The 72089-nt window shown below is 32.4% G+C and overlaps 1 pseudogene across 3 annotated transcripts; it reads right to left on the bottom strand.

Annotated features, from left to right (window-relative positions):
• Positions 1-15896: 15896 nt before the first annotated feature.
• Positions 15897-67498, bottom strand: LOC106645560 (ATP-binding cassette sub-family G member 1 pseudogene; annotated as a pseudogene). 3 transcript variants are annotated; one of them, XR_016293303.1, is made up of 2 exons: positions 67320-67498; positions 15897-16097 (listed from the first exon to the last, which is right to left on the bottom strand). The product of XR_016293303.1 is annotated as an ATP-binding cassette sub-family G member 1 pseudogene, transcript variant X3 (transcript). The 3 variants fall into 3 exon arrangements; XR_016293301.1 differs by lacking the exon at positions 67320-67498 and adding an exon at positions 26663-28564 and having other exon boundaries at positions 16061-16097; XR_016293302.1 differs by lacking the exon at positions 15897-16097 and adding an exon at positions 28884-29015.
• Positions 67499-72089: the final 4591 nt, after the last annotated feature.

The raw sequence follows: 72089 nt of genomic DNA, 5'->3' as shown, positions 1-72089 counted from the left end.
TTTTTAAATACGGGGTGTAATCACTAATTTTTCACATATCATGTGTTTTCTTACCTAGCCAGAGTACCATATATGCTGATCTTAATTGGTCGAAAAGTAACTTTACTTCACGAACGTAGGCAACTAGATCTTTTTTGTTACTAATAATAATAGCATCTAGAGTCACAAACTTATCAACATTTCATAAAACTCTTTATGTGCTATCCATTAATCGTTGGATTCTGGCACGTGCATTTTTCAAGCCTTCTGTTATTCGTCTCTATCAGTAAAATCTATAGGGTGTTGTCAATGGTGTTTTATACTTATTATATTCAGCCGTAGGATTTGTTGAAATCTACTTGTCAAATCAAAATCTGAAAAATATACGGATTCTCCCAACTGGTCCATAATATCTACAATGTTAGCCAATGGATATACATCAGTTATGATCTTTTTATTGAGTTCTTCGAAATAAGTCATTACCCTTTATCTTGGATTTTCATTGCTAGTAGGTTTTTTTGGAACAATCCAAAGAGGTGAATTATACGGTGATAACGAGAGCTCCATTATTTCATTATTAAGTTTTTTGCTACGTTCTCTTCTAAAACTTTTCTATGTATCAGTGGGTGACAATGTTGTTCATTGGTAATAAGAATATTTTTTTCGGCGAAATTTCATGTGCAACAAGATTAGTACAGTGTAAAGGTTCTCCCGGTTACAAAAAAATTTTTGAAAATTTGGAAATCAATTAATTTACTTACAAGTCCTTTAAGTTTCTTGTTTTATCTTTTTTATTTTTGATAACTGCCTCTTATCTTTACTACTAGTAAAAGGGTTCAATATAGGTGCAATGTATTCAAATGGTAAAATTTCTTTAGGATCTATTTTAGTTATAACATCATCCTCGTTAGCGTTTGTCCCTTCTCCCAAATATACGTCATTACGTCCTACGTGGACTTGTGGTAAGCATGATTTAGTTAAATTGGTATTGATTAAATTAATTCTTACTGTTTCACGTGTTTGAGCATCAATCGTATATTAAGTTGATTTATTAGTGTTTTTCGCTTCTTCTGAGGGCAATTTTGTTACACACTAGAAGTATAATAACTCTGTTCAACGGCATAAGGTTAGAGTGTACATCGGTCGTCTTATTTATTATTTTTACTGTATATGCCACTTTATAAGTTTTATTATTAAAGGGCTTCATAAAATTTTTACCCCTCTTTGATAAAATTAATCTGTTATATTTATCTCAAAAGTGCATATCAGCTTTTATGTCTTCAAATTCTTTATATTTAAGTATATTAGACTTCAAGCGGTGGCCTACGATGTATTCGTGAGAAAACTTTTGTTAGTCAGTTTAATCCTCAGGACACTCCGTTTCTTTCTTTGCATTAAATGTAGTATAACGTACTAGAGCACATGGCTATGCGTACGTGCGCCCCTTTGACCTGGGATCTAAAAGGTAGTGGATGAGAGAAGAAAAGAAGCAGGAAGGAAGAGCAAAGCAAGAGAGTAAAGGAGAAATTAACTAGAGACTTGAAAGCGAGAGGGATAAGTCCGTGAGACTAGAATACATGCACAACTTACCTCAAATACAAAAAGTTAATATAAGTTTTAAGTTAACTACAAGTTGCGGTTTTATTTATTCCTGCACCGAGAAACCCACATAACAGCTGGTGCCAGAGGTAGAATACAGAAAATTTTTTTTTTTTCGGTCTGTCTCGTGTGCAGAAGTCACTTTGTCTCACGAAAAAAAAATTTTTTTTGATCAGTTAACATAATAAAGTAAAAAACATGAGAAAAAAAGTATCGCTTATCAAAAAAAAGTGTTATAAATACGGACAGAAAGCAAGCACGGTACAAAGAGCTCGGACAGCAGCCACAAAAGCACACAGTATACATTACACAAAAGAGAAAAACAACAAGGAAAAGCAGTGGCTGGTCAATTCACTAAAGAATTTAAAGACCAACTCAGAATAAGATTTTATACTCAGATTTATTTATTTAACAGAGTAAGGACTCAGAGACATACTCAGTGGTCCTGCACAGCCTAAGCCGTGTATACATTTATGCAATTCAAAGTGGCTACTCAATATAACTCTCAAGAATACTAATACAATTATAACATAATTCAAATAAAATAATAAAAATAAAAATAATAAAATGCAGTAAACAAAAGATCAGATTAATGGCAGTTATAGTAGGCGTAAATAAATAAATAGTAGAACACGATAAGTTTTTGTCACGAAAAGCAATTAATGCAAATTGTCGAGCACAAGCTTAAAGTATTTATAAAGTTCTCTCTTGAAACACGGATGCTGGTATAAGTCACTTTTGGCAACTGGCAAACCATTCCACACACTAGCGCTACCAACGAAGAAAGAATCATGCAGAAACTTGAAGGTGGCAGAAAGGACAAGCAGATCAAGGTGAGATGCCTGTTTAGTACTTGGCATATCATAAGGTCCAAATTTAAATTTGCACGATAGACACTGTGGCTGACCACAGCGCAAGATTAAAGCAAGTATTAAAAGCATAAGATGTTTAACCCAAAGAGAATAGGGAAGCATATTACATTTTTTGTAGTCACTTGTGATGTGCTCATGATTGCATCTCTGAGTTACGAAGTGGATAGCCACATTCATGCTCCTGGAAAACTTGGTTTTAAGCTTCTTAGACAGTGAAAAAACAAAAGCAGAGTAATCAAAGTATGGCAGTGTAAGTGGTTTGACTAATGTAAGCTTACAATCTCGAGAAAGTGACGATCGAACTTACGGACATACACAGAATCATCGTCGTACTAACCGTTGGGACAAAGATCTCGTAAGTAAATTTTAACTGATTTTTTTACACTATACTCATAACTACTAAGGAGTATACACACTTAAAAAGGTAATTTTCATGGACGAGTGTTATTACAAAATCGGAAACTTTAAAGACATTAGTAGTCACAAATAATTGCATACGCAAACTTATACTTAATATACGAGTGACAAACATCCCATTCAAAAAATTTTTTTTTTAATCTTACTTATATACAAAGCAAAGTCACAAGAACCGTTGTAATAGCTAACCAAGAAAACTACTAAACAAATTATGCTGCAATTTTGCATACTGATTCTTATTGATTCCAATATGGTTTTCGCACAGTTTTTTTTGCGAAAGCAAAAAGCTTGCTTAGCTTTGCGTTTAATTTCAGGGGGATCCACTAGGTGGCATCAAGGTAAAATTCAAACCACTCGCGATCAAAGATAGTCAAGAGTAGTTATAAGATTCCCCATCGAGTTCACAATTATCGTAGTCGATCATCGGCACTACACCAATAATAGAGTAGTTCGTGTTGTAGCTGGGCATACCAGCTACCGATAACACTCTTCTTTCATGGGCGAGGAAAATAAATCGGGTTTAACCCCAGATAGCCAAAATAACCAAGTGCCACAGAAAAATAGGCGTTTGGAACATCAACGTCTCCGGTGGAATATCAGGAGACGTGTCTAGTAAGAGCACAACCTGCTCCAGCACTTCAGAGCTTCGTGGCCGTTTATCCATGCAACTTGGTGCTGTCAAAAAATTTTCTTCTTCAAATTTGAGCCAGGGAAGGTAGCCCCAATAAGTACGAGCAGCTCTTAGTAGTCGTCCCAATGGCATACCTACAGAGAAGGTATCCTCCTGGCCCACTTTTGTGACTAACGATGAACGGTTTGTTATCGGAGGAACAATTTAACGACAAGATATTTTTTGGTCAGTGGCGTACCTCCTTCCTGTACTCAGAGACTTAAAGAAAAAGAGTCAAGGTACCTGCAGCTGAATCTCCGGTATCAAGAATAATAATAAGAAATAGCTGATGGTTTTACCACTGACCTTTTTCATGGCCGTTATCAGTATTTGCCTTCCCTACTTAACCATCAATCTCATCGGTTCTTTTAAAAGCCACCTAAGTTTAAATTATCTTGCCAACAAATAAATTTTTACTACAATTTTTGGAGACGATTCGTCAACTCAAAGACTGTGTAAAGCCGGTCGCTATGAAATCAAGTCAGTCAGACACTGGCAGGCGTCACAAGCAGAGTTGTTCGTTGTAAGGCTGGAAAACGTGGTGACTGACGATCCTATATTATCCTCTTGACTTCAAGCATTCAACCAGAAATCACTGGTCCTCTCCACACGGAAAGACCTTTTTCGTTGAAAATCCCCAACCACGATTTTTAATATGAAGTAATTAACTAACTAGGTTGTATTAATGTCAGACCAGTAACCTTTCACGCCAGTCTAGTAATTGAAATTTCTATCTTCACGTTAGTCACGACAAAATTTATACTAAGTATGCGTATTCAGTGGCTGTGGTAGGTGTTTTTCACCTACCAATGGTATATGGTAGCTTCGAAAAATCAGTGGCATGCGCAGAGAGTGAGCAGTACGTCAAATTCGCCTGTATATATATATATATATATATATATATATATATATACACGTGACAGCATATTATCGTGCGTTATTCGTTTCTTTAATTGCGTGAGGGGTAGTTAATTATGAGCAAACGTGAATCTTTTTCTTCATTTACGAACTTTTAATTATAAGTCATTGTAATAAGTGGATATAGGCAATACAACCCGGTGTACTAAAAAGTACATTCATAATGATCTAACCTACAAAAGTATATCAACAAAGCAAGAACGTACATATACATACTGACACTCATGTAGCACAAGAGCTGAAAGACTCTTCTACGCATGCTCTAATTTGCATTGCTGGGAGAAAGTTGGTAGGCGAAAAACACCTACCATGGCACTGACATAATCCTGACTCGTGATCGTAGTACGGGTAATATCCTTACCACGTACCAAAAAACTCATAACTGCTTGTAATAGGGGATTTTCAACGAAAAAGGTCTTTCCGTGCAAGGTCTGCACTGGGAGATCCTAACAGATATAAAGAAAAAATAACAAATTTTAGCCAACGGGACAGTCTCCAACGGGCAAACATTACGAACCAACCTTTCCACCTAAGATCGCCAAAGCAACTGAGTCTGGAAAAAAAAGGTGCTTTAGACACCAACGTCAACGTCTTCAACATTATACCAGGAGCAAATTCTAAATATACAATAATGAGGGTGTCTAACGATTCTACACAATTTACGAATATACGAATAAAAAAAAAATATGAATCGACAAGACTTACCATGTACAAAAAAAACAGGGGTGAGAAGAATGAGTATCGTGCAAGCAAACAAGATATTAAACGGAGGAGAACGAGAAGACGATAGACACACGAGCATGTGCGAGATAAGACGGGACGACAAAATGGCAATATATTATTAATCAGCTTAGAACATGATTTAGAATTATAAGCAGAGTGGTAAAAGGTGAGTAAGAGAAAAAAGCTGCATACGATAAAGATGACGGAAAAATTCACACCAAACATAGTGAGACAGAAAACGAATCCAGGAAGGCAGGAAGTCCTCGCAGACGCAGTATAGCAAGAAATTCCTTCTTCCATGAAACATGGAGTAATCCCTAAGACATATTATTTATCAGCCCCATTGACCTAAAAAAACAAAAGTAGGCCTATGAACAACTTGACAATGATAGAAACTTGCGAAGAAATACAGGCTAAATCAAGTGCTTAGGAGCAACCCCCGCTTACACAAAGCAAGGATACAACAAATACAGATAACAACTGTATTGAAAATTATAACACACATAAGAGAACAGATATACATGATTTCGTAAACACACGTTATATACACTAAACAGGCGATAGGTACAAATGCACACAAAATCATGCCCTAAGGCTGACAAATCTTACGTTACAGCAACTTCACACACACGGGTTACAAAACTCTCTAGCCACATGAAGAAATCTTGTTTACAACATACCGATATTTAACGGTGACCTAGTAAAACTCCCATTGTTCAAACAAATGTCAAGAACAGTGGCCTTTACAGTAGGACCACTATATTAAAAATTCTCCACAGAAACTCTAACAAACAGACTACGAAGCCGAGTGAGTGAGCTCGTTCCCTGACTAGCCTAATTTTCGTCAAAAGACGAATTTTGGACAGAATTAAAAAACAGGTTTACTTACGCTGACAACGTCATTACCTTATTGGTAAAACTGAGAATCATGTCACAGCAAAAAAATATGCTAGTGAAATCGTGTTGTGACCGTATCCAAGCAATACACAGCAATAATGTTGCTAAAAAAAGATGCAAAAGAAGAGTCAATCAGGCAATTTTTCTATGGGCTACAGGCTTTACACAAATACCAGGTAACTTGCCACAATCTACCAATACAAGGCGAAACAATAGTAATTGCACTGATAATAGACACCAAAATAAGCTTACGCTGCAATGGACAAACGTAGCATTATGCTGTGTGTCTTATGTGTTATGGACAGTAGATGTTCTAGAAAATGAATGTTGGGCAAAGGATGGAAGCAAAAAGAGTTATTGCGATAGGAGGGCACAATAAACTAGCCAAAAAGCAAACATATGGGCATGGGTTGAAGGAATAATGTACCTTGTCAATACATCAAGCTGCAACGGAGAAGAAATAAGGCACGTACGAGAACCTACAGAATCTTACCCTCTCGTATTCAGGCTAGAGTGCGAATCACTAAAGGCAACAAATTAATTAAAATACATGCAAACATAAATAGAGAGAAGTAAAACCAAAGACATACAGCAGATAGATGAGCGGGGAACAAAAATGATTGGGCTGAGCCGAATGGCACCAAATGGGCACGCGATCAAGCGACCGCTATATATGCAAGACCCTGACGGCTAAAACAATAATTATAATAATAGCAATGGCTCAGTTACCGATTAAAAGTCCATACTTAATAAATCAACAAATTGATTTTGAGCAAAGGTCTCAATCGAAGTTAAAAAGAAAGACAATAGGGGGAAAGAGGGCATAAGAATCAATGTATGGAAAAGCGATGATACACCAATCGTGATAAACGACAAAGAAGATGCGAAGACTTGAGTATCGGAGACTCAATGCGCAAAACGTCACAAGTAGCTAAGAATGATTGATGTCACTAGAGATGACAGCTGTCTGTTTCATTGCCTAATACTCCTGTACAGGTTGACAGAATCAAAAAATAAACTTAGAGAAGTACTATGCGAGTCAAAATGGATAAATAAATGTAAGGACCTAAAAGAAGCAAAAAAATACTCACTGACGGCCATAAATCTAACGACGGGAAATGCGCTTTCAAATTATCGCAAGAGTATAAAGCAAACGTATGCATACACCTGCAAGTGTCACCCAATACGGTTACATACCAACACTTCATGGGGGGGGGGAGATGCAGATTTCAAGCATACACATCTTAAAGGCCACCATTACCAAGCTCTCGTCAAAGACGCCAGTAGGGACTACTCACCTTAAGCTAAGAATAAAAATCAAGACAACGACCTTAATAAACAGAAGCCTCAAGATCATGTCGAAGAAAGTTTTGAGGGAGACAGTAACGACTAAGCTGTTAACAAACTAGATAGAGAGAACATGGAAAAAAGCGAACAAGGTATGAAAAGGGAAAAAAAGAACTAGAGAGAAAATAACGGAGGAGCACCGATAAAACGCGCATCATGCCCCCGCCTACGCCTCTACCACCACTGAAAACTAGCACCAAACGAGACTCTTTTACCGGATAGCGACCAGGGCCTCAATAAAGCTTTAGTAGAAAAAAGCGATGGTAGTCCTGGTAAAAAAAAAAAAATTTTTTAAAAAACGGATACAACGAAAAAGTATGGAGTATGCAAGACACGATTACCACGCAATATACCTCAATAGGCCCAATAGGATGGCTCAGACCCAAGCCCGTTTCCAAAAATTAGAAAAGTCGATGATCACCCGTTCAGATTTACTAACAACTTAGCATTTTATACAATAACAGATGATGTTTGGGCACAGAGACCATCAACGCACCGTACCTGCGCAGCCATATAAATCCAGTAATCATTAATAATGAGACGAACGCACCTGGTGACCTCATGTTGTCCAAAATAAGGAAAGTGTGAATTGTTTGAATACACGTGAATACTCACTTCAAAGATTACTCACGTTACGTTATACACCAATACATTGGTAATGCCTCCAGTCAATTAAAGATATAATACTGTACTTCAATAATTTACTTTTGTTTATTGCAATATCTTCTATAGTTTGCTTCATTCAAAGTAACGCTATTGCGTCATTCAATTTTGCCCATTTATTCATTTTGGTTTTTTTCTTTCTCTCATAGGTTGAAAGTGAAGTTGTTATTGCCAATTTTAATTGTTTTAATATCAGGAGAATGAAATGAATTTGTGAAGCTGTAGAAAAGCTTAGATGTATAGTATTAAGTCTTTGTTAATACCATTGTTGTTATTCCATACAGTGTGTAGCCAGGAGCATGCGCAATACAATTACTGTTTAGCGTTTGTATTCCAGTATCTTGTCACTTAATTTCAGTTCATTGTATTATTAAAGAGTTATTTCAACACAATACTTGTATTGTGTCAGTATTTTGTGCGAAGTATAACCATGGTTCAGTGGTTTTAGTCTTATCCAATAACTTTTTTTGTTGACTTTTATAACGTTATTTAGCAAGTTTTCGATGCTTTTGTTCAAAGGCTTCTAAATACACTAGCAGCCCCCCCATCTTGGCTTCGCCCGAGACTTACTAAACAGAACACCGTAGTGTGTTGACCTGTAAGGAGAAACGTTTTTAGTCAGAAATTTTAAGTTTATTCCTGGCACTTTTTAGAACAAAAATCTTCTTACTAAAAACATATTTGTTCGCAATCCATACAGTTTATTTGGCTGTAAAAATTAAAAAACATTTAATTTTGCTGAAAAGTACTGTGTGCTCCTTATACCATAAAATAGTCGTTGGCAATAAGGAGCGGTTGATTTGCAGCTTCTCTCGTGTAATTTACAAAAAGTGCCATTTTTTAAAGACGTTAGGATTTTAAACTCCCAAAAACAGATTAAAAAAAAATATTCTTTCTCGTATCTCACAACTTTATTACCCGAGCAACAAAGTCCTGGAGCTAAATCTCTACATTTCTTATTATTACAGAAGTACAAATATGTTTTCTTCTTATTTAAAAACCTGAGATTAGATTTTTAAAGATTTGAGAGATTACTGTGAGGGTAAAATGAAAAGCTGATCTCTCACGTAATGAATTCTTTATTTGTCAATTTTAAAGCTGCTGTTCCGATCTCCATAAATTTTTTGCGTCAGTTTCTTAAGGCCTAAAATTGAATTCATTAGATACATTTAAAGTTTTCCTTCCAATTCACCCTTTTGCGACTTTTGTAACCCTTAAAGGCTATTTTCTGTCACTTTGTTACGTTCTAATATATTCGTTGGCAAGGTAGTTTGACGTCCGACTGCCCTAAAAAAGACCTGTGGGCTTCTTAAGTAAACTCTTTCCTAACTGAAGTTTACAGCAATTGTGACTGCCTGGATACCACAGGGTGATCTTCTCTGGCCTGCTGTTGAAGACCCAGACCGATTGGAAGAAAAATTACAAAGTCCAAAACTTTAGGGCTAGTTGTAGTGCTCATTTCTAACGTCTCCTGGTACAACGTCAAAGACGTTGGGGTCTAAAGCACCTTTTTTTTGCAGACTCAGTTGTTTTGATGAACTAAGGTGGAGAGATTAGTAATGATTGGTTCATGATGCTTGCCCGTTGGAGACTCTCCTTGAATCAAGTTTTTTTTTCCTTCATAGCTGTTAGGTTCGCCCAGCGCAGACCTTGGAGAGGATTGGTGATTCCTGCTTGAATTTTTAGAGTCGAGAGGGTAATATAGGGTCGTTGGTTATGGGTGTTCCCAGCCTTGCGACGAACAACTCTCCTCGTGACGTCTGCCAATTAATGACTGACTTAGTTTAATAGTGGCTGGCTTTACATAGACTTTGAGTTGACGAATAGTCTCTAGAAATCATTGTAAAAATGTAATTGTTGGCAAGGTAATTTAAACTTAGGTGGCCCTCAAAAGGACCGATGAGATTAATGGTTAAGTGGGGAACGAAAATGCTTACATTGGCCCTGAAAATAGCCAGTGGTAAAATTTCCAGTCATTTCTTATTATTATTCTTGATGATGGAGAGCCAGCTGCGGTTAGCTTGACTCTCACTCTCGGAGTCTCTGTGAACGGAGACCGTACGTGAGGGACGTACGCCGCTGATCAAAAAATATTTTGTCTTCGGGTTGCTCTCTGGATCACCAATCGCTCATCGTTAGTCAGGAAAATGTGGGGATGCCATTGGGGACACGACCACTGAGGAAGAAGCTGTTATAGCTGCCCATGCCTCTCAGGGCTGTTTGCCCTTGCTTACATTTGTAGTATAAAATTCTCTGATGGCACCAGGCTAGATTATGGTACAGCCATGTAAATCAGAAGGGTTTGAGCAGGATATGCTCTGGCTAGACACGTGTCCGGGTATTCCGCCAAGGATAATAAAAACCATACTAAAACCATCTAGGAAGTGTCATGAATCAGTTTGCAAAATTTCAGCGAAATGAGTTTTGTAGTTTTCATGGTTAGCGATTACAACGGTTTTAGTGACTTTGCTATATATATAAGTAAGATAGAATACACAAAAATTTTTAATATTATCTTGAAAAATTAGTGTATCTAGTCCCCAATATAAAATGTTTAGTCTTAGATACGATTACTTAAAAATTTCTCATCGGTAAGGAAATAGCTTTTGAGATTATTGCTTGCGATGAAGTTACTATGTCGAGATTCAATGCCAACATATCCGTTTAATTCTGAGTGTAAATATCTTGGAACTGGAACAAAGTGCATGGCATACTTACTTAACTGTTTTCTTCTTACTAGCTGGAAATTGAGTTTATCTGCTAATCTACGTTTTATTACTACTGCGTTTATTTTGGACAGTATGTATAGGCACTTAAGTATTGTGGTTAAATCGTTTCAAGGTAGAGTACGTTCTTTTTGCCTATGAATTCATTTTATTACAAATTTTTTAAAGTTGGTCGTTTCGTATCATTAGTGGATGTAGGTATTCTTGTGATGTGCTGTTTACTGCACTGATAAGCGTTTTATAAGAATTAAGTATGAAAAACAGGGATTTAAAAAAAAAGTTAGTTCATTGTAAGATTTTCATTCAATTTTTAATTTTTCTATTATAAGTGTTCAATCAGCATGCTTTTTTAGTTAAACTTTTCAATTTTGTAACTACTTTTTCATGATCTCTTTATTTTTTTCTTCTTCTATGTATAATTTGTCAAGATTTGAGCCAACAATATAAGTCTGTTTTACTTCTTCATATTATATTGTTTGTGTACAGTTGTAGACATTATTTACGATTGTATTCAGTTTATCTCGATTATCTGCATTCATGATTCTGATTAATTTTTTTGAAATCAACTGCACAAATTCTAGTAGTTTGATTAATATCTAGTAGTTGTTTGTTATTTATTGATTTTAAATCAACAGTTTTTGAAATAAAATGGATGTAGTTATCTATGGTTAAACTAAATTTTTGCGAGCAATTAAAAATGTTGATTTATTTGCTTTATAAGTTATGTTAGATGGACTTTCAACAGGGCTCAAATTTCTTATTATTTTTTTACTACAAGCCAAGTTCTCACTTTACTGAATAGGTTCTCATGCTGCTGTATGGTTTGCTTGCAGTAGAATGTTTTAATTGAAAGTTTTCTGGGTATCGTAATCAGTTCTATTTTCTTTATTTTTCAATCGAGATAGGTTGTCATCTTTTTTTTACTACTAATTTGTTTAATAGATGATACAGTTTTTCTGTATAGTTCATTATTAAAGTTTTGTAATCTATCTTTGGTAGGACTATTTCTGTGTGGTTTAATTACAGATTTTGCTCATGTGGGATCTCCTTTTGTAAAAAATTTATTCATTGTTTTATCGATCCACTCATTAACCATAGAAGAAGAGATTTAATTTTGAGGAGGCGATAGAAGTCAATTCATTTATTTTTGATTTATGTAACTGCCATCATGATTTTCAGTAGAGAATTGAGGCCAAAATTGTATTTCTTTAAGAACGCTGTTACTTGGTATTAAATTTTTCTTATGGTAATAATCCCATCATAATGAATTTCGATTCCATTTTTTAATAATTTTTTTTTTATCGTAATCTTCATTACTGTAAGTATTAAATCTTAAATTGGGTAACTGCTCTGCATTTTTATTTGTATAGCTTACTTGATATTAAAGGGAGTGTCGAAAGTGGATTAAAATTTTTAACTTATTGCAGTTAAATCTAAAGTTTTGTCGTCAGAGAAAGTAGATTCTTCGTTTAAGTAAAATATAATAGACTTCTTATTAAGGTTATTGGCTTGGCATGTACTATATTTGATTGTCATATTAGTTCGTATCAGTGGAATTCCTACATTTTTTTTCAATAATTCTTAAATTTCACTGATTTCTGAATTGTCATCATTTAAGTTTTTTATCATATCCTAAGGGGTCTCTTCTGCAAGTGCATTCATTATGCATGGCATAAATAATTGTTCTCATAATGGTATTGGCACTTTGGATTTTAGGTCACCAAACTGTTAAGTATTCGTAGTATTGGGTTCAGATGACGCCTTTTTCATTTAAGGTTTTGGTATTTCTTCTGTTTGTTTCGCTTCCAATATTTTAACTATTGTAGGTGCATTTAGTTTACCTTGTCTACCTTCCATACTTCAAGGATATTTTAATACTGTCTCTCTAGGCTCCTTTTTTCTTACTCTAGGTGCTGATTGTATACTTTTAATTGTATTGGAATGAGATTTATTGGTTTTTGACATATTTTGGTGAACTGTGAAAGTCTCAGTTTGTTAAGGTTTTATAGGTAACAAACGAGTTTTTAATGATATTTGACTGTCTGAAGAATTATCTTTATCACTTACGTTCTTATTTTATTAAAATGAATTTTTTTATATGGCGTCTGCATTATTTATTCTAATAGACTTATTTTAATAAGTATAGCTATAACCTTGAAGTCGTGCTCTTCATCTATTCAGCCTGCTCATAGTAGTGTTTGGTAGTAGACAAGCAACAGGGATAGTTTTTTTGTTTAGTTTATGGTTATCTATTACTGATCTATATTTTTTCGTTATATCAGGTCCTTGTTACTTAGGTACTTGTTACTTACTCTATCCAGAGTGGACTTCTACAAAGGCTGTTCGATTCTACTTATACCGTTTTCTAAAATTTTTTCTATTTGAGCTTTAATTTCTTGGTGTCACGATAAGGGGTAGCAATATTGTCTGACATATACAGGACGGTCGTCTGTTGTAGTTTTTTTATATGGCATCGTAAAAGTACGAGGAGCTGGGTCACCTGGAATGTAAAATAGGTCAGCGTAATTTTATGACATATTTTTCATTTTTGATAAACTAGCTTTTGCATGATAAGGTTTTTTTTATCTAATTCATTATAAATTTCATGCAATATTTTATGTTATTAAAATTATTTTTTTCAAAGTCAGTATTAAAAAATTCCTCAATTTCGTAGATTCCATAACACCAAAAGGCTTAAGTTTTGATGCAGGTATTTTTATTTTTATTAGCTTAATTTTTGAGCTTACAGCTATTGCATACCAGTGATCTTCTTTGTTATCAGCTACCATTTTGCTTATATACACTACGGGTATGGCAGTAATTGTACGAAGATAATCATGGCCAATGATGTTGTTTCTAGTCGGTAATTCAATAGCTAGGTTTGTTCTGTCTCGTAAATTATAACTTTTGTTTTTATTTACTTTAAATCCTTAAGGCTTATAATCAACACTATCGGGTTGGGGTGTAAGTAAATGATCTCCGTCGTGAAATAGAAAAATAATTTTTTTAGAAATTGTTTCAAAATTTTAGTTAGGTTTAAGTCTTACAGATTTTTCTTGTTTTTTTAGTATTTTAATAAAGGTTACTTTATTATTGCCGTATGGAAAAGGTACAGGTTCAATTAGTCTGCTTTATACCATGAGTGTTCTTAGTTTGCATTTGATTCAAACGTTTTTTTGCGTTAAAAACGAATCTTCTAAAATTCATTAATTATTTATTGGCGGTCTTGGACTCACAACGTGAAATTCGTGAGCTGTGTACAATAAATTCACCGTAGTAATATCTAAAGTGTATATTCATTAAAGAGCAATTTCTTTTTATTTAATTATTTCATCACAGCTTACTTCTGTGCCATTCTTTAATGCGTTATAACGATTGACATTTTTTTTACACCTTAATCTAATATAAAAATATTCAAATCTTTCTGTATTATTTCACAACGTAACTTTACTTCGTTAGAAGTAAAAGACTCTGTAAATGTCATTGCCATTATTTATTTTAGACGCGTAATAAAATTTAAACTCGCAATCGCGTTCAAATGGCAGGTTTTATTGTCGTTTTCTAGAAAAATAGGGCAAAAGTCTGGGTATCGTTTTTGATTTTGATATTGGTTTTGGTTGTGCTATTGAAATAAAGTTCGTTTATGGTCAAAACAGCTTTGAGTATAAGGATAAGAACAATGCATTTGTAAATAGTGAGGAGTATAAAAATTTGGAGGATTAAAAGTATGAAAATTCCTAAAAGAGAGAATAGTAATGATAATAGGGTTAATTAAGAAGTTAACTTAATAAGTCATCTACTCATAATTTTTTTCTACTATTTCTGGAAAATTTTTTTTTTGTGTACAGTGAAGCTTAGTATGTAGGGCTCTTGCTTGACAAGAACAGTGCAAAGGGTCATCCTTTTTCTTACCCTCTTTCTTCTTCTCCATCATTCCACCACAACTTGCTTTCTGGACAGCCAGAGAAGTATGTATATAATATACAGTAGCATACGTGTGCGTGCTCTCACTTTTTTTTTCCTCGGCATCACCAGAGGCGTGAAGATTTCAAAGTGACATTAGCCAAAAAACTCTTAAATGACAGAGACAAAGTCGAAATTTTCAAAATAACATGCAAGCCACTACAATATCAAAAAAACCCATTCATAAATTTTCTGCGTAAGCATTTAAACTAGTACACATTGATCCTCACGTAGCAAATGCGTTGCGTTAAATTGTAGCATGATTTCACGTAAGAAAATGCCAGCCCTACTTAGATATCATAGTTCTTCTACTCATGTATAAATAAATTTTGTATACCTATATAGGTACAGTTAACAAAACAATTATCCATAGAATTTTACTAAATTCGCGACATTTAATAAGATCAGCTATCATTTAAAAAAATCAAATGATTCATCGCGTAAGGAATAGAACTTTGATCATTTTGAAAAATATGGAAGTTATAAGCACTTTAATTATCCTCATTGACTTTAGTAAATTTTAAAGCACAATAAACTTATGCATTCTTGTGCTAGTCAACAATGCTGCCAACTTGTAAAAAACAATAACAGAATCTCATGAAAATTTAATATAATAATATCCATACTAATTTAAATGCACCGATATTTTTTTTGTACGTGTAATAATATTGAACGTTAGGAAATAACACGATAAAGAATCATTTTTATCATGGGCTTTTATAGGGCAGCTGCTGAATTAGTATCAAAAACTACAATAGAACTCACACATGTCAACAAATTTTACAGCACTAATAAGAAATCATTCAAGAAATAATCATTTAAGGTTTTAACTTCTATTTAAGCTTTTATTACCGATTTAAACATACGAATATTTTTCAAAACAGCGTTAAAAATCACTCATCAGGTTAGTAGTCTGCTATACTTATCCATTTTATTTAAAGTATTGATAGTGTTGTTACTTACCAAAAAATACATTAATTAGGCAACGTCCTGAAGAATTTTTATTTATGCAAATAAAAAAAAATCTACCGAAAACTTGAAAGTTTAGTAGATTAGAGTATCCTACAGTAATTTATAGATAAACAAGTTTTTGCCTTTTTTTAATTTATAAATCTATGTGTTCTTCTATACAGCATTACAAATAGAATCAGAAATCTAAGATCTCGTGTTTGGAACCACGTGTAGGACCACATGGAATACCATACGGCTTTTCTGAAGTAATTACTCATAGAATTATTTCATCGATTTTTTAGGTGGGTAGCATACTTAAAATCTCTGACTGGGACTAAGTGTTAACATGACGTTCCTGGACGGCGCAAGAATCTAAAAGTATATAGAACAAGATGGCAAAAGTACGCACGAAAACTAATAATGAAAATAGAGTAATTAATGAACATTTAAAAATCATCTATTTTTTCAGTAAAATAATGTTTAATTGCTGAAAAATCATATAATTTCAATAAATACTTTCTTTATACAGACTTTTTTGAAGTTTCACTTTTTCTGGGGGTTTCTTAACCCATTGGTTTTCTTGTTATTTATTTATGTATGAAATACACCACACATTATTTATACATTACATCACTAAAATATTAGGCTTGCACGATAATGTTTCATGTAATGATAACATGTTTTAAGAAATAACAATACAACTGTACCAATCACACTTTGCTGACAATTGCGATTGAGGTTTTTGGATCATTGATGATGAAATTTCTAATAAGCAGTACAAGAAACGCCAAATACAAGTTATAGTGTGACAGATAAGCTTACAAGTTTTTTAATTAAGTCTTTCGAAGATTCCACAGTCAATTTTAAATATATGGAAATAATAAGTTAGTTACAATTTTTTAATTGGTATACAGTATTAGAAATGGAAAATCAATGTGCAAGCATACTATTTATTCATACATAAAATACAATTTCCGCATCTATTCATGTATATAACACTTAATTTTAATACATATATGTTTTCTCAAAATGAGGCTGGTCGTATTATATGTTAGTATATTATGAAATGTTCACCTTAAAGCTAATATACACACACGCATATAAGTGACGTATAAGCCTCTCTTGTCATATAAGCTTGTGTATGTACACAATATGACTTGTATTAATTTGAGAGACCAATTGCGTTTTTACTAATAATATGATTCGTCTTTATTCACTCGAAATATAACAAAGTATTATGAAAAATTGTATGAAAGGTGGTAAGAAGATTGTGGGAGTCTGTAAGAGTTGGTAGGGGTATGCACAAAAAGTATGCTACACTGGTAAAAAGGAAAAAAACTTCACCCTAACATTAGAAGAAAAATTATACAGTGGTTATAGGTGGTGTGGGCGGAATGCCCAATATAAACAACTTTGTTCAATAGAAATGTATATCTATATAAAAATATACATCTACATACAAGCTGATATGTTACAGCGTAGTCTTTCTAAAATATTGTGTAGACTGATTGTCACTTAAGTGAGCCTCATTATTACGTAAACTAATCACAAATTAATTTTACAATACTTTTTTTTTATTTAACCAAAATTATACCTTGTACTTAGATTATTTAAGGTGTTAACAAAAGTTGTAATATTGTCGTGCACCCTTTGCTTGCGTAAACAAAATAAAACTTTTTTAGCTATCTCAATATCTTATAGAGCAAAAAGATCTTATAAACTCTACGTCACATCTTCATACGTCATCTTGATTCCATTTAGAAAGTCACAAAGACTGTCGAAGGTCCGAGTACTGAGATGATAGAGCACACTAGCAGCTCGTTTTTCCTCTGGTACTGCGTGATAGTGTAAGCTGATTTCTAATCACTGTATTTGCCTGTCCCATTTCATGTCATGCTGCACAGAAGGTACTAGAGCGAATGCTGCCATGGGCACGTTGGCAGCTTTCTTTTTTGTAGACATCACTGCTTACTTTTCCTTTTTTTTTTTTTTTCTGAGAGTTTAGTGTGCAAACCTGAACTGACGGTGTCGAATTTATTTACCGACTAGCGTTATCAGTACTTGTATAAATGTGTAAATTGCGAGGGCCCATTGCTTTCTGGGTAAACTGTTTTTCAAGCGTATCTAACACTTTATAATTCCATCTCCGTTGCTATTTGTTACGAATGCCTTTAGATGTCTAGGGATGTGAAGATAAAGGCACTCTATTGAATGAACATATTGTTTTAAACTAACTTAATACAGTATTAACTAAGAGACACAGTAAACTGAAAGGTAGCGAATAAGAATAGCATCCAGCTGCTTATACTTTACTTCTAGTTCTTGTTCGCTGGCTACAGCAGAGACGCTTTCATCTCTGTACCTTAACACGCGCTGACATTTAATAAAATTCATTTCATACTAATACATATGTAGCAAAGTCGCTAAAATTGTTGTAATAGCTAACCACGAAAACTACTGAGCCGATTTTGCTGAAATTCTGCATACGAATTCTTGACACTTCCTAGATGGTTTTCGTACAGTTTTTATCTTGAAAAATTCAACAACAATAGCAATAAATAAGCTCAAAGTTTTGTAAGAAAATGTCAGCTTTTCACTTTGGTTCAGTAGGATCCACTTGGTGGCGTAGTCATAAAATCGGAGCTACCTGCAACATAATTAAATAGGTGTGATTATAATACGCTGGAGCGTCTCAAAAATTTTTGTAGTCATTAACTAGCAGTACATAGAGTTGCATCAAGAATAAAGGTGATAGTCGTGCAGCTGGACATCCTAGTTACCGATGACACTCTTCGCACATCTCGGTGCCGTCGGAGAATTTTATAACACAAATGTAAGCTAGGGAAGATAGCCCTGAGAAGCATGGGCATCTACAACGGCTTCATTCTCAGTGGTCATCTCAATGGCCTACCCACAGAGAAGGTATTCTCTTGGCCCACATTCCTGACTAACGATGAGCTATTGGTTATCCCGGGAATGAACTGAAGACAAGATATTCTTAGATCAGCGGCGTGCCTCCCTTCATCACGGTCTCTGCACACAGAGACTTCAAGGGTAAGAATTAAGCTACCCGCAGCCAGCTCTTCATCATTATGAATAATGAGAAGGAATAGCTGGAAGTCTCACCACTGGACATTTTTAGAGCCATTATAGGTATTTAAGTTCCCTACTTAACCATTAATCTCATTGGTTCTTTCAAGGACCTCCTAAGTTAAAACGACCTTGTCAACAAATACATTTTCACCACCATTTCTAATAGTTATTTGTCAACTAAAAGACTATGTCAAATGAAGACAGCCACTATTGAAACAAGTCAGTCATTCACTGGCAGTCGTCACGAGCAGAGTTGTTCTTCGCAAGGCTGGAAACCCCAGTGAACAACGATCCTGTATTACCCTCTCGACTCGTAGCATTTAACCAGAAATCACCGATTCTCTCCAAGGTATGTGCTGGGTGCATCTAACAGCTATGAAGGGGTAAAAAAAACTTGAGCCAACGGGACAGTCTTTAACAGGCAAGCATCATGAACCAATCTCCCCATTTAAGATTACCAAAATAACTGAGTCTGCAAAAAAAGGTTCTTCAGACACCAACGCCTTTGATGTTATACCAGAAGACGTTGGAAAAGATATCTACAACTATCTCCAAAGCTTTGGACTTTGTAGTTCTTCTCCCGATCAGTCTGGAGCTTCAACAGCAGGCTAGAGAAGATCACCCTGAGGTATCCAGACAATCACAATTGCTGTTATTTTCAGTCAAGGAAGAGTTTACTTAAGAAGCTTACTTGTCTTTTTTAGGGCCATCGGACGTTAAACTACCTTACCCATAAATATATTTGAACTTAACAAAGTTGACAGAAAACAGCCTTTAGGGGTCACAAAAGTCTTAAGAATGCCAAAAGTCGCAAAAGGGTGAATTGGCAGGAAAACTTTAAATGTATTTAATGTATACAATTTGAGGCGTCAAGAAACTGACGCTGAAAATTCATCAAGATTGAAACAGCAGCGTCAAAATCAACAAATAAAGAATCCATTACGTAAGAGATCAGATTTTCATTGTACCCTTATCATAATCTCTTCAATCTTTGAGTTTTTTACATAAATGGAAAATGTATTTGTATGCAGCGATAAAAAATGTAGAGATAAGGCTCCAAGACTTTGTTTCTTTGATAGTAAAGTTGTGAGATAAGAGAAAGAAAATTTTTTCTAATATATATTTTTTGGGAGTCTTAAATCTTAACAGCTTCAAAAAGTAGCCCTTTTTGTAAATTATACAGGAAAAATCGAAAATCAACAGTCCCTTATAGCCAACGATTATTTTGTGATTTAAGGAACGCTCTGTGTGTACTTTTTAGCATAATTATATTTTTTTTAATTTTTACAGCTTATTATTTGACTAAATAAGCTGTATGGATTCCAAACATAACTGTGAGGCTAGAATCTGATCAACTAAGGATTTTCAAGACTTACCACCGACCACTTAGCCTCAACGGCCACTGAGAGCAGCTGTATTGATGGCCCTTTTAAATGCACTATTGTGTATTTGGTTGTACGTCAATGAGCCAAGACACGGACACTGGCTTCACTGAGCCATGCCACATCCGTGAGACCCCCCTGGTTAATGGGTCATCGTTCCCGATGACACTTTTTGCTACGTTACCTGCTGGGTATTTCTCTCTAACTTCGACAACTGTGTATTACTTTTCTCGCATATGTTTCGGTTTTCGCTGACAAGCTGCATCTTTGTAGCATCGTAAGCCGTTCTCATACTGTCTTCTAACCTTAATATCGTTTCGTGACAAAGTAGCTTCATCAGTATTGACTGACTAGGAGACGTAGTTCTTACAGGTCACCGAAGATAATGCAGATTTCTTTCTAGTTGGCATTGGATATGCCCTGCACATATCCAAGTTAATTTTGTGCAAATTACCCCCTCAAAGGCCTTAGGCACTATTTTAAGCTACATCCTACCTTGCTGTCACCTAATTATACTTATTACAGGAATAAGCTTTGGGGATTGGCTTGTAGATAGGGAACAGGTCATTCTGATTCATAAAATGAATAGATTAAAGTGTCAAAATATTGTAGTGAGTAGTTCCACCTTAAAGGGGGTGTGGGGACTTAAATCCGATCAATTAAAGATTTGCAAAACTTTACGTTGACCACTCAGCCACGATCTCTGCCGACAACGGCTGTATCATATGCATTTTCAGATGCAGTACAGCGCGTCAGTTGTACGCTGATAATTATTAAAGAAATTATGTTAATAGTTTTAGTATCTAATTGGCCTACTATTCTTATGTTGTTTCCAGAGAAAGTGCTCAGAGTACTTAATCTTGGTATAGCTGTTCACGTACGAGTTTAATAAGAAATGAGGCATTTTAAAAGTGGTAAGAATGCATCGAAGCGTTAAAAAATATTCTTTTATACATTTCTCTGGTCAACGAGGTTTTAATTCAATTAATATTGAACTATTAAGGTTATTTTCATTTGCTACAGTAATTTTTTATTGACAATGCCTTATTGGTGAGCGTGATGCCCCCAAAAAGTCGCTTAGAAATAGTGGTAAGTTACCACAGTAGTTTTCATGGCTGATAATGTTTGCTTCTTACATTTCTTAGGTTTCTTTCTACAAATCTGATATTATTTTTTCACTGAAAGTTGTACGTCCATGTCTAAAATGCATTTAAAGTGAAAATTTAAAAAGATTTTTTTATGCTTTTTCAGATTTAACTTGCTATAACTTGGAAAATTTTTACATTCTTCCTTTTAACCTTATCTACGAATTCTACGAAGTGTGTACTTCAAAACAAAGCTATCAAAAATTCCGAAAGCGTTTATTAATTATGTAGAATTTTTTAATCCTAAGTATTCAATTTCAAGCATGCTGACATATTTTTGAAAAAGTTTAGTGACAAGGCCTTACAGTTCTTAAGAATAATAATTAAATACTAGAATTTGATACATTCAAAAGTTTTCTCTAAAGTTTGACCTTTCTATTTATCAAAGAGTTAAAACTGGAAGATTAAGGAGGGTGGCTTTGAACATCAAGGACAAGTTAGAAACGCAAGGTTTTAGACGAAGAAAATAACTATTATGAGCTTTTAGTCTTTAAAATAATAATCATTAAAAAGCGAACAACTAACATTCGTTGAACCTGTGAAGCACAAAACTGAAGTTGAACTTTCAAAAAATATATTGATAGCTCAATAAGCTAATAATATTTTTTCATAATTTTGTAATATCCATCCATTTTTGTAATATTTTTATGTTAATTAAATTTTATTACTCGTTTATTTTTATCTTTTATACATTGTTATATTTTAAATCTTAGGACTTTTTGATAAATGTTCGTCATCGGAAAACATGCTCATCATAATGTTGTCATCACTGTATACATTTTATGTTACACCTTAGTACACATTGTATCATAAGCAGAACTAGATCTTTAACTCTTAAGTTGACAAAATTAAGGTTTCATTATTGTTAGATGCATATTTGGCGCTCGTAACTGAATTCTAACGCATGCGCAATAACAAGAAGACGAGACGCCGTGACGCTGCACTTCAGCGTCTAATACCTATAGTTTACCCACTCTCGCGCGGTCAGTCAGTCTGTCGATACGCACTCCCTGCTTTTTGTATTTTCCTTTTGATTTGATCTTGCTTTATTTCAGTTCAGCTTACGATTGTATCCTTGATTGTAAAGACTAAAGATAGCATACACTGAAGATAATGAGAATAAACGTGTCCGTGTTTTATGATAAAATCGACAGTGTTGTACATTTTATTGCCCGATCACATACCCACACATTAATACTGCTAACAATTATATAAAAATAAAGTGAATATTCGTTGCTGCTTATTTATAGAGGTTGAGAGTTAACCCATTACTATCATTTTTGGGTTGTTATATAATTTATGTGATTTCAATGTAAGCTTGTTCTTTGATTTTTATTGTTACAGTTTACTTGAAATGGATTGCTAATATACAACTGAAACGTTGTATATAATTTAAAGATGAAAAATGAACTTTTTGACAGTATGTTATTTATATAAAATATTCATTTTTTACATTAGAATCATGTTGACTTAAGGAGCTCATTAGTAGCTCTATTCATGAGGTATAATTTAATCTTACCTCTTTTAGAATGTCTTTATTTAGGCCACTTTTACCAGAACAGTTTGTCACAATAGAATACTTGTGTTGTTATCTCTGTCAATTGGATAAAAATGTTGTATCATTAGTGACTGAAATTGATAACGAAATTAGTTTTGAGGGACAAATCTGGGAAGTAATTTTTTTTATTTACTTACAGCAAACCTACAATAAAAAGTTAGATAGACATTAAAAAATAATTAGTAGCCCTTTCGTTGCAATAATTGACAAGTTATTGTCTTTCAAGAAGATAAAGAGAAGGTTTATGCATAAGACGCAGAAATTAAAGTGTTAAAAGCACATTTAAAATATTTGACTTGATGATTTTAAAACCGTTGAAAAAGTATATTATTTAGCCTCACATAAATTTCTTTGAAGGGCCTAGCCATATGATAAGGTTAAAAGTGCCTTAGCTCCAAAGATTCTGAAAAAATTCATGTCGACAAAGTATGGAAAAAACATTTTTCAATTTCTTTTTATACTCCAAAACTGTTATGGGGTCACTGTGGCCCAAAATGTGTTTTTCGGTTTTTCTCAATTTTCTCGGTATTGGAAGCATCAAAAAATCTAAAAAAATTCATCAAGGAGTATTTTCAAGTTTGAAATAAACAACAATTTTTCAAAAAATTTTGACTTTAAATTTAAATTTTGAAGGACGTTTGAATTTTTTAAAATAATGGTTTTCGAAAACCTGCCTGGGTGTACCGCTAAAAAAAATTTGTCTTGAATTATATTTATGTTTTTTTATCTTAATAATTTTTTTAGGTTTTTTTAAGACGTAGGACATATATAAGAAAAATAAAAACTCTTTTTCAGACATTTTTCTTTATTTTTCCGATTTAACAGCTTTAATATGGTACTAATTGTTAATAAAATAACACTGTTGTTATTTTTAGTCTCAAAACTACTTTTTTCTGCCAGATAACTTTTTTTATAAAAAAAGTATGGGAAAAAAGCTTAAATGAATAATAAAATAAATAAAAACTGAAAATAAAGTAAGAAGATGGATTAAGCTCACATCTTAGTGGAGCAAGCTTTAATTACCCAATGAAGCGGGCTTCAATCACATTTTCCTTATACTACGGGTATTTTTTTCTCATTTTATTTAACAAAATGACGTACTTGATGACGGAAAGTACGAGGAAACTGACAGTTAGTCAAATTCCGTCATAAAACTCTATACATTCGTATGTTGTAAACAAGAAATACTTTTTTACACCATGTGAGTTTGAAATATGCCATTCAACTCTGTTCGCAGTTTACCTGTCGTTAGAGAAATAGGGCGAGAGCAGTCATTGGAGTAAGACAGATAGGAAAGGCTAGGTAAAACAGAGAGAGAGAAAGAGTGAGAGAACAAGAGAGAGAAAGAAAAAAAAAGGGGTTCAGTTGGATAATAAATTGCTTCCTACAGCCGCAACTTATTGTAACATAGCTGGACTTTCACATAACTTATTGGGTAAAAGATTTTATGCGAATATGCGACTGAAAGAGAACTGAAAATATTAGTTGCAGGGTCGAATAAGCTACATTAAGCAGCTTTGTATTTAGTAGGAGAAATAGAAGAGAAAAACAATACAATTTCAGAGTTTTAAAAAAAGACTCCTACAACCATAAAGTTTATAGCTCAGTCCAGGCACATTTTGAACAAAATATACGTAGGTTTTATTGAGTATAGCCCACAAACAATATGATGCAGTACAATAAAAAAGTATTGCTGTGAGTGCGCAAACGGAAAGAGAACTGTTAGTTGCTGTTCACACGTAGCTTCAATTCTTCACTACTCATTATTTGCGAGACACCAGTCTAGAATTATTAAACCAGCTGAAAAGCTTTTAGAAGTTTCTATGAATAATGATTTTATTCCTGTGATCGATGAAGACAGTGATCACCAATAAATTAAAAGAGCTAAATCAACATAGGATTATTAATGTTACGAAAAATATGTGATAATGATTTAATTAGTTTTTTTTTAAATAAATCATAAAGAAATAAAAAAAACCTGCTTTATATAATATTATTAAAAAGTTAAAAATAAGTGATTTTTCATTGTTCTGTATGTTTTTTGTATTCACTGACAAAAAACTAATTTTTTCAATTTTTTTTATTTTGTATTCACTTTATTAATTGTATCAGCTTTTTTATCATACTTCTCTATAGAAAAATATATCTCCAAAAAAAAATAAATAGGTTTAAGATTAAAAATGGCTAGTGTTATTTTATCAAATATTGGTGTCATGTTGAAGCCGTTGTATCGAAAAAGTAGAGAAAAATGTCCAAAAAAGAATTTTTATTTTTCTTATATATGTCTCCAGGCTTCAACAAATCTTTGAAAGTGTATGATGATTACAAAAATATAATATGCAACAAAAATTTTGTTTTAGCTCTGCACCCAGATAGTTTTTTTAAAACAGTCTTTAGTTCAAAAATTTTAAACGTCCCTCAAAATTTAAATTTTTCACTAAAATTAAAAAAAAAATTTATGTACATTTTTAACACAAAAATACACCGTGACAAATTTTTTAAAGATTTTTTAATGCTTCTAATAGAAAGAAAATTAGGAAAAACCAAGAAACACGTTTTTGGTCCCCAAGTGACCCCATAATGGTTTTGGGGTCTGAAAAGAATTTGAAAAAATTTTTTTTTAAACTTTGTCGACATAAGTTTTTCAGAATTTTTATAATTGAGACACTTTTTACCTTCTTATACGGCTAGGCCCTTAACATTATAGCATCCTCATGCTATAAGATTTATACATGCATTTATAACTAACTAAAAGCCCTATGTTGACTTCACTTAAGTGCAGACTTTGAGAAGGATTTGTGATTTCTGGATTAATGCAAGGAGTCTATTTTTGGACCAATTATTATCAGAGTTAGCTCTTAAAGTCTTGTCAGCAATCATTATAAAATGAGTATAGATATTAGCAAGGCCATTTGACTTCAGATGGCTCTTAAAAAAACTAATGAGATTAATGGTGGATCATTAATGGTCACGACACTCTTCAGCGTTAAAGTTGGTTGTGCTCTGGCCAGGCGTCCCCTAGTAGTATGCCAGAGATGATGGCATTCAGAACGCTTTTTTTATATTTTTTTGTTATCTTGGCAATCTAAAGTGAAAATTACCCTAAGTTGTTAGCCCTGTACTTAACTTACTGCCAGTTAACGACTATAGAAATGAATATTTTGCTTAGAAATATTAAAGTCAGATTCACTAAATTTAATTACAGGTGGCTTTATGTAAAATTATGACATTCAACTATTTCTACTTTACAAACTTCTAGAATTTTTGTAAATACCTTTTTAAATATTTACTTAGAATTAAAATATGTCATTATAATAAGTTAAAGTTATTGCTAAAAATTTTTATATGCCTTATTTTATAATTAAAAACTGTAGACATCTATACCATAAACTATATATATAGTAAATTATTGTATACTCGACAAAATATACATTTCCTAGTTTTAAGCATCTTACAGATTTTATTGTCATTGTTTCAAATAAAACATGGGAAGTATCGTTTTTGTTACACCCGGCATACTAGTTATTAAACTAATTCTCACAAAGTTACGATTTCAGTTGTAATATTCATTGCTATCACTGTGTGTATTAATCATAAACTTAGATTTGCATAAGTAAACAAGTAAAATAGTTAATTATTACTTTTTAAGTTTTTAATGGGGTTAACCTATCTGTTAACATCAAATATCAAAATTTTTTTTAAAACTGTGTCATTGTAAATGTATTACATGTATATGCAATTAAAAAATTATCATCTTACCTGTTTTCATAAGTCAAATGTTTGAAAGTTTTCTCTTAAGAGTACAATAAGCTATGCATCTAAGTGCTATAAAATAAACTGTGAGAACAATAATGTGAATCCAATAATTGTTTTCAAGCATCGCCATTTCTTTCAGCACAATTTTCGGTATACGATACTGACAGTAATTTATATCATCCATCGTTGGGCAAGGTAAATTTGTTCTGTCAAAACCGTAGACTGATTGGACCATAGCTTCAACCCCGTACCTGATATAGCTGATAAATGTTAAATAGTACATAATGCGGGGCATATGGTTAAATAGAACAAGAATTCCAGCGAATACAAGAAAGGTACAAGTAGTGATAGCCCCAAGAAATGTACCGTTTATCGGGCTTACTGTAGTACCAAGAGCAAGGCCAAAACTTTCAGAAACCAGAGCTACAAGAATTGTGACAAGTAAAAACATCATGAATCTTTTGGCATCTGGTGGCTGGTTACTTAAAAAGTATGCAGTAGCTGAGTAAACAATAGAGAAGATCATCTGAACTGGAATACTTGTCAGAAGAACAGCTATATAGTAAGTCCGCAGTTTGTACCAGTTATTAAATTGTTCTTTCTTAAGCACTGGCAATTCAGATGGAAATTTAAGGACTGCTGGCATCATGCTTGTATAGCACATATATACTGAGTTAACGAGCATGAAACAAATGTTGCTAAAAGTTTTGGAGCCATCAGTACCTGCTCCAGTGTAAAGAAACCCAAGTAGAAGGCCCGTAAAGATATGAAGCAGGAGTTTAAGATGAGTAATCGTCCAGTCCCGGAATAACTGAATTGTGCAACGATGTAACAACACCCAAAACCTTGTTACTTCTGAAGGTGGTTGTATAAAAACTCTAGTCTTACCTTCTGTCAAATATTTTTGTATACTGTCTGAGTGATAAAAGATACTTTTGACTGGGCTTGTTCCACGCCATGAAAGCTCTGACGTAGCTGCAGCAAGACGATCGTTGAAGTCTCCATACTCTTTGGTGACGATTTCTATCATGAAGTCTGCAGGGTTATGATACTTAGGACAGCAAAAACCAGTACTACGTAGATATGCAACCGTATTTTTTGCACTACCCTGGTACATACAGCGACCTTCTGCCAGTAAGTATACATGGTCAAACAATTCGTAGATAGTGGCACTTGGTTGGTGGATAGTACAAATAATAGTGCGTCCACCCCGTGCCAGGCTCTGTAACATTGCAATGCATTGAAAAGAAGCTGAAGAATCAAGACCTGTAGTTGGCTCATCCAGAAACATAACAGGAGGATTGTCAACAAGCTCTAAAGCGATACTCAGCCGCTTACGCTGGCCACCACTAAGTCGATCACATTGAGTCTCTTTTGTCTTAATAAGATCTAAAATTTCAAGTACATTATTAATCAGCATTTGTTTCTCATTTAAATGTAAGCTGTGACCAAGTTTGAGATCTACAGCCATTTTCATAACCTCTTGAACGGTAAACAAGGGGTGTAACATATCATCCTGCTGAATATAGCAAGATTCTTTTCTGTAATCGTTCCAGTCACGTTCACCGTTTTTTGAGCAAACCCTCATGTTTCCTGTGACATTAGACTTCTGAAATCCTGTTAAAATATTCAAGAGCGAGGATTTCCCAGCTCCTGAGGGACCCATAATAGCTGTAAGCTCACCTGATTTAAAACACCCATCTACACCTTTTAAAATTAGCTTTTTTGGATTTCCAAAGCCTGTAGCTACTGAGTAAGCAACATTGCTGAACTCGATATTTAAGGACTCTGACTTTGGTAAATTAATGATCGTATCTCGTTGAAACATCCTTATGAGGCGTTCTACAAGAAAAAAAAATTAGCTCATAAATAACTTCGTCTTTATAATCTGACCAATTTTATCAGATGTAACATGTACAAAAAATTTTTTTTTCACAGCTTGATTTTTTTTAGAATATAACAACAAGGTCTATATCGTATTTTTTATAAAATACTGTCAAACAGATTTAAAACGTGCCTAATTATCATGCTTATCTTTATTATTCTTTCTTGATCATCTCAGTAAAATTCTAAATAACTAGGAGCATTAATGTAGGGCTTAGTTTCTTTTTCTCCAACTTTTCAAACATAAAAGAGCTGCATTCCTTGTAACAAACACATAAAAAAAGTATTTCTATATAAACATTAAAAGAAAAAAATTTACTCTTATTTGTTTATAAGAGCTTAAGTTTTGTTTCGTTAAGACTGCATTAATAATTATTTTTGTTTAATGTTGAATCTTTTTCATGTTCTTCTATCCATACAATTCTATTTTCCGTTTTTTTGCAAATACAACTTTTTTTCGAAGTTATCTGACCTAAAATTAAACAAAATCTTTAATTGTTACGTATAACAGTTTCTAATGTAAGTTATTTCTGGTATTCAAATTTTCATAAACATAGAAGTCGTTGAAAAACTATAACAATACGTGAATATTTCTTAAATTAATGCAATCATTAGTATGTCAGAATTCAAGGAGGTATGGAAAATTGAATTTTGTTACCTCAATGCAAAAAGATTAGTAACTTTGAATTAAGACAATTAGAAAAAAACACATAGCTTTTTGGAGTTTATTGACGTGTAATAAGAATAAAGTAGTCTTAGCAGACTTATTAACTCAAAATAGATTTTTATGTATTTATATAACACCATAACTCCTACCTGGGTGATAACTATGAAAAATGAAGAAACTTGGAAAATGAATATACTTATATTGACTCTACAGAAAATTACTTTTACATGCAATGAGCGTATTTACAAGTAGAAATAGTTCTTCTAATTGTGACTTGAAGCAATCTTAAACTCATATGATCAGCATAAGATCTTAGACTTAGTCTTATTTAACACTTTTCTACGAGCAAAAACTGGCCCGTGTATAATAAAAGTTAGAAGTACGTTAGTACGTTAGATAACTACCACTGAAAGCAACATCAGTTCACCATTTTATGATGGTTGAATGAAATATCTAAGTAGTGAAAGCGAGTGTGTTTTTACAATTCATGTAGTCTCCAAAGCTGAGATCACATAAAAAAAAATTGCTATTTGCAATAAATTTAAGTATGTGAGACCGAAGAAGAGGTCAGCTCAGATCGTCCATCTTTCTTACTCGTAATTGCTTCAATAAATAATTCCAGCTCATACAATTAGGAGTTTATGAGAACAATTGTCTTTCTAAAATACTAGTGTTTTAAATTTTTTGTGCCTAATTTCATTGACACAATCATTTTTATACCTCGCAATGTTATATAGTTATGTAAGACTTTATAATAAAATTGCTTTATTTAAATAATAACATATATACTAACATTCTACTACCTCAAGAGATCGCATGGGCATTTTGCACCATAGGTAGTTACCTAGTGAATAAAGTCTTAGTGCAACAGCACTGGTCTACTAGAAGTGGGCCAACTTCTGTGTACAGGGATTTTTTCGCTCGAGCTTGGTATGTTAAACTCTCTCATGATGGTTGACGGATAGCTGAAAAAGTCATTAAGAAATACGTAAAACCGGTAGATCTTAATCTGTTCTTTCTATTGGTGCCATTTGTTGTTTCTCAAAAAAATTTTTTTCCGTTGAGAAAAATGAGTCAGAAGCTCTGTACATTTTTCTAAAATTTTTTATGGGCTGAAAAAATAAAATTTATAGAAATCAAAAGAGCAATGCTTGAACATCAACAAATTTTTAGAGTAGAAGAGCAAAAAATGCGTGAATTAAAAAAAGGTATTTTAAGAGGTATAAATACATTTTTTTTTTAACAAGAAACAATTAAAATAAATAAAAAAGCTTTTTTGAAGGTAAAATAGAGTTATTAGCGTATTTAATTTAATAATTTAATGCATCTATAGTTATGCATGAGTTATTATTATTAAGCGATCTGTATAACATTTTTGGTTTTGTACGAACATTCTCATTTATTATCTTTTTTAGTTGTATTCGCATTTTTTTCAAATTTATATAGCATAGACCGTTTTGCATATTTGAAGTTATACTTAATAAAACTTTGCGTCATTAGTAAAAAGAAAAAAAAAGTATACGCGACTTGAATACAAACTACTAGCATAATGTATTATGATAGGCAGATTTTAACACTACCCTTGAGGTACTGCCTGCAGCACGTAAGGTTATTTTAGTTACAAGTACAACAAAAATTTTAACTAGACTGAACGCTTTTACTTTAAAAAATTGAATAATAATTTTAAAATAATGTGTTAAATAATTCTTGGTTTTAGTCAACACTACCTCTAATTTTAAATTTAAGGTAGTGGAATATAGTCCCAAGCTCACTCACAGGCCATGGGACTAGCAGAAAGTCCAACTACTCACCAGTTCATAGGAAAAAGAAGAATATAACGTTTGTAAAATGTATGCACTATAATACCTTTATATTTATTTCCTACTTCTAGGTTTCTTTCTTTAAGATCACCAATTAGCTCGTAACTCTAGACAATATGTGACCAACTTATGACGTGCAATCAAATTATAATTTCAGCACTTTGACACTGTACAACCCTTTCATATTACAATTCTTATTTTAGTGTCCATAATTTATTTGATGAGGTACTCCATACAAGTTCATTATATTTGTAGTTTCATTATTAAATTACATAATTACAATTGTCATTTTAACAGCTGTCTTCGAATTTTAATAGTGCATCCAAGGATTAAATTGATTAACTAACAACCACACTCTATGAGTGGTGGCAGGCTACAAAATAAAACGCCAAGCAAAAAAATGCACCTTGCACAAAGCTTTTGTTAAGCCTTCTATGTTTCACATACTATGTTGGTACTAGCTTACTTCATGCATTTGGGCTTAGAGGCTTGCTTAAGTTGTCACTTGACACTCCAAAAGCCATGAAGTACACAGTCAACTTTGTAAGGTGACGGCTTCCGTTAAACGTAACTCTTTTAAGAGTTCTCAAATTTTTTCATTGAGGTAATAAATATAACATAAAAAAGAACAACATGAAAAATTTATTTGTTTACGAAAGTCAGTACTTAATACTTTCCCCACTTTAAAATTATTGCTGTCCTCGATAAGTACACAGTTATTTCGTAGTATAGGTTTGATGGTAGATATGTGAGGTATGGTATCTCTATACTTTCGTGCAAATAAAAGTTTTATTTTTTTTATCGTTCACCTTTGTCGTTTGCCTTTTTTCTTGTAATGTGTTCTTATTTGCAAGACCTCTCAACGGTAGTTCGCGTAAACGTATGAGATAAGTGTTGTGCCCTGTTATACAACACAGATCGTGGTACCAGTCATATAAGACAAGGTTGACATTCTTATTATAAAAATAGCATCTTGTTTCAATTTTAATTTGGATTCCACACAACATACTATGCAATTGTAAGTCACACTTATACATGTGATTTCCGCATAGCGTATGAATGTTAGGCCTTTTTCTTGATTACATGTCCGTTAATTTTTAGCATACCAAACTCTATGATTTTGAAGTTCGTTATACACCCTGATGCTTAATCTTTCGGTGCAATACGTGGAAAATGCCATGTATATATCCATTTCACGATCTCTCGTGGATTGGAGTTTTATATAACTAATATCATTGAGTGGTTTCTTTATAAAGACATGAATTTCGGTATTTACACGTTTTACTCGTACAAAGTAAGAAATTCATATTTCTTTTATTGTCATTGCATGCTTTAGTCGTCGCAGTTTTATCCAATTTAGACTGTAATGGTCTAAATATAAGTGGCTGCTGCTTACTTAACGTTTGTTCTGTCATAAGCGCCTTGCAGGGTTTTTCATTCGCAAATACTTTTGGAGGTACCAATTAGGACATTTTCCCTCTTACGGTACCAATCAGGATCAACTGAAGACCACTCATCAATGATGTAGTGGCATCGGTGGGCTCTGACAATGTGTAGTAGATGGTCTTGTAGCTTGTGTGTTGAGCAACACAGGGCTGTTTTTGTAAGGCTTGAACCGTGTGGTACTGTTGTGATAATTTATTTAAATCTTCGTTGTCTGTAAGGCCCTTGATCATAAGGTTTAGGCAACGTTCAATGACGATTGTGTCTACTATGTTTGCTTTTTTATGTTATCAGTAAGCGTACGTATGACGGTGTTACGATGATTGTTAATTGATACCTGTGTATGTATGAGTACTGTTGCAGTGTACTTTATGCTATTAGTAATTGTAATTATGTGTAAGTTATGTGTGGAATGTAGATATGAAAATAAAATCATACTTTTAAAGTTCTTGGATGATGTGCAGGAAATAAATGGGTGGTTGCAATCATTACTTATCATGATATGTCAAAATATTTGTGGATTCACAGTACAATGAAATAAGTAATATTAATACGCGCTAAAGCCTAATATTCGAAAAAATTTTGTGAATAAAGTAACATGCAGCTGAAATTGTATACAGCATGTCTTTTATTTTCATAAGCTTTAACGTATATCTTTATTTTTTATACGCGATACCAAAAACCATACATTTTTTTAAATTAATCTTAAAGATTGAACTGGAGTATAAAGTGCAACAAGGAAGAAATAAGAATAAATAAAATTATGTGATGTCTGTATCTACCAATGCATTTAAAAATGTGACAGTAATATTCAACTAAATGAATGTTTGCTCATTGGCTTAAAATTAAGTGATGCATTTTCTTGACGTAAAAAAAAACTGTTGAACTGGTAGGGTTCAATTAATAGGCTCATTTTTTGTTACTGTTGATTTTTTTTCGTAAAGCGATGATTCTAGCATAGGTTGAATTTTTTTAAAGTTTGTGTACGTTACTGTTTTCTATATATAATAACATGTCGTCGATATGTTATTAACTTAAGTTTTTGTTGCTATAAAGGGTGAGTCAATTTCTTCTTCATTTTGTGTTTTGTACTCTTTTTAATTGGTTCAGCGTATCTCGTGCGATACTTGGGTTAATCGTTATGGAACGCTTGAATAACCCTCTTAGGATCTATGAATTGAACGTATCCTTGAGGTAATCTTCCTTGTCAATCTCTAACGGCATAAAAATAATCTCGGGTACTAAATTGGAAATAATAGTTAAAGAAATCTCTTTCCCTTTTGTTTCTTATACATCTGACGGTAAAAGACACATAAGTCTTTTTGAATTAATGTTTGGTATAACATTGTTACTTTTGGTCCATATTATTGAAAAAAACTTTTTCAGTTGACAAATAGTTTATTTCATCTTGAGTAAAACATAAATAAATTTAAAATTACGTGCGTGGCGCTGAAATGCTAGGCCATGAGCATGCGTAAGAGCTCTCTAGTCAAGTGATTGATACAATTGATGACGATACGTTTGTTCAGTGAATAGATTACCGTTGCTGAAGTAAAATGTCCTATGTATGACATGGAATGTAAATAATTATAATACAATTAAGTCTATTATTGGAAATAAGTTTTTAACTATTCATTTGTCCCGGTTTATTTATTTTGAAGAATATCAAAAGTATAAAGTGTCTAAGCTATCATTCCTCCATTTTGTGTTTCATCAGATTTTTTATTAAACGAATCTCTATTGTTAATGGTAGTTATAGTTTGATATGTACTACTATGTTAAACTGGAAGTATATGTATTTCCTTGATGCTTCCTTTATTCAACAATTGTTCAATAACTTTATAAAAAGGATGATCTATGTTGACTTAGGACTTTATTTTTACTTTACAGTCAGTATTCATCGTAAAGCCTTGAAGGAAAAAGTATTAAATTACCATTGATTTAGGAGTCTCTTTCGTTGGCATAGGAGTATAAAACACCGTTTCTTTATTAAAGGTCTAGTTTCTGATGATTTAGGTGAGTATTTTTTTTTTTCTTCTAATTCAACACAAAGTTTAATTAGGTCGAGTTCTTTTGATTCTTGTTTTAAAGTTACTCGGGGTTTTGTGTTCAGTAAATTGATAGTGCGTTTAGCAAGTGTTGCACTGCTATCATAATTGTAATAATAATAGCCTTGTTCACATCAGGTACTAAAATGAAAGAAATGATTTGCTTCTCTTTCAACCTTTGGGTTCACGTTATCTCCATTTGGTTAATTATACTTTGCACATTTAACTTTTCATATATACATGCTTGTTTATTTAAGTTTAGTTCTCGAATCGATTATATAGCATCATGGAAGGCATTTGTGTCCTTAAATAGCTCATGTAATACATTTAAATTAAGGTTTACTTCTACTTGATAGCTATATAACATCTGAGTGATGATCTTGTGATTACTAGAAAAGGTTAGTTCGTGTATTTTTCCTGTACACCAATAACTCATTAGTAAAAGACCAATACCTTTTACTATTTCCAGTCAATACATTTGATTGGGGCAGATAATGCCTAATTGTTCTTTAGAAAATATTAAAAATGACCGTGAATTATTAGCTTGTTAGGCAATTCATTGATTATTTGTCTTTAGTGTTAAAACAAATTCACAGTAATTAAATACTTCTGTCCCAACTCATGATAGCATAAGAATTTCAGATTCGTTCATAGAATAGGGTTCTTTTAATCGTTCTATAGAAAAGCATGTATAAACATATACCGTTTGATCACATTGGTTAAATGTCTTTTTAAATGTTATTTTGTTCAATCGTGAATACGAATAATAGTCTACTGCTACTTCTAAGTAAGGGTTTGATGGCTTAATATAGGCAGATCTTTCTTATCACAGATTGAAATATCATGACCAAATATAGTCTATAAAGATTATAAGGGGTTTGATCTATGAGTGGCAAATGTGATACAACGATCTTTCTATTTTTTAATGCACAACATCTAATTTGCTTAAAGTACGTATTTTGCCAGCGAAAAAATTATCTATTGGTGCTACAAATTATAGATTCCCTGCTAGGTTCTTTTCATGCTGGGCTAAAAATTTTTATATATGTATTTGGAGAAAATCGCTTTGAATGTGTTGACTTCTTTGTAAATTAAACAAGATAATAATTAGATATTTATTTGGAGGAATGATACGATCAAAGGTAGCCGCAGTTTTTTTAAGGTAAGTTGATAAATTAATAAATGTGTCAGATATCTGTCAAAAGTAAAATCTTCTCCTGAAGTTAATGTATCAGCAACTTGTTTTAGAATATGCTAATGGCATTTCATAGTGTTATATAGTTCTCTGAATGCAGCTGCAAAAGTGTGGCTATTTTTTTCATACAATTTAAAATACAGCTTTTAAACGGTATGAAAATTGTGTATGTTAGTATTCATAAGGTTAATATCGTCTTTTGTGACTAAGCCGAACAGTTTTATAGCAATGCTTTCAATGATTCTACAAGGTGTCAATCGTTTTGGTTGTATGTTGGGAGGTGAATTAATGTTGTGTCCTGCATGGTATTCCACAATATTCATTATGTTTAATAGTGTTGCTTTGAGAATCTTTAATCGCATTATCTTTAAGCTTAAGAGATCTATTTCCAGAAAGTTAGTACAATCAAGATAACCAAACCGTACAATACTTTATTTAAAGGTTTTATTCAATACTTAAGTAGGTATTTATTTTTATATGAACTTATTAATCTGAAGCCATATCACTATCTTTCAATCAGTTTTTTTAGTTTTTGTTATACTAATTCGTTCATAATTTATTCCAGGGTTCGTTTGAAGTGGTTCTATGCTATAGTTATCATGATGAGCATAGTTCAAATATGCACAATTTTCAAGCACTATTGCCATTAGGACAGCCAATTTGTTCTGCATCGTTTTTTTCTTCTGAAGGACCTGTAGAACATAATTTTTACAAGGATACTATTATTAAAGAACTGGTTCTCATTGATGTGGAAACCAATTTTTTTTTTAACTATAAGTGGCCTTCTGGTTTGACAGTAAGAATTTGATTTTTTATTGTGTCTTGTTTTTGCTTGTATTTTTATTTTTGTATGTTAATTACCTACTGCAATTTGCATTTCTTAAGGTTGCATAATAAGATCGTGTTAAAATAATGGATACATTTATAACCTTTTATCTGTAAAAATCTGCAAGGAAAACCTTGCTAGTTTTCAAAGTATTAGTTCGTTGGGTGTAAAATTTGTTGATGCATGTACATTTGTGTTAAACGTAAGAACTGCAAACTTAGCCGAATTGTGCCCATCATCATCAGTTTTACACTAAGTTCTTATGAAGCCAGCTAAGGCTGCATGACTTCACTCGAGTAATTCGTTTGTTTGAGGATGATATGCTAATGTAGTAAGATGATAGGATCTTAGAAATTTTATGAGTTGTTACAATAAATTAGACATAAACGTACCACGTCTATCTGATAAGGTGGCTCTAGGCACACCGTAAACTAATATTAAATTTTGTACGAGTGCATCGGCAAGCGTGCATGATCTTAGATCTGGGACAGAGACTAATATAATGTACCTAGTCATATTATCTCAGATGGTTAAAAATTGCGATAACTATTTAGTGTCAGTCTCAATATACTGATGGTATAAATAGGAACCTTAATAAAAGCTTTAGTAGGTGTGTTTGTAAGTACTAAGAGTTCTCTGATTCTTATCCGTTCCATCCTTTTTTTCTTGACATTTACTACATTGTTGGACGTCGATAATAATATGATTTTTTCATGATGGGCCGATGAAATCGTTCTCTTATTTTACAATAAGTTGAGTTTATTTTCTGATGTCCTTTAACAGGGCTGCCTTGCAGTGTCCGTAATATTCCATTACTTTATCGAATTTTTGTAAAATCAACTTTACTGTAACAAACAGTAATTTTCATGGGTGTTTTACTAATTGTTTTTAATAAATAATCCAAGTTTCAATCTGTCTGTGAGATCACCTCTTCTTGATACATGAAAGATTTTATGATTTCGTCTTAATAATATTTTTTCCTAAGTGATTTAAAAGCTTTCGCAAGAATTTCTGAAGTTTTAAAATTAGTAAGTGTTCCATTAATAATAATAAACGGTTTTTTATGTCTTCGATTAGGTGTGGATACAATTTGACCATTTTTAAATTTCTTTGATTTAAAACAATTAATGTCCATTACACCTATTAATTTGTACAATCTTGAGGCATATACGAGGTGTGATCAAAAAATAAGGTGACTTCTTGAATTGCGCGCGCTCTTTACACTCTAAGTTAAAAACTTTTTTTTTATTATGTTGGTACACTAGTCACGATCACATGTTTATAGTTTTGACTATGTAGCGTGTGTTGTTTTAAAGTGAGAGACTTAAAGGTTAGACTCGCGTTTGCGTACTCAGCGATTTTTTTTTGTTGAAAATAATGGAGCAAAGAGTTAGTATTAATTTTTGTGTAAAAAATAGTATTAAGTGCTCAAAAACTCTTGAAATGTTGACAATGGCCAACAGTGAGTCAACTACGAGCAAAAGAAATGTTTATAAGTGGTATAAGTTATTCCAAGAGGGCCGAGAAAATGTTGATGATAAACCTCGCTCTGGGCGACCCAGCACGTCGACAACCGACGAAAATGTTCAGAAAGTGAAAGAAATGGTGCTTAAAGATCGTCGAATTACGATTAGAGAAATGGCTGATAATCTTGACGTATCGTTCGGCTCATGCCAATCAATTTTGACGGATGTTCTGGGTATAAGACGTGTATCTGCAAACACCATGATAATGCACCTGCGCACAAGTCGTTATTAGTTAGTAGTTCTTTGGCCAAAAACAGTACTTCTATGATGCTTCAGCCACCATATTCACCAGACTTGGCCTTCAGTGACTTTTTTCTCTTCCCAAAATTGAAAAAGCCCATGAAAGAATGAAGGTTCGCCATGATTGAGGAGATTAAGGCTACATCGCTGGAGGAGCTCAAAGCAACACCCAAAATAGCATTTCAGAAGTGTTTTGACGCCTGAAAAAAGCGTTGGCACAAGTGCATTGTATTTAAGGGGGATTATTTTGAAGGGGATATCATAGTTTTAGATGAATAAATATATTTTTTTTTTTACAAAATTGAAAAGGCACCTTACTTTTTGATCACACCTCGTATTACTGGTTGACAATTTTTGCTAATAAAATGAACTATTTTGTTTTTTTTGTATGTAAGACAACATCTGGTGGTAAATACATTATTTTTTAGTAAAGTTGTTTGTACGTTCCTGCAATTGTTTTTAGTACTGTTACTATCACTGAGATTTATGTACACCTTTTCGTACTATTGTTTGTGTTAATTATATGGTTAGAAGGGGTATAAGTATAAATGTTCGTTGTTTTTATTCAAACTATCCGGGGTTCCTTCTGTTATTTGTTCTGAACCTATGGGTTTAGATCAACTGTTTTAACAGCAACAGAATTACTAGTGTGCGTAAATGTACTAGATTTCAAGGGCGTATTTTTTTAAAACTTTAACTTTGTCAAATAAAGGTTTAAAATCTGTTGTACGTCTTGATGTATCTGCAATTCTTCTATATAATACAAAATCACCAAAACTATTAGAGTCATAGGGGGTCATTTTGGGTAATATGTCTTGAATCTTGGGATCCAGCTCACCTCTATTAGAAAACGTAGTTACTAATGAAAAATCCGTATTAGCTTGCTCAGGTTTCTCATCGTTATTAGATTTGAGCAAATGTTCTTAAAGACTTTGGTTAAATTTCTACAATAACTTTTGTATTTTTTGATAAGCAACCTCATCAATATTACTTATTATAGTCTTAGGTTGGTCTTCAAAAACATCGTTATTTAAACCTTCACTGAGTAAAATAGGAACAACGAAGATTCTACTATTTGTCAGATTTGAGCCTGAATTAGTATCTGTATTTACGTCTAATTCCGTTTCAGTCAGTTCTTGCCATAACCCACTTTTTCTAGTGTCATTTACTGGAGGTCGTGTTTCTTCTCATGACGATTCTTCAGCATTACTTGGGTCGTTTTTGAAAAATATACTTGTTTTTGACGATGCACTTAGGTTAACTATATCTTTGACTCATAACTGTGGCATTTTTTTTTTCAGAACTATTAGGTTTCATCTCAGTAATTCCTGAATTCTTATGACAAGCGCGTGATGTTCAAGCTATTGGTTTGAAAAAGTCCACTTTTAATGAGCTAGAATTTTTTAACGCGTTTTTAGTGATATTTGTTAAAATACTTGGTCAAGATGCAGATGATGTCTGTAGGTGTGGAAATTTTTTCGTTCGAGTCCTTTAAGCAATCACACTTTATTCTTATTAAAGCCGTTTCTTGTTTGTTTTTGAACCAAGGGGTCGTCCAAGGCTTCTGGCCAATTAAGGTACGTCTTTTCCTGATTTGGCTATGCTCCTAGGTTTCGTAACTTTTATTGTTTTCTTTAAGGTTGATGGTAGTACTATAGTTTTGATAGTCATTGAGTTGTATGTTCTTACTTTTTTTTTCTTTTTTTTTCATTCTGTTCTTCTCTTATCCTCTCCTTTTTCGACCCATTATCAGAGTTCTTAATTATGGTAATCCGTTGTTTATATTGTTTTGTGCATACATAAATGGTCCTTCTAGATTTCTAGAAAATGCATCAGCATTGGTATTAAGTCTTCCTGGCTTAAATTTGAAAGTAAATTCATAATTGGCAAATTTAAACATTCAGCGTATTCAACGCTGCCCTGAGTATTTTCTTGTATGCATACAATTCAACGACTCATAATCAACTACAAGAAGAAGTTTATTACCTAGTAAATACGGACAAAAATAATACAGTGCATCTAAACACTTCTTTTTAGTCGTAAGACAATTTATTTTGGCTTTACTGTCAGTTCTGAAAGGATAGATGACAGGATAGTCAAAGACATTTTTTCTTAACTCAATACCACTTTAATAGCGTAGTCAGATGCATCTGTTGTCAACTGCAATAATTAACTAAAATTGGGAAACTGTAAAATGTGCTCTTGACATAGATGGTCTTTTAGTATCTTAAAACTCTTTTATTGCTCTTCGGTACATTAAAGTTTTTTTTTGTTTTATTTCAGTAAATCTAAAAATGGCTTCCATATTTCTAAAAAATTTTTAATAAAATGCCAGTAACCATGCTTTTGCTATGAATTACCTTACATCTTTCATAGTTTTTAATTTAAAAAAATTATTAACAGCTGCTAGTTCTTTGTGGTTCAGTTCAAATACTTGCTGACGTTCTATCTGCTCAAAAAATATCCCTATTTTTCGAAAAAATAGAACTTTATCTGGCTAGAGTACCAATATTTTGTCTAACAATATTATTTTCTTTCTCGCTTCCACTCGTACACAGAAAATTTTAAGTGCTAACCGTGGGTTGTTATATCGGGCGCTAATGTTACGGGGTGCCACTGATGCAAATTTAGCAAGGCAGAATTTACAACCTTGACTGGGCCTGTGTTTCCCAGATACACTTGGCTACACTTCCTGTAAGTGATGTACGCGGGTCTCGTTCGCCGAGACACCACAGGGGATAAAATCATGATCTGCGTTTCGTTATGCTTAGTCGCGTTTTTCACTTTTTAAAGCACGCGTTGACCTAAAGGTATCAAATTTTCGTATGTTCATTGATTTTTGTCATTGGGTTTGTGCTTATGGTGTGAGAATTAGAACTGAGTTAATCTGTTTGTTTCAGATACAAATATGCTCTAGCTTAGCTTAATTTACAACTGTTTTTTTTTTTTTTTTTAGTGACAATGACTAGTATTTTTGTGTGGATTTATACAACTTTTTGTGTTAGATTGATTATACCCTGCATGTGCACTTTTCTGAAAAATAGACATTTTTGTATTAGATCTAAAATTTGGTTTAACATTAGCTTTTGTGGCAATTAGTCCTAATGAGCTCTACTTTAAAACTTTTTTTTTGTCATTTTAACATGTTGTTTGAACTTGGTTTCAAGCAGAAATCTAGCAAAGATCGAAGTGACCATTTAAAACAATGCTAATTTAGTGTTGAATGGCAAGAGAAATAGTCAGGTGACCTGCAGTTTAAAGATTGATGTAAAAATCACCCAACTTTACGGCAGACCACAAAATCCGTTTATTGCAAAAAAACGTTAAATTTACGAGGAGTCAGATTTTTGTCAGCATACCTTGTTTTGTTTAAACAGCAGTTTTATAAATAAAGCAAAAAAATTGAAAGCATTTAAAACTTTTAAGTTATCTGTACCTTCGCTGCAACAAAAAACACACAGCTCTGAAATAAGAGTTACATATTTTGTGGCAGACACAATGACTCCATCAAGTTGGTAGATAACTAAGTACCTCTTATTCAATGGCTACCACTTGATCCACTAGCAGCAAAGTGCATGCAAATGAAGCGGTCGAAAGTCTCTTGCGTTATAAAAACAGTGTTATATCATCCTTTATTAACAAGCGATGTAAGCACTTGAAACAGTGTTTATTATTCTATTTTTTTTGGCAAAAGCATTGATATTAGCAATACAAAGCTTTTGTGCGTTTTAGTGTAGTATTTTGACTTGACGAAGAAAGAAGTTTTCCAGCACCTACTTAATTTTCTAGAATTAAATTCCTTAAAAGCTGCATCTTTAAATACGTTTTTAGTTTAAAAATAAATTTTTAAAAACAACAATAGCAGCTTTGAAAACTTGATATCCTTAGCTTGCGATAAGAATAGTATTATTACAGAAAAAAATGGTTTTCAAAAGCATTTAAAGCATGTCTTTTTCTTTTTGATATTATTCAACTGTATATGCCATACGTTTGCTTTAGTTGCCAGGTCAAGTGATAATCAAATTCTCAAAATGATCGAAACTACGATTAAGGCGATACACAACTACTTCTTTCACAGCCCAAAACGTTTTAAGGAGCTTCAAGAATGTCTCAGCTTACAGGAACTACCACAAAATAAAATTGAGACATAATGAAGTACTTGATGGCTGGAGGCTCAAAAAAATGATGACAGAATTAGCGTTAATTATCTTAAATTAATTATGTATTTTTGGCTTAAGGTTTTTAGAAAAAGTAGTGGCAAAATAAGTTAATTATAATCTGAACAATTTAAATTAAATATTAAATATTTTAGTACCCTACTTAACCATGTAACTCATCGGTTCTTTTCAGGATCGTCTAACGTTAAACTAGCTTGCCAACTAATATATTTTAACCATCGTTTTTGACAATGATTCGTTCACTGAAAGATAATGTAAGGCCGACACCTAGAAGACTTTGGCAAAGAGCTCTACAACTAACTCCAACGCTTTAGACGCTGTTATATCCCCCAGTTAGCTTAGTGCTACAATAGGAGGCCAGAAAGATCACCCTAAGGTATCCAGGTAGTCAAATTTGCAGGAAACTCTAATCAAGAAAGAGTTTAGCTCAACGGTCTTTTTTTTGGGGCCATCAAATACCAACAAATACATTACAATTTAACAAAGTTAACGAAAAACAGCCTTTAAGGCTCAGAAAAGTTTCAACTATGCCTATAGTCGTAAAACAGTGAAACGGAAGCAAAACTTTATATGTTTTAAATGTTTCCAGTTAAAGGCGTCAGGAAAACGACGTGAAACTTTTATTAAGATTGAAACAACAGTGTTAAAATTGTTGCTTCAAGTATTTATTACGGGAAAGATGAGCTGATCATCATAACGTTGATGACAATACTTTTTTAAATATTCCAGAGTTCTAAACAAGTATGATAATATGTATTCGTATAAACTGTAAAGATAAAAAATTGCAAGGACAAGCTCCACGACTTTATTGCTCTGGTAGTAAGCAACGCTAATGGCAAATAAACTGCATGGATTCAAAACAAAAATATTTTTAATACGACGTTTTTTGTTCTGAGCAGTATCAAGAAGAGATGCAAAATTTTTAACCTAGAACGCTTTACATTACTTGTCAACACACTACGGTGTTTTATTCAGTGAGTCTTGGGGCAGAGCTGAGACAAGGAAGAGGGTCGCTACTATTTTTATATTTAATAACCTACCAATTATAATAACCAATTATGGCACAATACGACTATGACAATATATAGACTGGCCAGTACAAGACTGTGTGCTATTATTAAATCTTCCAAAAATTTCAAAACAATTTCCTACTGTCTACGCTGATAACATCTCTAATATCACGGTAACATCTGTCAAATACTTCAACACACTCATTCCTAGTCCATTTTTAATAGCTACAATCTAATTGTATCTAGCAAACCTAGAATAACCATCCTGCAGTACTACTTTTTTTAATAGAGTACCCATGTAAGAAAACATCTCCAGACAATGCTTGGACTATAAATAGATAATGTCTAGAATTTAGTAAGCATAATCAATGTATAGTCAAAATCTAATCAAGGCATAATTTACATATCATATATATATTTTTTTGAAGTATTCGCGTCGATAGCACTGCTGCACATGGTGCTCAGGTTATGTGCTTCTGGGAGCTGGGGCCAAAAAACGTTCCTAATCCTAATTCAAGTAGTCAGGTCATTAGCACTACTAGATATTGTATCAAGGTCGTGTGCTCCTAGGAGCTGGGGCCAAAAAAGCTTTTTACGCTTAATTATTCGTGCCCATGTCTGTAGTGCTACCAAAGATGGTGCCCAGGTCATGTGCTCCTGGGAGATGAGGCAAAAAAGCTTTCTAATCTTTATTAGAGTGGTCAGATCGATTGCACCGTTGAAGATGGTGTCCAGGTCATGCGCTCCTGGGAGCTGGGGCCAAAAAAGGTTCCTACGTTCAACTTTTTGTATCCAGGTTCTTAGTGCTGCAAGAGAGGGTGCCCAGGTCAGGCGGTCCTGGGACCTGGGGCCAAAGTTTCTCCATACACTCAATTAAAGTGTTCAGATTGGTAACACTGCTGCAGAAGGTGTCCAGGTTTGGCACTATTGGGAGCTGGGGTTAAAAATAACCTTTTCAAAAATCAGCGATGTATTTAATGATTTAATTTACATTTACATATTATTTTTATACGTGTTCTGTAGTAAACAAATACAACTATTAACAAATAAAACTTTGTTTTCTATTTAGGTAAACAGAATAATAATACATCACATGTTTGGCGTACCGGTATTATTTCCCCGCATAAATGAATTCTTACACGGGGTTTAACTATTTTAACCATTGATACATCACGAACTTATTTTTATGTAAATGCATAAATACTATCATTAATTTTTAAACAAAACTGAAATTTTCTGTAACTGTTTTGTTTAATCCGACAAATTCTTCAATCATCTCTTGTTTTGTCTTGTATGTAGATTTAAAATGTATTTTTTGTTCCCGGTTGTGTTCTGAAGTAAACTCTTATTTTATCTTTCTGAAAATTGAAGTCTTAATAAAATGATAATTGTATAATGTTTTAAGATTCCTATAACGCAATGTCATTGTTTTTGCTAGTCCAAGTACGTTTACAAAAAATTCCTGTTTACTAAAATTAATTTTCACCACTTTACTGTCTAAAATTTTGAGTGAATTTATCACTTTAGCATCAATTTTGTTTGGTCCATGATTTAACTTTTTATAACAACCAATCCCATCTTCAAAAAAAAGCAGACTAAGCCCATAGTGAACTTCAGTGTTAAGCAAATTTGGAGAAATGTTGAAGTTCGCATACATTGTAAGAACATTTTTTGAGTCTGTATAAAGTTTTTACTTAATCTGCAAACATTTTTAACATAGTTTTTGCTGTTTCTATTTTATATAGAGTTATCTCTTATTTTAAGAGTAGATGTATTGTATAAGCGAATAGTAAATATGTTCATAACAATGTTTTGACAAAAAATTTTTAAAAACAACAGAATAGTAGTAAATTAGATAATCACTCATTTAAGATGCTTTCTAGAAATTTTGGCACTTTTATATTGTTTGTGTTCTGGGAATATAATCACTGGGTGAAATTAAAAAATTTTTTTACTTATTTTTTTTGCTATAATTTATGAATGTAAAATGGCATATTTCTATAATTTTTATTGAACTGTAAATTCATCAGCATTGAAAGAACCCCACAAGTAGCATCGTGCATGAATTTAGGCACAACAGATTTAGCCATGTCAAAATATGGGATTAATGCGGATACAGATGGACCTTTTAGTCCTTCTACGTCTTCAGGGTTACTTTCTATAGCTAAGCGGTCTTGTTCGTGACTGCGCTCGTAGAATGAGAGGGTCATTAATAGGAGGGTATACATGGTCATATCCTAATTCAATGGCACACATCTGGCCTTTTTTTCGTAATGAGAATAACCGTAATGGCCATTATATTGCATTATATTCTGAATTGTTGCTCTGACTGAAGCACTAAACGTTGCAATAGGGGCTATAATGATACTATGTCGTACAATATTACTTGATTTATTGTACCAGTCAAAACTATTTTCCGCTCAATCTCTCAGTGCGTCTGTAAATGGCTACAAAAAAATTTATGGCTGATTTTTGCAGTGTGCTATAATAAATTCCACCTAAAAATTAGAAATTTTTCTTGTCTTTTAGAAGAATGCTAAGAATTTATAGATGTGTTAGCCAAACTTGTCCTTTTGAGCTGTTCGAAATAGATGCTTCGTCAGTATTCCATAGTAAACTTGTACCATAGTCACTTTTTATAACATTTTGCCTACATTCTTTGAATTTACTCATAGTAACAGTGTGGTTTATTTGACCATTGATATTTCTTTCTTAATTGTGTCAATCAAATAATTTTTTTAAATTTCTTCACTCTAAAGCATTTTTTTAATGTTCTGCAATGCTGTATTCAAAAAATAAACCATTAGTTTTTTTACAATAACACTGATTGCAGACGTTTTTACGGCTGAAATTAGGTATATTCCTCATAAGGTGTAGAAATTCTTGATACATTTGGTGTTTTTTCATAAAATTGTTTTCGGCTAGTAAAAGTGTGTAATGTAACCGCATAATTTTGTACTCATTTTTCGGCAAACTATTCGGTTTTGGCAAAAGAATATTAAGCAAACTTTTTAATACATCAATCCTTTTTTTTAGTAATCCTTCACTTTTGTAAAATTACAAAATATTCAAAAAAGCTTCACGTAGAGTTAAGCCCCCGTGGTCATACAATTTGTTATATAACCAATCTGAATCACATTCTAGAGGATCTGCGTCTTCATCAAAAATATCCCAATTCTGAGAAAATTCCATAGCGTTTGAAAAATTTTTTCTTTTTTATAACTTGTTATCGAACCAAACGAAAACAATAAATCTTTTTTTTTTTTTTATATTCATCATCGCCCCCTAAGGGGCTCAGACATGGCTATTTTGACACTATAAAGTGTATTTAGCCATTCGTTGGTTAATTTACGGTAGGTGTGAAATGGTAGGAAAATTGGTAGGTTTTAATGAAGTTCAAATTCCCTTCAGAAAAAAATCTTATGAATTAATAAAAATGTTTGTCCAGAGTAGGATTTTAACTCCGGACATTAAGATCTGTAGGCAGACACGCTACCGACAGAGCCATCGTGTGGCGTCAAAAACGATTATAATTTTTTTATGAAGCTAACTTAATTTAATTTGCTACAAAAATATATGCTTTTGGTTAAGACTGATTTCTAAAAATCTTACAATATTTTTAACTAGCATATCTATATATGCACTGATACAGTCAGCATAACGGTCTAATTTTCACTTTGGAAAACCAAATCTTGCGAATCATTTTGATTTCTTTGTCATTGATTTGTAGTGAAATGCAGAGGCGTACAAATGTAGTTAATAAGGTATATTAACATAATTCATTTAATTTTTTTACATACATTCCCAACATTTATACTTACTTTGTTTGAATAATTATTCTAGTATATTTCTTACTCAAAATGAAAAAAAAAATCTTATGGTTAAACCTGTATTTTTTTTGTTGATTTAAGCACTAAATATATAATGTTTATGTTTGATCTAAAGTTTGTGTACCTTAGCCTCTAAAAAAGTTACTAGCAAACAAACTCTATAGTACGCCTTCTTGTCGTTATTGCAATAAAATAATGGTTTTTGTTTAAATTGGATTGAAACGACGAATCGATTGAAAAATGCAGTTTTTAATAAGAGGCAAAGATAGATTACTTAGTACTATACGTAAGGAATTCATTATTGTGGAAAACGTTAATGCTGTCTTGGCTATTAGAAAAAAAGTTAAACTTCTGTGGCGTGAAAATGCTAAGTGGCAACAATAATTTCTGGCAAAATAACAATATGATTGCTAGATATCGTACATATAGTCTTAGTTCAAAATAGATGTGAATAAGATGTACTAAATTTCTTAACCCAACTGTGGTTGTTGAGGTTATACATATAAGTTATTTATTACTGAGCGTAACTGTGATCAATTTGGATCTCTTTAAATTTTTTATGTTTCCATATGCAGAGATAGTAAAATGCGAGCGAGATGTGCTTCTGTATTACCAATCTAGCGTGTCAACTGCTCACGCATAGGGGACGGCCGTTTGTATTTGCATCTCTTTCATAAGTCGTGATAAGCTGTTTGAACATAACACCAGATTCTATGCAAAAAGAATGATCGGCTCATCACAACATCCAAAAGTGACAAAATCGCGGACAGCTCTCCACTACCCGTTAACACTTAAAGATAATGTAGGTACAGAAGGAACCGACCCTGGTCATATTTTTTTCTTACATTATTTGTAATTCATGCATAAATACATAACTATTTTGCTTTTCATTTAATTGTCACTATTATAAAAGAAACTATAAGAAACGAAAATGTACTATTTGATGTCATGGACTGTGTAAATTTATGGACGTTAAAAAACAAAGAACCGCCAATTGCCGTTAAAGAAGCTGAGAAAAAAAGAAGATGCAATTTGAAAAGAAAAGATGCTTAAAATGATAGTAATTCCTCAAACTCTAATGTAGAGGTAACAATTAATAATTGATAGTTCAACTGCACGTTCAACAAAATTTATTCTATTTTTTTATTTTTTACTCTTTTGCCCTCTCATTCCACGTCTTCCGTTTTACTGTCATTGTTGTAACTAAACAAAACTTTTTTATAAATGTAAAATAGTTTTAAAAATTATTTCGTTTGATAAAGGGCCTAGCTGGATAGGGGGAGGGGGTTAAACTGCCTTAGCTCTGAAAAATTTGAAAAAATTAATGTATATAGTGTACTGTAAAAAAATTTTTCAAAATTTTTTCAGACCCCAATTCACTCATGGCCTCGCTATAGGCCCCAAATAATAAATTTCGATTTTTTAAAGATAACTTTCCTATTTCTCAATCGATCCCAAAAAATCTTATTGGAAGATAAAGACAAATACAATTCATATCAACTTAAATTTTTTCAAAATTTTTGGCCCAAAATTCAAATTTTGGGAAACGTTCAAAATTTCTAAAATGGCATATTTCTGAGTGTTTTATTGGTACAGACTCAAAAAAAAGTTATAAATTGTATAATATTATATTTTTTTGCTATGAATTTTTCAGATGTCTTGAGACGTGGCAACTTGGATGGAAAAAAAAAAACGTTTTTCCACCAATTTTTTTGACATAATGGCTTCAATGTGCATTAATTTAAATATAGAAAACTTGAAATATTATTTTTGAGCACTTTACATAAATTATTTATACTTCAGAATACTTTATCAAGACCTATACTTTTTGTATAGTCTTATCGAAAAGTGAAGAAAAAATTTTTATGATTCAGAAAGTTGAAGAGATTGTGGAAAAATAATCACTAACCGAATTTGTTTAACTTATGATACTTTGGCAGAAAGTAAAACGTAATGTAATTAAGGTTTTCAACATTAAAGAGCGCATTAGCTTTCAAAATTTTTAGAAATTTTGCAGTAGCAAACAAAAAAGGAATAAAAATTTATTATATTATTTTTTTAAATAAAGACAAACCTAAAAAATATTTTAAGTAGTTGCAAAAAATGAGTTTCATTGTTCATAAAAATGATGACTAAGTGTATCGGATATCATACTTTAATTTAAATAATTATACGTCTAATTTTCTAAATGTAAGACTGAAATACAGAAGACAATGAGCTATACAAAAATTAATCTATAATTTTTTGGCATTTTACTCAAATTATTTACTCGTATACTTTAGAATAATCACCAAAATGTATACTTACTTAGAAAAGTGAGAAAAAGTTTGTACGATTTAAAAAGTTGATAATAATGTTAAGAAATAATTGCAGAAAAATTATGTGTACGCTGAATATCCGTTGTATAGAGTAATAGGTACGTTGAAAGCATTATTTAGTGGTTGTATGTTACTAAATACTTTTATTATATAATATTTAAACCTATGTTTTTTATTTTTTAACTACGTTCTGTTATCTTAATGCTTAGCAGATGTACTGTCCAAGGGCGATTAGTGTGCCGGACCACTGTCTGCACGCACCTACGTGTATGGAAAAGGCCGGAGAGAGAAGAGTATTATGCAATAGGACCTTGTTTTGGCCGAAACAGGTATAAATATCGACTGTTGCAGTAATAAAACTGATTTGGTCAGATTTCAATAATCGATTTGTAAAAATCGAAAAATCTCATTAACTAAATATAACATTATGAAATGAAATATTAGGGGCTCATTTAATCTGGATTTATCATTTGGGTTTTTTTAATAATTACAAATTATAACAGTCTTTTTCATTGATAGTTTCAAATTTTTGTAAAGCTTTTTTTTTAACTTCTTACCCCACGCAGTTTTATCGAAACCCTTATACTCATGATGCGGGTCGAAAATCAACTACACAATATGCATCCAGTTTCATTTGTGATAATGCTTAGCTAACTTATCCAAACAAGATTGGAAAGCTTTAAAAAATTTTTAATTAATAGAATCCAAATAAGATTTTTTTTTAACTTTTTCTGCCAGTTAAAAAAGGCTTAACTCAATTGTATCTAACAGAAAATTAAAAATGACGAGGTGGCATAGACAGTTCTTTTTGAGTGGAAATTATCTCAGTTGTCTGCTTAAGGTTTCTTGAATAAGATACTAATTCCTGGAAGAAAACTCAATCAATATTTCTTAAGTGATGCATCTAAAAGTCTACAACAATTATACAAAACATATTTATAGCTTATTTTAGGTAAAGCGCCGTTTCGATAAGATTGCTTGTGCTATTTCAGCTAGTTATATCATCTTAAGTCGGTTTAACGTTAATTATATTTGAAGATGTTCATAAAATTGTCAAATTCGTCTTCAAGGCCTTATTCCAATCAATTTTTTTTGTCATCTTGATTTAAAAATAATCTTTTTGGAATTTTTTTGTACGTTTATGTTCTTATTATCATCACTTGAATTGTTATCATTCTCATAATCATCGTCCTTACTTAGATAAATTATTACTTTTTCACTGTCATTCGATTTAACGGTTATTCATGAAAATACATCCTGGACCCCTGAATTTAATACATGTACCAAAAATTGATAATGTTAATTTTCGTGATCAAATGAAATATTTGCTTTAAAGAACAAAATTTCAAGTTCCTTCATGAACGTGCCGCTTGATGACGTATTATCTACAGCGACACCTTAAACCTCATCTTGAATATCAAAATCTACCAACCTATCAAAAAATACTTTAGCCATATATAATCCTTTGTGTTTGCCCTGAGATTGTATTGGATCTAGGGCAACAGACTGCAAATTCTAATGTTCATCAATAAAATGCACAGTAACACTAAAGTATAATTAAAAGTTTCTAAATGACCATCTGTTAATTGTTAAAAATAATCTTAAACTATTTTGTTGTAATACTAACTTTAAGTTACTTTGCATATCCTTAAACTCTGTCAAGGCCTCATTGTAAAGAGATGTTTTTTTGCAGATCTTTACGTTATGCTCTAATAATGAAAAATAGTTTTGCGTTGCAGCGTTATCAAAGAAGCAAAAAGGTTAATTTAAGGAAGCCAGCCAGCATACTGTGGCTCTATTCATATTGGATTACTCTCTAACCTGTAAATAATTTAAAAAGATTGTATTTTAAGAAAATTTCTAAGATCAACGTCTTCCATATATATTTTTATACACATATTTATATTTTCATTAATTGATAAATATAATCGTTACAATGATTCGATAGAACTAAATTAGTGATCCAGTTTTTTTTTATAAAACAATTTTTTTTAATAACGAACTAGAAACTTATTTTTTTAAACTAAGATGATAATAATTTGACGGAAAAAAAAAAGAATTAACAAATGTTAAAAACTAAAAAATTTTGATAGTGTTGAGTAGCTCTCAAAAAAATCGACCAAGCCGTTTACTTTTTCACTCCTTGTGAAGAAAAATAAGCGTTCTAAAATAAGCAAACTAAAAAACAAATGTTCCTCATGAGGACAAAGTTAGGTTTTAGGGAGATAATTATATATATCACGAGAAGTCACGTGACGTTTTATGATCCCAATATTATGCCATATTGTCTGGGAGCAGACTCGATTATTTGACGGAATGAGTGCGACGCCCCATTTTTCCTTTAACGCGTGCCTACGCGGTCTGCCAAGGTTTATGCATTACTCTGATTGAAAAAGAGTGCAAAGAGAGATTAATATACCATACACGGCTATACAAAGAAATGCTTACAGTATAAGTATACTGTACACTGCTACCAGACAGCAGTGGAGCAATGCGACGTGGCCTGTGATAAATTAGTGTGTGTTTAGACAACGCACGGATATTAAACTTATGAATAATACACTTGTGCTATCTATACAGGCACACACGTCTACAATTACACATTGTAGCATTTTTTTCGTTTGAAACGATTTAAAAAAGTCGGCATTTCCCTCATGCATCCACATGTACCTTCATATTCACACACACGCATGCCCATGCACAAATGCACGAGCGATCAACCGTGGCTCTCCACACGCAGAGTGTGTTTACAAATACACATAACTTTTTACTTTTTCTCGTCCACCTTCTTTTTCCCCAGTGAGCGCCAAGCGCTTACGACTCATAAATAGAAAGAAAAAAAGAGAGGCACTCGACATAGGTTCTATATTTTATGATTCGCACGTGGTGGGCGTTTACGTAGGGGCTTGCGAATACGCATGAGGTGGTACTCGATTTTTGTCTATGCTTACTCACTTATTAGGTTTAACACTAACTGTATATGTATATTGTAATATCACTGGAAGAAAAAATTTAAAGTCAAGTTTTTGCATAGTAAATTTTTACGAAAAAAATATTAATATTGTAGCTAATTACTTACTGCTAAAAGCATACACTCTTCTAAGGTTTCCTGTTGTTGTTTTTTTCTTCTGGAAAGATCTGTGTAAATGTATTCTTGTGAATTGACCGTTAATAGTTTTTCATTCCTGTAGTTTTGCTGTTTGCTTTTAAAATTTTATCCTGGCACAGTTTTTCTCGGAATTGATGGAGATGCCAAGTATATGGCCTTTACTATTGACAGCCATCTAAAATACTTGGCTGAACTTTCCTTCTCCTCCTGATGTTTTGGTTTTTACGAGGTCACGTGTGACACTAATATTTCTATCTTTGGAATTATTTTTTGAACTGCCCATGTTCGTTTGGTGTTCTTTCACGCTCTCTTCATTATCAAGAGCTGTTTTTTTGGTTATACTTTGTGGCTGATCTCCAATTTTTCTTTTTTACATGGTGATACTTATTGGCAAGCACAACTTACGAGAAATTTATTATTAAATTATGTCCAATACAAAACCATACATACATATTCACTTTTATGAGAACTAGGTTACATAGATACATACTTATAATAATAGTTACAATTAGTACACAAATCAATAGGAGAATATAATCAATACTTAAGCGTTGTATTCCTCGAAATAATAAAAAGTTAAAAGCAAGCTCAAGAGACTAAAGAACGAATCGATTTTGAATGATGCTGTCGTCCCGTAAGAACTAATGAGTATGATGCACGTAAATAGATTAGCACGTTTTTGTGCACATGCTTGTTTTGGTGAGACTGCACGACAACTGATCTCAAAGTACGGAAGTTGCCTGCACCAAGGCCTCTATAGCACACTTGTATACAATATACTTATACATGTACACAAGAAGTGCAGTGCCTTGTTTTGGGTCTTTCAAAATACTCATGTAAATGCTCTTGTTGTCTGATAACGTTTTATTTTATTTTTTTTTGCCAGACACACTGATTCAAGATTAACATATACTCAAGATCTCAAGAAATTTATCTTGTCAATATGAGTTTTTTGAGTTAAATTGATTGTTGTTATCTTGAGTGCTACTTATGCATCTTGTTCTTGGTCTTGTCCTGATTTTTAAGACAAGAAAAGACAAGATCAAGAATTTCTTGATTATTGTGGCACTTCTATACAACAGTAGACCAGCTACGTACTATATCAAGACACCTTGTAATCTAAAATTAATAAATGTTTATCTACCTAATTCTTATTCTAAAAATTTATTTAAACTTTTCTTTTATTTACATAAGAGTACACAAAAGTCATGTTTTGCTTATACACGTATAATTCCTCACTTTATTTTAAAACTTAATCTAAAGGTTAACATATTACTTACTTATAATGACGTACATTGTACTATTATACGTCCAATCTTTACGGTCAGTTTTTCTTTAGATGGTTTAGAAGTGTTATTTATTAACGTTTACATTTGAATTACAATTTAGAAGGAATAATACAACATTTATTGTATATATTTTAAAAATATTTTGTGAAGGTAAATATAATGTGTTGTTTGTAAGCTAATTTTTAGATAGTATAATGCTTAAGATTTTTGATCAATTATTTTTATTTACTGTAATTTGTTAGGTTGCATACACATAGTGTACGTTCTTGAAACTTTTTTCAACCATAATTTAAATAAAGGCCATCAGAAAGTCCATGCAACATAAGCATAAACAAAATACAATCCTATTGTTAAATAGAAAAAATTTATCAATAAAAAAATTTTTTTTTCAACTACTGTACTATAATGAAATTAAACGTGTCAGTAAATAAGGATCTAGTTTAGTGTAGTGTGAAACTTCTATGAAATTAAATTTTTTGTTTTTACATTTTCAAATTTTTTCAGATTCCTCACGTCCGTTGAAGAAAACTTAATGGCAAACAAATGTGTGGCTTGTCAAATTTAAATTGAACATTTTACTAGAGGTACAACAAAAATAGTGGATTCAGAAGAACTGTCAAATAAATTCTCAGGTTCTTTAGAAAAAAGTATTATGATTAATGATTTGATTTGCCCAAAATGTTGTACGTTTTTTCGCTTAAAATCATCTAAGCAAATACAACTAGAAATAGATTAAAGTTGGCTAAATCTTAGTAATTTTGTAAGTCAAGAATGTTAGCCTAGTTCATCGGATTAATAGTCAAGTTGTAGTGATGGTTTGGTACATGATGCTCCCATTTCAAAACAGTCTCAAGAAGTAGAAAAAGTTGAATTTCCATTTCCAAGATCAATTGCAACTCATCCATACTACATTATATGTCGAAAATATTCTAATAAAATACAAGTACCATTGATTGCTCGAGAACAAGCTTTCTCTGCAGCAAGAGTATACGTTTTCGAAGGTAATTGCTGCTGTAATGATCGCATTTTTAATAAAACGTTTTATAAGGATAAAATTAATAAAATAAGAGTTGCATCAGGTTTATTTTCAGTTGCAGTACGTAATTTATCAAAAATGTAAGAGTCGATGTGTGTGTCAGCGGACCAAGAACTTACAGATAATATTGGTGACTTCACACTTTCTAAAGAGAGAATTAAAGCATTCACTGGCCTTAGTAGGGAAAATGTTATTCAATAGCGTGATATGTTGGTCAACATGAGAGACTCCGAATGCTGAAACGTTACTCAAGGTGTGTTCGTATTTTTATCTAAATTAAGACGTGACAACTCGAACAATCTTATTTCATCTATTTTAGGGCTTGAACGACCACAACAAGTTTCCGACTTCAGTGTTTCTATCTTAAAAGCTTTTAAAAAAGATGTATTACCGAAAATTTCGGGCTTAAATCTATTTGTAGAAGTGATCTCATTAATAATCACACTGTAATTAATGTTAGAAAAGTGCATGATAGCGGTAGTAATAAGCTTACTTTAGTCGCAGATGGTACTTACCTTAGACACGAGAAAAGCACTAACAACGAATATTAAAGGTCATCGTATTGTAATAAAAAAAAACTCATCTTGTCAAGCCTTTTAAAATCTGTAAGACAGATGAATACATTGTTGACGTGCTTGAACCTTTTTGAGCGAATAAAAATAATGCTAATGTTCGTAGAAGTAAAATGGAAAACAATGAAAGTCTTAAGAATTTATTGCAAAACGGTGATATTTTAATTTTAGATCGCGGCTTTCAAGATGTTGTAAATCAATCAGAATCAAAAGGCTTTAAAGTTTTAATGTCATTGGTAAAAGGCCAAAGAAAACAAGTTACGACAGCTGAAGCAAATTATTTTCGATTAGTAAGCATGTTTCAATGTATAGGATAAGCAGTATATGATGGAATTAGTCAGAAGTAAATGTTTTACCATGATTAGTTTAATAATAAAATCCTTTCTGATGCAAAAAATTACTGTAAAATAGTGGGTTTTTTAAATAACTTATTAGGTAAGAGATTTTATGCAAATACATCAATCACAAGTAAAGTGTTTTCACAAGTAGAATGTCACCAAAACAAAGAAAATACGTTACCTGAGGATGCAGAATCAGACAGACAGAGCCATAAAAAAAGTTAATTTTTAAAAATGCAGTCTCATGATCTTAAAAACTTTCCAAAAATGACCGAAATAGATTTAAAAATATTATTTATAGGAAGTACTAGTTACACCAAGCAGTAGTATATCTGGCAGAAATCGTAGTTAAAAATATTGAAATTAATACAGAATACTGAGAAAAGACACTTACAGTTGTCAAGTTTAAAGTTCGATCACGACACATCTCCAAGAAGACATGCAATTGTTTTATTGACTACATACCACATACTATTTGATACAGTGCAATACAAAGATACTGCTATGAGTGTGCAAATGGCATGAGAACAATTCACTGTTGTTCTCACGTGAAATCAATTACTTACTACTTATCATATGCAAGATATAATTCTAAAATAATAAGACCAGCTAAAAAACTATCACAAATTTTTCTTAAACACGATGTAATACCTATTATTAACGATGACAGAGACAATGATTAGAATATGTTCTTCAATGATTTACATCTATACTTTAAGTAGTCTATTATTTAGAACATTAGATGAGCAATTAGTTAAAAAAAATTATGGTATCCAATATAATTACATATTATTTTCATAAACAAGAAAACTAATTTCTTTCACCTATGTGAAACATTTTTTAGGTTTGTCTTTATTTAAAAACTAGCAGCCCCCCGTCTCGGCTTCGCCCGAGACTTACTAAATAAAACACCGTAGTGTGTTGACATGTAATGTGAAACATTTTTAGTTAGAAATTTTACACATATTCCTGATACATCTCAGAACAAAAATCTTCTTATTAAAAACACATTTTTTCGGAATCCATATAGTTTGTTTCGTCAAATAATAAGGTGTAAAAATTCAAAAAAATAATCATGCTGAAGAGTACCGTGCGTTCTTTATGCCATAAGATAATAGGTGGCCATAAGAAGCCGTTGATTTACAGTTTCTCCCGTGTAATTCACGAAAAGGGCTCTTTCCCAACGTCTCCAGGTATAACGTCGAAGACGTTGGTGTCTAAAGCACCTTTTTTATTTGCAGATTCAGTTGTTTTGGTGATCTTAGATGGGGAGATTGGTTAGTGATACTTGTCCAGTGGAGGCTGTCCCGTTGGCTCAAGTTTTTTTTCCTTCAAAGCTGTCATAGGTTTTCCCGGCGCAGACCTTGGAGAGGATCAGTGATTCCTGGTTGAATGCTTAGAGTCGAGAGGGTAATATAGGGTCGACGGTCACTGGGGTTCCCAGCATTGCGGCGAACAACTCCACTTGTGACGTCTGACAGTGAATGACTGACTTTGTTTAATAGTGCCCGTCTTTAGTTAATATAGTCTTTTAGTCGACGAATCGCTTCCGGAAATGGTAGTAAAAATGTATTTTTTGGCAAGGTAGTTTACACTTAGGTGTATCCTAAAAAGAACCGATGAAATTGATGGTTAAGGAGGGAACGTAAATATTTATAATGGCCCTAAAAAGCGCCAGTGGTGAAACTTTCAGGCTATTCTTTATTATATTATTCCTGATGATGAAGAGCTGGCTACGGGTAGCTTGATTCTTACCCTGGGAGTCTCGATGTACGGAGACTGTGATGGAAGGAGGTACGCCGCTGACCAAAGAATATCTCGTCTTCGGGTCGTTCCCTGGATAACCAACCGCTCATCGTTAGACGGGAACATGTGGGTAAGCGCGTTGGGGACGCGACGACCAAGAAAGTAGCCGTTGTGGCTGCCCATGCCCCTCAGAGCTGTTTTTCCCTGGCTTACATTTGTAGTCAAAAATTCTCTTACTGCACCTTCAGGTGGGATGGTGGGACCGCCACACAACTTTGAAGAGTTGGTGCAGATTGTGCTCTGGCTAGATATGTCTCCTGGTATTGTGGCATAGACGGCATCGGTTGGAATTAATTTTTTTTTTTATCGCTCTCGTCGGGATTCAGGGTGAATGGACACGTAGGTCCCTTCCCCCTTACAGAAGAGTGTCATCTGTAACCGGGACACTCAGCTGCAAGACTATCATCGACATGCCCTGTACAGCTCGTTGAACTGCCGGAATACAACTTCATGGATATTAAGACGCTCCGGCTTATTATAACGACACTTACTTAATTCTGTTGCAGGTAGCCTCGATTTTACGTCGACGCCACCTAGCGGATTTTACTGAACTAAAGTGAAAAGCTGGCGTATTTTTGCAAAACTTTGAACTCATTTATTGCTATTTTTATTAAATTTTTTAAGATAAAAACTATACTAAAACTATCTAGGAAGTATCATGAATTAGTGTGCAAAATTTCAGCAAAATCGGTTCAGTAGTTTTCGCGGTTAGCAATTACAACGGTTTTAGCGACTTTGCTTTATATATTAGTAAGATGTTATAGAATAAATTCATATTCTCTTCTTTTGTATTTTTATTTGCTACTAAGAAATTTCTAAAAAGTTTAAAAGCTACTGCGTTCTTAAAAGAAAGAAACCTTATTTAGATTATATATTACTATGTATTAAAGTATCATAAGTTAAACAAATTCAGTTTGTGATTATTTTTCCACATTATCTTCAACTTTATAAATTGTACAAATTTTTTCTTTACTTTTCTATGAAACTATACAAAAACTATATATCTTGATAAAGTATTCTAAAGTATAAATCGTAAAAATTCATAGCAATAGGATATAATATAATATAAAATATGAATTTTTTTCGAGTATGTATAACAATAAAACTCTCAGAAGTACGCCATTTTAAAAATTTCGAACGTTTCCCAAAATTTGAAGTTGTCGCCAAAAATTTTAAAAAATGTCAGTTACTATGAATTATTTTTGTCCTTAACTTCCAATAAAAATTTTTGGGATCGGTTGAGAAATACTGGAGATATCTTTGAAAAACTGAAATTTATCATTTGGGGCCTATAGCAAACTCGTGAGTGGATTGGAGTCTGGAAAAATTAAAAATAAGATTTTTTTACAGTACACTACGTACATGAATTTTTTCTGATTCTTTAAAACTAAGGCAGTCTTACCATTTTGATCTGGCTAGGCTTCTTATAATACAGATATTTCAATAAAACAAAACAAACAGTAATAATTTGTTGGATTGGGTAAAAAGAGAGAAATGACACTTTTTTTTTTTTTTTTTTTTTTTTATTCAGGAAAAGAGAAGGATAAAATCATCAACACATATTGAGCGAGAATTACCAAGAAACTTGTTAGACTTTTCTTCAAACGAGTTTTTTTAGAACATGGATTTTACTTTGATTGACATTTATTCACACGTGCTTAATGATTTACGAAGAAATAAGTTTGTCAATTAATTTAAACTTAATTAATACAAACATGAATACTGATGTTATCATTCTTTTGGTATGTGTACGGAAGTATCCTTCTCCTATAATTACTTTATTATAGGTGAATATTGTACTAGAAAAAAAAAGAAGTCCTTTGGCATGCGATGTACGTCGGAAACAGAGAATTATTCTTAAGAATAAGACTTCCATCGAGAAAGCCTATTAGATAAAAAAGATAGCGATAAAGAGGAAGGTGCTTAAAGTGAACGTTATTTATTTAATTGATACAGATTTCGAAGATTATACATGTGTAAAAATAAAACAAAAGAAATTCGATACAAACGCCATGCAAAAGTTATGTCTAGATTTAACATAGCATTAGCAGTTCTAAAATCTATTACAACGGTTGTTTATATTAATAATACGTCACTCAAACATCCCATTCTTTGATATTAATAAAAATAACTAACAATAATAAAATAAACCACCACGTATTAAAGTTCAATCATATTAAACTTCTTTGAACAGTTAAGTCATTTCGTCAATATATCTTGTTATTTAATTCTGTGACCATAAAGATTTTTTCATAAAATTTTTTATTCACAACGTACAAACTTTTCATACTTTATCTCATATTTATTTCATTCAGTATTAGAAAAATAATTTTTATTAGTTATTAAGGATGTTTCTGACTTAAGAAAAGATCGGTCGTTTGGTATACCACTGACGTTGGAGAAAGAAGATTATTGTTGAAAGAAAGACTTATCTATAGGAAGCTTACCTTACAAAGAAGATGACGACGAAGATCATTGCTTAGGAAATGTAGATATATTACTAACGCAAGTTTGATTAAATACAAAATATCCTCCATCACTGTTTGTTATTAATTAGTTTTATTACTTCTTAAGAATAATAATACTAAGAACCACATTCATTACTAAAATTGTACAAGATTTAATTATTTTTTTGGCTTTTTTTTAAGGATATAACTGAATCCAGCAGAGATCAAAATTTTGACATGATTGTAGATTATTTTAACTATAACAATTTATACTTAACAATTATTTTATTAGCAAAACAAAACTGAGGTAATGTATGAGATTTTGTTTTATTTTGATTACTTATTAATAAATAGTTTATTTTAAGCATCCACTTCAAAGTTATCAAATAAAGTTTGCGAAAAAACAAAAATGGCTGACTAAAGATGGACAAACTATTTCAAGAAGCATGAGTACAAAACTATTTGAAATACAAAAATGAAAGTTCGAAAATGATCTGACACCGTTATGTTCAATATAAATAATTCAGTTTCCTTTTACATGCACAAACAATGACTATTTTCCTTTAATTTATTCAATTCATGTATTAAGTTTAAAGTTAATACAGTAAGCAACAAATAAGAATTTAAAAAAAACGAATGTTCTCTTTTACTATTTCTTAACTCTTTCTTCATTAGGCAAAAAAATTACTTTATTTCATCTCCCACAAGCGCATAACCTTAACATCATCTCCAGATGTGCTATCAACCTAAATACTTTAATTAAGATTAAAAACTTTTATTGGTCCCAGCTTACAGGAGCGCATGACCTTGACACCATATCTGGCAGCATCATAGACGTGGACACGAAAAGTTAAGGAGGCTTAACACACCCATCAAAGTACTTGTGAAATGGATGAAATTGAAAGCGTTGGTCAATGAGTATGTTTTTTACCTGTGTGCAAAATTTCAGCATCGGTTGCTCCAGAAAATTTGTAGTAAAAGGCGTTATACGAGAGCGTCTTATACATAACCTCTTATGGAGACGGCACTTTTTCACTAGAAATTTCATCATAACTCTCTTAAATCACTTGCTACATAAACAAAAAACTAGAGATATATAGCTTAACTATCACTCTTTCAATTAAACATAAGAAATGTATAGGTTGTTTCAGACTTTATTAAGATATTTTTTTTTAAGTACATTAATAGACACGGTTAAAAAAAATTTTTGGCTAGAATGTCGTCTGCAAAGAACGCACCAAGCAGAAATGTATTTAAAAATTTATTGTGAATGAATTGAATATATATATTTCTTCATTTCAGAACAAAGTAGTGCAGTTTAATAAAAAAACCACATGATTTAGAATATAAATAGTTATCCGTAATGCGTAAACTTTTATTTAAAGTATTTATTAACTCATAATAGACGTTTTGTGGACATTGTTTAGCGACTAATATTGACTATCCTTATGTACCATAAAAGATTATATCTACGTAGACATTAACAACCACATGGAGCAGACAAAGCTTTTGTTGATTTGTTCTGCTCTGGAGTAGAAGTAATAATATATATGGCTATGGTCATGACTATACCTGTATATGTTGTTGACTATATATAGTGTGTTGAGCCTCCTTAAACATAGAAAGCTATTTTGGCACCAGCTCCTAGGAGCGCACAAACTGAACACTATCCACAGTAGTGCTGTTGACGCGAATACTCAAAAGAAGTGCATATATTATGTATTGATTGTGTTGTGATTATGCTTTGACTAAGCATTGGTAATGTTAACTCAATTCTGGACATAATCTATGCATAGTCCAAGCATAGTCTGGACATGTCTTTTTTACATTAGTAGTAAGTATTACATGTCAGTAAGTGTCTTTTTAAGACGTTTATTACTCATAGCTTTTTTGGACGTGTGTTATTCTCATTAAACATGTATCAAAAATAGCATAAAAAATACTTTAAAAAATGCAGATCGTCAAATTGTACATTTTTTTATATGTTTAATTTAAAAAATTGCGATTAAAAATATAACCTTACAGAAAAATTATAAAAAGTTGCAACTACATGATCTGAAAAATCTCCAAATTTCTTGCTAAAAAAGCTTACTTTAAGATAAATCTGTTTAATTAGCCAAATAGATCTGTGGTGGTTTCTGCTAGCCAAAGCGCAAAACAAAAATCACGCAGGAAACAACAGCTAATCCCGCGAGTGCAATGGTAGAGTGTGCCATTTTCAGCAGGAAGAACTCTCTAAAGCGCCGACCTTTAGGTGGCGAGCACGTCACGACTCACTTACGGATCTCGACTCAACCAGCGTAGACTACGGTACGCCCCCATCTGCTGCGAACAAAGTCGCTAACATTTGCTTAACATCTTTGTACTAAGTATCCGTTATTGTATCAATAAAATCTTAGTTTTCGTACTGGACATCTCATCATTGTGTTCACCAGCTTTGTACCTCCGTATTCTCGAGGTCGGGGTAAGCTCATCTTATAACGAACCTCAAAGATCTATAAGCTCGTTTTGGACTAAATTTAGAAAAAGTGGATAAAACATGCGTAAAAGCGTGCATGTAAGTTCATTCACACAAGAAAAACAATTGCCAGCGTTGCTGCATATAGTTTCACTGCTCTCACCTCTCTAAGCTTTTCTTCCACTAACTGTAAAATCGCCTCAGAATAAGACACAATAAAAATTATTTATTGTTTTTATAAACAACAAGAAGTTCTTTTTTAATTTTTAAAATTTTTAAAAAAACATAAGAATTGTATCAGCAATTGTTTATTCATCGTTAAAGTAACAAATTTGTGATGAGTTAATAAATATTTATCATTGAATAGGAAAGCCGCTGTAATAAGATATACTAATTTCTACGTTTTCGAAAAAAATCATTTAAGTAAAAAATTAGTTTATTACACAAATTATCTGCTTATGTAATATTTAATCAAACTACATTAGTAAATATTCAATAAATAAAAATTTAGTTTAAAAATAAGTCAAATATTAGAAGAAGGAATGAAAATAATTAATCTTTTTTTGTCAGGGCCGCTTGTAGCAGAGTAGGTAAGGGCTTCGAAGATTTATACATACTTTTTTTTTTCTTAGGAATTGGTTAAAAGAAGTCAAATTTGTTTAATTCAAAAAGTGTGGTGTAGTACCGTGGTGTGGCGTTGTGTGGTTCGAAGGATACCGGTAAGGGATGACTCTGCAAGGGCGGCGGGGTGAAAGGGGAGTAACATGCAAATACCACTTTTATCAAACTTTTTCTCAATGTCAAAAATCTAAAATTGTTGATTTACTTTTGTGTATAAGGCACTTACAGAAAAACAACTTTAAAAATAAGCTATACAAACCGAATCAAGGACTAAAAAATGATAAGTGTGTACGAGAGGATTAGCTACCTTGACTCCCAAAGGAACGTACCGCCCTATGTTTAGAAGTCGCATATGTTCATAGAAAACCGTAGAATTTTAGGATACAGTCAATGGTTATTATAACGTGTAAAAGTAAAAATCTGAAAATAATAAAATCCTACATAGTAATTATATGAGGTTGAAGCGTATCAGTGTACATAGACATGGCTAGCCAAGCCAGTTTCCGTGTGTTGGCTCACTGGCGTACAACTGAAAAGCTGATAGTGCAACTAAGAATGCGATTAATACAGCTACTTTTGGTGGCGGTCGTAGCTCAGTGGTTAGCGTAAAGTCTCGCAAATCTTTAGTTGGTTGGTGTAAGCCTCAGTTTACGTTATAACTTGGCCAGTAAGTGAAGTGTAGTATCTGGTGATAAGCAACTGTTTCATTAATTAACATTTTTCTATTCAAACGAGCAGCCAGAAAGCGTCTTGGGTTGCATAGTAATATGCGCTTGTGTTAATTATAAACATTCAAGTCTTTAATAGAACTGCCAGTAAGCTCCCCGGGTAGTAGCGTGGTAGGCACTTGTGTGATAAATTAATACTTGAGTATTAAACACTGTGGCCAGTAAGCTTCTGGGGTCATCTGATGATTGCTGGTACTCGTATTTTTATCAAACATTGTCGTATTCAATAGAATTGCCAGTGAGAGCCCTGAGTCACCTGGTAATAAAGGCTTGTATTATTGCATAACATTCCCATATTCAATAGAATAGCTAGTTAAAGTACTAGGTGAACTGGTGATAGGCACTTGTGTTAATAATTAAAATTTCAGTATTTAATAAAGTGGCCAATAAGCATCCTAGGTTAGCTGGTAAAAGTCGCTTGTGTTATTTATCCAGATTCTCGTTTTTAATACAGTGCTCTGGGTTACCTTATGAAAAGCCCTTTTATGATAAATTAAAATCCTACTATTTAATACAGTGGCCAGTAAGTACTTGAGTATCCAGTAATAGGCACTTTATTCATTTTTTATTATTTTTTTTTTAATAAATAAAGTGTTCTGAAAGCATTTTGTAATATTTAATGATAGGTGCTTATTATTAATCAATATTTGAGTGTTGGATAAAGCCACTAGTGAATGACATGGATTACTATGTGATAGGTGCTTGTAAGATTAATTTATTTTTCATGAACCAATGAAGCGACTGAAAAATATCTAAAGTTGCTCAGTTTGACACAGTTTTACTTTCCAAAAATAAATGAAACTTAACTTTGGCAAGTTTTATTTAAACATGCAGAAGACGAATGAAAAATGAGATCACATGTTCTCATTCCAACAGCTGGTTTTATACTTTTTGCCTTAAATTCTTCAATAATTTAACTAAATTCAGGCTTGACTAACTCCTACATGTGTTAAGAATGTGCACTGATTGTTTTGTTTTTTTCATTAAAATTGCGTATTGTTAAATACAAATCGTTTTAATTCAATGCAATCAACGTCAACATATAAAGAAAGGAAGATATTTTAATTACCTACAGACTGCCAATCAGAAACGCTATTATTAGGTACAAACCCAAAGAAAATGAAGCATTTTTTATTCTTATGGGTGAGGAGGATACTCTTTAATACAGAAAACCATATAATTATATTTATATTTATGAGCGTGCGGTGGCTCAGTCGGCTAGGTTGTTGATCGGCACGCGGGAGACCGTGGTTCGATTTCCGGCCAGTGCGACTTTTTCGGGCAAGTACCTCTGTGATTTTTTACATGTGCTTTTCTACCACGCAATGCTCCTCGAGGAGGGTTTAGGCAACCTTCTCGCAGCAAAAATTGCCTAATTTCCCCCTACCCCCCTCCCAATAACGGGAGGCCTCCTATCCCCTTCCTTGTCCCTTCCCCAAGTGCTAAGTGCCCATAGTAGAGCCCTTATCAAAGGAGCCGGACGTAGAGAACTATAATAAAAAATAAAAAAATTTAATTTATACTTATATTAACATTTATTCTATATCTTAAGTGCTTGCCTTACGTTGGTTGTATTTTGTACAGCATGCATTTCTTTTTTTTCTTATTATTTTAGACACTTTATTTAAACACCTTTTTCATGTTTCTCTATAATACAGTCTTACTTAGCGTATGTGAACGAAAACACACGAAGTGTTTAAAAGCACTTCGATCTTACTAGTAAAGCTATTTCGTTAACACATTCAATATGCTTATTAGCTATATCAATGAAAATTTACGGATAAAAGAAATGTTAATAAAAGAGTTATGACTATACTAAGAACTACTATGTTTTTTGAGACAGCTAAGACATACTCACCTAATGACACAAATTATAATGTTTACAGTAATTTTTCCTATATCTTCAATAATTACTATTATATAGCAGTCCCATGAAAAATTTTACGTACCATACTATGTGTAAAACAATAAAAATTGTGATATTATAATTTTTACTATCAATATAGTGGTCTACGAGGAACCCTCTGATTTTTAACTTTATTGTGATTTCAATAAACAGTACACATTCCATGTTTTTTGTCAGTGCTAATTTGAACATAGTATACCGTGGCCCAGTGGTTACGAAGCCTGATTCGGAAGCCCATGGATGAAGGTTTTATTCCCAGTCAGAGCAGATCTTTTCGAAACTCAAAAATTTTCTTAAAACGCATTTACATCTATAATGTAAAGAAAAAAAGGTATCCATATGAATAAAAACTATATTTTAATCTTCTGTTAGTTACATATTCCCTGCGTATGCAAAGTATGAGTATACATTTTTTCCTGTCTTGAGTATAAAAATTATTTCTGGACAAAGTAAACTTACTTTGTTGAATAGCAAGTTTAAATATAATCTGGTTTTACGATGTTGCATAGTAATTTTCATAATATGGCAAGTATGTCTCAGCCTTAAAAAAAAATAAAGTAATTTTTACTATAGTTACAATACTGTTTAGAACACCACTTTCCTTAGTGTACATATAACTAAACCTTATGTAAAGTATATTATGACTGCACTTGCTGACAACTGTTTGCTTTGCAGCTCTGTTGTGAGCTGTATTAGTCAACTGCAAAAAAATTAATGCCTTTTATGTAAAAAGTATTGAAGTGCAATAAATATTTTGTTACAATGAATAACAGTCTGTTTTAGTTTACTGTTGTAAAAATATCTTAGTAAAAAAAAGTCAAAATTTTGCTTCTGTTATACGATTAGTTTCTTTTTTTACGATATTTTTCTATAACAAATAATGTAAATATTAGTTTCTACTTAGTATTAATAATGTGATTGCAAAAGAGATTGCAGCTTGTACTAAGACTTATAAAAAGTTTTGGAAAAATTACTTATTTTAACGTATAAATCTGTGTTAACTTGTCTACAATCATCATTCATATGCTAATTGTGCTTATTTAATTTCTTACTACACATTTAAATTTTTCATAATACAACAGTATTAAACTTCTTTGCACCCAACCTACAAGCAAAAAGTTACTTACTTTTTCTAAAATTGTCTACATTTTCAGTACAAAATAGAATGTTATTTATAATACTTGGGAGTATTTAGAGACACTTCTATGAGTATAAAAGTTTATCTGAAACATTCAAATTTATGTTATATTTATCAGGCCTTTTGATCCTTTAAAAAATGCAGACATTGCACCTAGCAAGCTTAGAATAACAAGATTAGTTCAGAATTGAATAAAAAAAGGTTTTTTAAGTAATTAACTAACTTACAGTATAAAGTAAGTGTGTGAATCCAACTGATATACTAAGTTATGGATAGTAAAACAAGAACGTAAAAGTACAATATACACTTAGAGTGACTTAGTTAAACCAAAATAGTTATTTTTAATCGTTTTAAAATGCTGTTGTAAACATTCCAAATACAAACGTACACAGATACACATGTTAGTTAAAGGATCCACTGACATGAATTTATAAATACACACATTTAATCCAATACGCAGTGAAAACAGTTTTTTGTCTTCAATCTTTCAGTGTCACGTAGTCTTATGTAAGAACATGTTGTCAATGTAGATCATGCTTTCATACCTTATCATTGAATGCTTTTAGACCTCTTATTATTTTTTTTGAATTACAAGAAAAGCTTACATACAGTAAACAAATAACACTCTCAACCTATTTATATTAATTGTAAAAAATGTAAAGTGTTTAACTTGTCGAACCCTTAACAGACAATCTTAGAAACTCTGTTACACTTTTACTTATCAAGAATTAAAAAAGATATAAATCGGTTGATACATGACTATTACTTTAAATTTTTTTAAAACCAATAAGAATTTTAAAGGTTTCACATATATTCATATTTGTAAGCATATAAATAAACTATACTATAATATTAATGTCTCTAATGATACAGATCGTTATTTAATGACTATAAAGTGTAATAGCACTGATGCACTTAGTTTTGGACTAATCCGATACATGCTGTAAGCACTACTAAACTAAATAATAAAATGGGTTTTAACAAAATCTGAGGAGTTACACTGATACCTGGTCAGATGAACTATTCCAAAACTCTAATTCAGATAGAACAAAGAATTTACCTAAGAGTTAGCATAAGTAGTTTTATATATTTTATTGACCACGTAGAAATGTCTTGATTAAAACTTTTATTACTGAAAAATAATGCATAAAAAAACTTATTATTGTATTTTTCGAGCCTACCCATCATTGCCATGTACTAAGTTAAGATAAAAACTGTATTGTACCAGAAATTTTCTTTCTATTGGTGGTGATTCAAGACACTCATGTGTGTGCTAAAAAGTGTAAGCAGACCCATAAAATTCACTTTTTATGAAAAATAGAAGGTTACGTTTGAATACTTTTTTTCATTAGAATTCAAGAAAATTATTTTGATTACTTATACGGTCATTAAATTCTATCAAATAAATTGTCAGTTGACAAAGTTAAGAAATTAACCAAGCGTAAAGGGTCTTGGGACCCCTGACAAAAGCAAAACTGCCTTATATATATGTGGCAACGAAGCATTATCTGACATTGATTGTATCAATAATGACTGCAGACATACACATACACATGGGTCATTCTATCTCAACGTTACATTACTCTTATGGAGTCGTGCTTCGAGACATAATATATGTGTTATAATGCAACTGTAACAGCGTGTTCTTTTAACAAAAATATAAATACTCTGAAGAAAAATTCGTGATATTTTAGATTTTCTCCAGTAAATGTAGGTTGTCGTAGAAAAAAACAAAATATTTGCGTTTGAAGTAAGTAGCTGCAAGAGTCCCTATATAGTAAATGCATTTAAAAAAATGCGTTGTCATCTGCTACTTAATGATCCATTAGACTGATGTATTTCGAATGGATATAAGTAAGACGCAAGAACCTCCTTAATGCATTTTCGATACTTAAAGTATTGGTTTTTAGTGTTAACAATTTGTTTTAGACAGATAACAACTATTACTTCATAGTTAAAAGAAGTAAATAAAAAAATAATGTAGCAAAATATTATTTTCTGCTCAATAGAAATTCTTAACACTAAAAATCCAGACTTTAAGTATTAAAAATGCATTGAAACTACAAAAAACAATTAATAAAGTTTGCAGCTCATAACAGGCTGTGTAATCGTGTTATACAGCATTGCCTCCTTCTTCCTGTACAAATGGCGCTGTTTCAGATCACTGCAAACAGCAAATAGCAGACCTTTAGTAAGGTGGATGACCAAAGACTTATATTATAAGACAAAAGTATACATTATTTTAAAAGTTTGTACCTATCGCTTCAGAATTATGTTCCTATGTATGAAACTTTTTTAAAAACATAAGTTCAGTACAATATTTGACGAGAATTAAAGTTTTTTCACGTTGAATAACACTTTGGCATTTAACAAAAATAATTTTAACGTTTATTTGCTAACAAGAATTGTATAAATTACTCGTTGGAGTGTGGTACTATCATATGTACAGTTCTAAGAATAGGTTATGTTTAACTTTGTCCCTATTTGTGGAAGCATCTTCAAAACTGATTGATTGTCGTATGTATAAAAGAACTTTTCTTGTTAATTTATAAAGATGAATAAAATATGCAAAAACCATAATTTTTTAAATTAAATATGTTGTATAACAAAGAGATGAATTCTCATATTTCATTATTAGAGACACGTTCCCCGAATAGGAATATATACTGTCAGTTTTTATAAAGTCACTCCCCAAGCTGAGATCTCAAACGTACTATAAAAAGCTTCACTTTAAAAACTAGACATATTCAAGATTTTTGTAATATTATACTGCTTAGTTTTTTGTGTAGAAACGAGATAAAACTAAGAAGGTTGTTCTACTACAGTACGGGTACAACATTCAAAGCTCAGATTTGACAGGCTATTATGCCTTAAGGGAGTTGGGTCGCTCCGAATGCCAGATTTTCTTCGGCCATTGACGTACCTCCCTCCAGCACGACCTCCATACTTAAAGGCTCTAAAGGTAAGAGTCAAGCTACCTATAGCTAGCTATGCATCACTAAGAATAATAATAAATAATGAGTGGAAGTATCGCCACTGGTCCTTTACAAGGGCATTGTGAGAACTCACGTTCCCTACTTAACCATCAATCTCACCGGTTTCATTACGGCTCCCCTAAGGTTAAACTACCTTTCGAACAAAAACATTTTTACTACCATTTCTAGCAATGATTTATAAACTAAAAGACTATATAAAGCCTATCACTAATGAAACAAGTCAGTCATTAACTGGCAGCTGTCACGAGCAGAGTTGTTCGTTACAAGGCTGGGAATCCTGGGAACCAACGGTCCTACATTACGCTCTTGACTCAAAGCATTTAATGAAAAGTCACTGATTTTTTCCTAGGTCTGCGCTGGGTAAACTTAATAGCTATAAAGGAGATGTAAGCTTGAGCAAACGGTACAGTCTCCAACGGGCTAGTATCACGAACCAATCTACCTATCTTTGATCATTAAAATAATTGAGCTCTGCAAAAAAAAGGGCTTTAGGCACCAACGTCTCCAGCGAAATACTAGAAGACGTTGGGAAAGGTACCTACAATTAGCTCCAACGCTTCAGACGTTGTTATCTTCTTCCTAATCAGTGTGGTGCTACAGTAACAAGCCAGAGAAGATCACAATAAGATTGTAAGGCAGTCACGTTTGCTAGAAACTTGAGTCAAAAAAGAGCTCAGCTCATCAACGCTTTTAAGAACCATCAGACATCGAACTAACTTTCCAACGAATATATCACAATCTAACAAGGTTGATGAAAAGTTATCTTTAAGGCGCGCAAAAGTTTCAACCATGCCTATAGTCTCAAGAGGGTGAATTGTAAGAAAAACTTAAAATGCGTACAATTTTTGGCATCAGAAAAGTGACTCAGAACTTTTGATGAGGTTAAAAAAGGAACGTAAGAATGGAAAAATAAAGAATCCAGTATGAGAGGGATCTGTTTTCCATTATAACCCTGACAGTAATTACTTAAATCTTCTAGATTTTCAAATAGGTATAATAATACGTATTTATATTTATTGTGGCAATAAAAAATAGTAAGGTCAAGCTACAGGACTTCCAACAGCTTTAAAGGGCCAATAACTATTTTTTAACGTAATGAAGGCACTGTCCTTTTCAGAATCATTACATTTTTTCATTCTTCTTACAGCTCATTATTTGACTAAATAAACTATCTGGATTCCGAATAAAATATTTTTATCAAAAATTTTTTATGCTAGGAAATTTCAAGAATAGATCTAAAGTTTTTAACAAAAAATGTTTTACATTACTTACGAACAGACACTACGGTATTCCATTTAGTGTGTCCTGGAACAAGACAATGGTGATAGTATTTATATACAGTTGGATATATATGTTCCACTCATCTGGTAATTAGTATATTATACAAAATTATCACAAAGGCCAGTTTTTTGTGCCTCCTGATAGTTTTTCTCTCAAATTATGTGTCAATAATTTGAGGCAATTTTTAAAATGTATAAATTATATTTATATTTATAAAAACAACATTATTACTATACAATTATGAAATGGCCTTCCAAACAAGAGGTATCAACAAATCAAGTTATTAAATAGAATCAGTATTTAAAAAAATATTTATTTTGAAATATCAGGAAAAATTGTGTTCAACACAAATAAGTTTCAATGAAACATCAACAGAAGGAATTAAAAGATAATTATAAATGTCTTCAAAAATCAGCGGACAGTAGGTGCTTGGATACCCAAGTATGAAGTTATACTTCTATAAAATTACGTGGCACATAATATAATTTTAAGTATAAAAATGCCTACTATGGAACAATGTTGTGTACGAAGGTAGTGAAATTATCATGGGAATGAGCATACGTACATTGATTGGGTGTGATTTCAATCAATATTTAATGAGTTAATGATTATAAACAATATATTACAGTACAATACGATAAGAATAATGTATAGGCTGGCCAGTTCAAGACTGTGCACTTTCATCTAATCTTCCTGTGATTTTAGAACAACATTCTACTG

This window comes from Copidosoma floridanum, unplaced genomic scaffold (genome assembly GCF_036245765.1).
Source record: "Copidosoma floridanum isolate Cflo_tuat_1 unplaced genomic scaffold, Cflo_Japanese_pri ptg000027l, whole genome shotgun sequence".
In the NCBI taxonomy this organism is placed as follows: Eukaryota; Metazoa; Arthropoda; class Insecta; order Hymenoptera; family Encyrtidae; genus Copidosoma; species Copidosoma floridanum.
The sequence above is the reverse complement of the archived record's forward strand: the minus strand, read 5'-3'. Positions and strand labels throughout refer to the sequence as shown.